Below are 72,089 nucleotides of genomic sequence, written 5' to 3'. Positions count from 1 at the left end.
CAATTTTGAGATTGATCTTTTCAGGGAGACCTTTGCTCATGTCTATTTCTGCATAGATTCTCGCATAGGTATATAAACCCTTTTCCCCTCGAGAAGTGTCTGTCTCTAGGAAGCGGCCTAGGGAGTTGCCGATCCCTTGGAATACAACGAAGTGCCACAGATTCGCCGGGAGGTTAGGAAGTCTGACCCAGATGGGGAGCTTGGTGATGATTATTGTAGATGGATCGAACTCTGGGAACCAGGGGGTGAGGAATAAACCTGTTGAGCCCCAAAACCATGGTCCTGCTTTTAAGGCCTTTTGGTAGTCCTCCTCAAAAGCAAACACTATGATGAAAAAGCCCTTTGAGCATAACAGAACCTTACAATTATTGGTCCAGTTAGAGTGAATCCACTAGTAGAGATCTGTTGTGCGTGGCCATAGCCCATTGAACCTGCAAATAATGTCATGCTCTGCATACTGTTGGGTTTGCTCATCCAGCGTTGGGTGGATTATTTCAATGGAGGGGGTTTCCTCTAGTTTGTCCACCAGAAAGGGTTTGGGAGCCTGTGCTGGTGGCACTGTTTTCTCCTGCTTATGTGCATGGACAACATCTTTGAATGAAAATGCCTTGGCTGAAGAAGACTGTCTTGCAGCTCCTCCTCTCAAACGAAGGGCAAGAATAATGGAGGAATTTCTCTTAATGCTGTAAAAAGAAAGGGGGTAGAGATCCTCGAGTTGTTTACCTTCGTGTAGGAGTCGTTGAGCTGTAGAGGGTATCCCCAGCTTGAGTTCCAGAGTATGTTTGAGGTTCTGCACTAAATCCGATGAGCTCACCCACTGTAGCCGGGTTTTGCCTGAGATGAGCTTGATTTGGATCTAAAATGAGGCAGAGAGGTCAGAGATTCGCATTCCCCTGCAGATTTGAGAAGCCGCGTGTTCTTCCAGAGTAGAATGTGTCCTTCTAAGAACCCCCGCATGAGGAGAACCAGAAATAAAATCTGCGTGTTCACCCTTGTCTGATGCTTTTTCAAACTGAAGGGGGCGACAGGTGCGTGAAGCTACATCCGAGGACCGAGAGCTGGCAACCCCAAAGTCCCAAGCAGAGGATTTAAGAGTGCTGGGGGCACGCAGAGGAGACTGGAGGGTGAGTTGTTCACTGATGACTGAGGAAACCCTCATTCCAGGACTATAGCGTACATTACCATCATTTGCCAGGTCGAGCAGGAGCCCGAGAACGGCCGAGGGTCGGGGGCCGAGAGCGGTCGAATGCCTGGAGGCAGCGGCAAGCCTGCTGTGGATCCTCGAGGGAACATGCGATCTGTGATTAAAGCATGCATTACTCTTATTCTCAGGCCAAGCCGAAACCCAAAAGTTGCCGAAGGCAGGGAGCCGAGAGCAGCCAGAGGCATGGAGGTGGCGGTTGGATTGCTAGGGTTCGCTGCTCTTGCCATTATTCCAAATTGCTATTAAACAGAATTTATTATTACTATTTTTTTTAAGCAATATTTTTTTTATTAAAAAAAAAGTCATTAATTTTTATTTTTTTTTAAAGAATTGCATACTTTAATTTAAAATTTTAAAATTTTAAAAAATCGTTTAAAAAAAAAAATTAAATTTTAAAATTATTTTTTATTTGTAATTTAAAATTTTAAAATTTTAAAAAATGATTTTAATTTTTTTTAAATGTTTTTTATTTTATTTTTTTTAGTTAAAAAAAATAAAACAAATTGCATGGCTGTCGCCCTTGGTGGCGCGGCCATGGGCGGGGGGACCTGCATGCAGGCCCTCCGCCCACGGCAGCGCCACCATGGGCGGAGGGCCTACACGCTGGCCGCTCCGTCCACAGCCACGCCACCACGAGCGAGGACCATGCAATTTTTTCTATTTTTTTAATTAAAAAAAACAATTAAAACATTTAAAATTAAAAAAAAATATATATTAAATCATTTTTTAAAATTTTTAAATTTTAAATTACAAATAAAAAACATTTTAAAATCATTTTTTTTTTTAAATGATTTTTTAAAGTTTTATATTAAAATATGATATTCTTTAAAAAAAAATTAAATAAAAAAGATATTGTTTTAAAAAAAATAGTAATAATAATTTTTGTTTAAAAGAAAAATAAATTTTAAAATTTTTGTGGTTTTTTTAGTATTTTCATATTTTTTTGGTTCTTTTTAATAATAATTTTCAATTTTTTTTGGGTTTTTTTTTATAATTTGAGTTTATTTTTGTTTTTTTTTTTAATATTGATTTTATTAGTTTTTTTATTTTTTTTTTCAGCTAATTGTCTTCTTATTTTTTTAAACTAGTTTGTTTTTAATTTTTTTTTCCCTAGTTTTTGCTAATGTTTTTTTTTTAATTTCTCTATTTTTACTTATATATATATATATATATATAATTTTGTTTTTTTTTCCAAATTCTTTTATGGTTTATGAGATAATTCTTTTTAACATTTTTTATTTTTGTCTTTTCTATATATATTTTTATATATATTTTTTAGAGACAATTATGTCATGTGGATTGGAAATTTAATTAATGGCGTATAAATATGTAGAATATCGAAAATTCAAAATATCATATTTCTTCTTTAAATATGCAAAACAATAAAACCCTCACTACAAGAAAATAAAAATAAAAATAAAAATAAAAACAAGAAAATATGAAGAAGAAGACCACTTCCAAAATTATTAAAATTACAAAATAATTATTTACATTTCATACATTATAAAATTAAAAGTAAAAAAAAAAAAAAAAATCCTTTTAACGAAAGGGCATGGTGTAGAATTACCACTTTTTTAAATCAACATCAAAATCACTACCATTCTAAAAAGCAATGTACATAATAAAATTATAGTGCCAAAAACCGTGCTTTAAAAAAAATATGTGTGTTCTGCATCACCCCTTTTCAAAATCGGGTCACTTTTTTGCTTTCTCTACAAAACGGGTAACAGCATCAGTTCCCGTTTCAAAGTTTACATTGTTTAGTGAGGTTTCCTCTCAATGAATTCTATTCTATCCATCAACATTTCCATCCCTTTAGCCAAAGCATCCATTTTCTGATCAAAGGGTGAAGTTTTATCTTTCAGAGGTGTTCTTCTCTCATTTCTAACCCTAGCCTTTTTGGATAGCAGATTAGCTTCTACACTAACTGCTACACTTTGGATATCTTCAAATGTAGGTGGATTCCTTTCTCTAGGTTGAAAGCCATATCTATGTCAAATCCGTTTGGAAACTTAATCAGGTCTAAGCCAGGGGGAGGCCTAAGGTCAAGTGTGATTGCATTATACACATTGTTAAACCTAGTATAGTAGTCCTAAACAGTTTCATTTGGTCCACTTTTAAGGTTTTCATATTTAGATAGAATTTGAAGGGGTTTATTTTTCTTCTCCCACCTATTTAAAAATTGTTGGTAAAGAACTTATAAACTATCTATACTCTGAGGAGGCACATATCTTAACAATCTACTCACTTCTCCAGCTAGAGTTTGGAAAAATATTCTCATTTGGACATCTCTTATTTCAATCTCATGCAGTTCAAAATAATCTATCATTTTCTTAGTGTGTTGTTATGTTGTGTAAGTTCAGTGCCATCGAATAAGGTAATTTTACTTCGATAATATACTGGTAGGGCACCTTGAGGAGCAGTTATCACAAGGGGAGCATATTTGAGTGCCATAGCTCTAAGTTGGACAGGATTGAGAATAGGAGTTGGGGTAGCTAGAGGATTTGGGACAACAAGGGGAGTTGGGGTAACAGGGGTAATAGGTGTTTGAAGGATAGTGATGGGTTGATGGGGAAGGGAAGGCATGAAGGGAGATGAGGACTGATCTTAAGTGGTGTGAGGAAACAATGGTGAGCTAAAAGGTGTTGAAGTTGTTTCAGAAAGTTTATGGAGTCTATCAGTGGTAAGGGATGACTAAGGGGAGTTTAGAAGGTACTGATCAATTGGTAAATTGGCTCGTTGGACTTCAAGTTCTCTTGTGAATTCTAGATCTAGGACTGTGTCCACAAGTTCACTCTCAGATTTAGTTCTAAACAGAGAGAGGTCAAAATAATCATCAAAAGGGATCTCTTCAATGAATAACCACTCAACAGGGCATGAATTGGATCTAAAAACAGGTCTAGGGCTTACTGAACTTTCCTATCTTTTGATTATTATCAGAATAAGGTTGGGATTTTCAAATACATGGGGAGGATTTGGATCAGGGTTAGCGCTGGTATAGTGAGTTCTCCCTAAAGCCAGATTTCGAGATTTTTATGATTATTTTACTTTTTCATGGAATTTTGTGAAATAACTTCTAATAACCCTTTAAGATGCTTAAAAATAAAAATTTGAATTTCTCAAAGGTTTATTAAGACTGAGGGTTTTGATTCCCCAGTGGAGTCACCACTAGGTTATCACTCAAATGTTTTCCTTAGAAGTTATCAATGAAGGAATAGTCTGAGGTAACCACAAACCTAATATTTTAGACTTAGGTTCTAGCTAACCTAAGTCCATAGAGGGCTCTCTCTTTATGATTTAAATTTGTTTGAATAAGATATCAGGCTAGTTCTTAGTGTTCATGATTGTTTTGTTATGATTGGGTGGCAGAATTAAGAAGACAGATGGGCGGAGAAAGTTTTTAGGCCATTGGGCTATGGAGTCAATCAAGAAAGGCTTAATTGAATTTGATCTATCACTAGGTAAGAATCCATAGGGCAGGCTAGCACAGAAAAAAGAAAATCTGTAGGTTTAAATGTATGAAGTAGTCCTAACCAGGCAAAAGGGCAATGAAGAATCCTTAACCAGGATTAAGATGAAGAAAGGAAGGATGATAAGTAGTAAAGGGCAATGAAGAATCCTTTACTATGGACCAAAGGGGGGTAAACTACGGAAGTAAGGGATCAATTAAGAATTCCTAGACCAAGGCAGTTTAGTAGAAAACGTAAAGAAAGCAAACAGTTAAAACAAAGAGCACTTAAGCTAATTATGATGATATCATTCCTTGTTTGCTTTACATATTTAATAAGAAACACATATGAATATTAATAACATGAAGAGACTAAAATATTTAAACATGAAGAGATAATACTTATTTGTTCAAACTGTGCACAAGAATCCAGTGAAATGTCCTTGGCTTTATTTCATTTCTAGCACAACCAGTCCAGTCTCGAGTGCAATAGCTCCTTGGCTCAAAAATAAAATGTCTACAGAAATGTATTTTAATCCACCCTAATTACTTCAATTTGTGAAGCATTTATACAAAAATTGATATAAAATATCTCATAACCATATGAAAATTATTCTAGGAAACGGAAAATATCTTCAACACAAAGATAGAGATAGATGGAGAACTATTTTCTTGTTGTCCCTTTTATTGTGAATGTGTTGGCTGTTGTAACTTGGATTTGGCTCTTTTAGTTGCTTTGTAGTTATGTTATGGACTCACTTTTTATCTTCTACCTACTGATACTCTTTATATGTTTTGCTTTGATCTTATCTTACCTGTTTTACCTGGCAGCCATGTTTTACCATGTATATTTACTGCAGTAACTTAGAGTAAACCAGTCAAGTTTGTCCACCATTTACTGTCAGGTAATTTCATCCTTATCATTTTCTCGTAAATCTCATCAGCTTCTGTGTACTTGGAAAAATTTGGCTTGCTTGTAAACAAGTTCTTGACTTCATGTTCTAGGTAAAATAGATTCTCAAAGCCATCATAAAGTACCTTTCTAGTGGGCAAAGATTTCACCCCTGAAGTACTAGCTTGGCTCCTAGGCAGCTTGTTTAACTTTTCAATATAATCTTCCTGGGTCATCAATTTGTCATGTATCACCATAGGACTGGGAGGTCCTTTTTCTCTTAAGATGCCATATTTTAGCATAAAGCTTCCAATGTCTGCTTGGATGCTCTAACACCTTTACTCTAGATTGAGCATTAGGTTCCTTTTGGTGAGAACCTTTTTTATTTCTATGATTGTTATTGTTCTATCTTCTATTTCCAGTTCATCAAGCTGATATATGTTTTTGTTGTTAAAAAATGTGAACAATTGATTGGCTTCTTCATGTTTATTTCCCAATTCCTCCACTGTCTTGTGGATTGCTTATGTGGCTACTTTAACTAATTCAGTTTGTTCAAAAATAACCTGAATAGAAGGCCAAACATCATTGATGGAATCAATGATTTTAGCCCAAAGAATTCCTTTCATATCTCCCAATGGCTCCTGTAATGTTAATTCCTTTTCAAGGACTTTTATTCTTTCTACCATCCTCTGGTTGTCCTGAGCTTCTTCCTTCTGCTGTATTTGAGCAAGTTTACAATTGGTCTCTAAACTTGTCACTTTTTCTCTGAGTTTCTTAAGCTCAGTGGCCTAGATACCCATTTCTTCCATGGCCATAATTTATTCTGCAGTCTTTTCTGTTGGTGTCTTTGTGCTGGTTGATGTACCTATGCCTACTAAAGTACCTGTTACTGTCAACGTTGTAGCTAGTGGAAGTGTGGGTGCCAAGACAACTACCAAGGTGGATGGCACTATTGTGGAAACTATAGGTATTATAGTCTGAGGAGTGGTGTCCAAATCACTTTGCTTGGACTATATCAAATTATCCAATTCTTTTTCAGTTTCCTTTAACTCTTTATTCAGCTTAAGGATTAAGTCCATAAGCTCTTCCTCCTTTCTAGTTTCCATTACTTCAGCTCTCTGAGGATGATGAAGAGGAGGAATCTTGAGTTGATTCTTCAGTGCAGCTATTTCATCGTTTTTCTTATTGATAAGCTTCTCTACAACTCTCACATCCTTGGGATCATGTCCCAACTCTATGACCAAGTCCTCTAAGGACTTTATCCTGGTTTCATTGGCCTGTGAAGAGGCCTTCTCCAACTAGAATTGTGCTGAATTATTCAATGAATTTTGGAGTTGGTGGGCTGCTATTGCTTTGTGGTCAAGTGGAGTAGACCATTTCGCCAGTTTCCTTATGTAACTTCATTTGGTTAATAGGATGGATATCCTTTTCCAGTACATCAAAAATCTGTTTTAAGATAATCTCCCATTGATTTGGGTTGCTGTATGGATGGCTTCAAAAAACCCATTTTCATTTTCACTTCTTCAATATCAAAGGTTAACATTAGCCTTGTTTGGTTTGTTGGAGCCATTTTTAGGTAATGTGCATAGCTTTGCACCTTTAGCCTTTCATTCCCTACTTTTATTTCCTTGTATTTCTCTTTGATATCTTGGCTCTAGATAGGAGGAGCCATAAAGGAGGATACTTCCACACTGTGTTGCCTTTCTAGCATTTGAGGCTGTGAGGTGGAAGGTTCTTGTGTCCCTCTTGAAGGAGTAGTGTGCCTGCTTTTTTTCCTTTATGCACTTGTAGTTCCTGTTGTCTCCCAAGTGTATTACTGCTTTGAAAATGGATTCAACCTCTACCTTCTAGCATAGCTATGGGCAACAAGTCTATTGGAAGGAGTGGCCTCCTCTCTGTCTCTTTTGAGGTTCCTCTCCTCATTTATAGGAGTCTACAAAATAGGAGGATTTCTCATGATTTTTTCAGGTTGAGCAAGTTCCTCTGAAATCTTAGGTTGGTCTGATTCTTCTAGCTATTCTAAGAGCTCTATTTGCTTTGATGGCCCTGCTTGCTCTAATGGCCCTGCTTCTACTGTTTTCTCACTATGTCCATGTGATTGTCTCTGAGATTGAGACTCTCCTGGCACCTGTACAAATGAATCCTCATCAATGATTTTGTCTAAAGCTATCAATACATTATAAACAACAACCTATGTGGCATCTTGATCTATCAAAGTGCCTTCCACCCATTCAGATTGATTAGCATATTGTTCAATTTCACGGATTATGTAGTGGATGTAAGGAGATAATTTGTTCTTTTGTATCCTATTACAAATGAATTTTAAGGGGTCATAATTCCATATAAAACTCTGTTTCAGTTTCAACATTTGGAGGATTTCATTTACCTCCTTTCCTGCTTCCCTACTGTTACAAATAAATGGGCCCAACTGATCTTTTATTCTAAGTTGGTCTTTCTTCTTGGCTTTTGCAAAATGCACCTCATCTGAATTTATCATTTTCCTGTAGTACTCTAGAGCATAAATCTCATGGGGAGCTATCTAGGCAGTTTGTAGGGGGGTAACTCACATCCATAGATTCTAAGTTTAGTGTGGTTTTGGTACAAGTACTAATCCCCCACTTTATATTGCTTAGAAAACTATAGGACCCTCTTGATGTCTGCATTGATTATTGGGGGAGGGCTTCCTAGTAGCATAGTTGTCATAGGGTACCCAAAGAGATCTATGAAGTGGGTATAAGAATATTGAGAGTCAAACTGATGGATTAATGAAGTCCAGAAGATCACTTATCTGGGGTTACCTTTTGTATCACTATTTTGGAGGGCAATTGGAAATCTATCAGCTTGATAATATAAGAATAAATGATAAAGAATTGAGGAATATTTAAACACTCTTTCATTTTCCAATCTCATGAATTGATCATGTATTTTGTCAACAGTAAACTTAGCATAGTCAAACATGATGACTGGTGGTTGCCCAAGAGAGTAGATGGACATAAAGGATATTATGATTTCATCAGCAAATTCACTTTTGGTGTAGCCCAACACACCAGATATCATGTCTATGATGTCTCGACCAAGGTTGGAGAATATAGTCCATAGATAAGGGGGAGAGTCATTTGGGGTTTATTGCTCTTCTCTCATGAAAGTCTGGTACAACCAAGCAAGTCTAATCGAAGAAAGGGTAGGGTATTTGTTTAGCATATCTCCAATGGAAAGAGGAGTTAGACTTTGGCTTGGTTGTAATTGTAGAATTTGGTTTAAAAGATTCAGAAATGATGGTAAATAGAACAGACTGGTTAGCGGTTCTTACTGCCCTTTGGATGGGATCATAGTTCATGTGGAAGTAATGTACAATCTCTAGGAAGATATGAACTCTGGGGAACTGGTACTTGGGTAAATCTGATTCCCAAAGTCCAATGTGGTCTTCATGGTTCAAGTATTGGTCTCTGTACTTGCAGAATAGTTTCAAAGGGGATTTTGAGACAGAGGTATCTTTAATCTGGAAATCTTTGTTTGCAAGTGGGAGATGGTATGAATCCCTGTGGGGAGTCATGATGGGCATGATATTCAATGCAATTGGGGCATCCATCCTTGGTTCTTGTGGATTCAAAGATGGGGGGCACGGGGTTTTAGAGAAATTGGGATGAATTGGTCTGTTTCAGGGTGTTTGAGAGTCACCACGTAACTTATCTAACTAAATTACTTAGTATTTAAATCAATTTAGTTCAGGTTTGGAAAGAAAATAGGCTTTCTCGGTGAAATTGGGGTAAATACCTGGTTTTAGCTGTTTGAACGGAGTAATGGCAACTATGCACTATTTGTAGGAACCACAGAAGTCTACAAGGTGGTCTAGAGTCCAGCAACTTTGGTAAGTTGGCGGTTGATAGATGGTTGACAGTTTGAACGTACTATGTGCTTTGCATGGAATTCAGAATGTTCTTTTTCACGATAAAACAAAAATCTATAAGTTTTTTGGTTTTATTCGTAAGGTCAATGACTTTGGTGGGTACATTGGGAAAAATACAGTTTGCCCCAACGAGGGATGTGACATTTTGGCATGTATTGGAGGCAGTAAGCAGAATCCATCACACTACTTTTTGGGATAATTGGTTTTGGCGGAAGGTTGCCCGATGCCATTCATCGAGCACCATGTAGAGGTGGGGTTGTTGGCATTATGACACAAATTTGGTGCTATGTCACAAGTGTTGTCCTTGATGGCAACTCACTCAGATGACAGATCCCAGTTCAGGCTCTCAGAATGAAGAGAAAGAGGTATACGTAGGTTCCCCATTGATCAAGCCACATATACACGCAGGTTTGCAGACCAAAAGGTGTGTATGCGTATACACGTAGGTTCGCAGACCAAAAGGCACGTATGTGTATACATGAACCGTCATGAAAGGAAAGGAACATACATGCTGGAAAACTAAGTTTTGGTCCGTGGTATTTGGTCCATGTTATTTGGTCCGAAGTATTGACCGCAGATATTTCGTCCATGGTATTAGTTCTAAGTGGTTTTGGGACAATGGTATTGAGTAAGGCCTAAGACTATAAAAGGAGGATAATATCATTAGGCAAAAATACTCAAGTATTGAATATCTAATGAAGAATAAGATATTTGGGTTATTGTGCATAGTTGGATCTGAATCAACGATGAACCTCAATGCATGGTGAAGGATAAGTTCTATTGATGGGTCAAGATCTTAAGGCTTGAAGAGAAGTATCTTTGTGTGGTTTTGATCTTTTATATGACTAATTGGTGCATGTCATAATCTGTAAATCTGATGATCTGGGTATAACTGATGTCTCAATAGTTGTAAACGTTAAATAATCTTTTACAGATCTTTACACAGGTTCATTATAGCAAAGGTGCGTATTCATCCTGGTTCGGCATTTCAAAACAAAAATGCGTAGTTTTTCCTTGGGATGAATGCGTATTCATGCAGGTTTGACACATTGAAGTAGCGTACACCTCATAAAATATGTTTTAGCTACTTCTGTTTATTGTTGCACTGTTATGGGTTTTGGCTTGGGTTCTGGTTACTGTTACAGTATTTTGGTCACAACATTCTAAGAAGTGATTGTTTGATTCAGTTTTGGTTGGTGCAAAGGAAAGTGGTTGATGTAGATATATTTGATTTTTGATTGATGTTATTTATGGATCCAGTCTGGAAATTTATGGAACGTGGTCCCTGGAAGAAAAGAGAAGGTTGTAGCCTTCTCTAGGTAGAGGCGCATGTACTGGTATAAGACTGCACTAGTAAAAAAATTTGTAAAAAGAAGTTTCTTTTTAATGAAAGATAGAGACGATTGCAACATGTGGTTTTCACCCACATTGGGTTTCCACCTTATATCTTGTGTTCATGTGTGTGATTGTCTATTCTGTTTACGACGCTTTGTTACTGTTGATATGGTTTTGATGCACAGATTAAAGATCAACTAACTAAATTATAAGTTTGCAAGGTATACACTAGTTTCTCTAAATGCAATTGCGTATACACAAAAGTTTCATTAACAAAAGTAGCTTATATAAATCTGATTTTGGAAATGAAATATTGTTAACTTACTAATACTAATTCACCCCCCCTCTCAGTATTATTTCCAACAATTGGTATCAGAGCAGGTCCTTCAGAAGAAGCTTGATCGCTTGAAGGAAGATATATCATCATGAGTACCTACGAAAGAGAGGGATCCATTAGACCACCAATCTTTGATGGGAGAAACTTCTTCTATTGGAAGGTAAGAACCACAACCTATCTTCAATCTCTTGGAACAGATGTTTGGGAAATCTTGGAAGGAGGATACACATTTCCATCAGCAATTACTACAGATACGGCAGGTAAAAAGCAGTATGAAAAAAATGCCAAGGTTGTCAATACATTATTGGTGAGTCTGTCACAATTAGAATTTGTCAAGGTGATGTAGCTCAAAACTGCCAAAGAAATATGGGACAAGATCATTTTAAGCTAAGAAGGAGACGATCAAGTAAAACATGCAAAACTACAATCTCTCAGAATTCAATATGAAACTCTCAAAATGCACAATGATGAAAGTATAGCTAATTACTTCTTATGTATAGATGAGATTGTTAATCGCATGAAAAACTTGGGTGAAGAGATAAAAGAAGTTACTGTAGTCGAAAAGGTTTTAAGATCCTTGTCTTCTAAGATTGAATCAAAGGTTTCTACCATAGAAGAAAAGCAGAATCTTAAGAGTATTACTATGACACAATTGTATGGAATCATAACTACTTTAGAAATGAGAAAAGGGGGTCCATTAGATATGAGAGAAGCCACATTCAAAGCTTCAGGTAGAGAAGAAATCAATGAATTAGGACATATTTCAGAAGAAGAGGAAGAAGCAAACTTTGTCAAGAACCTTCAATTGGGTTATGAAAGATTCAGAGGTAAGCTACCTTTCAAATGCTTTGCTTGTGGAAGAGTCAGTCATTATGCAACCAAATTCCCTCATAAAGATAAGCTTGATAAATGTAAGGAATCAGAAAAATGGAATAGAAAATAGAATGTAAGTAATAAGAGCTATTATATGCATGAAGATAGCGATTGTTTATCAAATAGTGATGAAGATGAACATGGTAATGATTATAGACTTCTGATGGCTTTTGAAGATGATGATTTCTTGGATGCTTTAGATGAAAATGGTCTTTATGAAGAAATTTCTAAACTTAAAGTTTGTATAGAAGAAAGGAATACGACTATAGATACTCTAACATTCCAACTTGTTGAAAGGGAGAAACACAATGAAAAATTAGAATGTGAAATTGTGGGTCTAAGAAAAGATATTGAGAAAACAAAAGCTCTCAATCTCAAATTTGCTAAAGGATCAGAAACTTTAGAAGAAATTATCAAAGTGCAGTGTTCTCCTCTGGTAAAGACATGTCTTGGATATACTGAAGAAGCATCTCAAGCACAGAATACATCTACTTCCAAAAGCTATCTTGATGCAACAAGGAGAAGTGAACAGTTTGACAATCGCCAACAAAGGCATAAGGTAGATCACCAGGTAAATCAGGTTCAATCTACTTCAAGGATGAATAGAAGCCACAACCAACCTCAGTAAATCATACTCAATTTTCTTCAAGAATGAATTTCAATGGAAACTACAATCACCGGGTCAGTATGTTCGATAATCACAGGAATTTCTTTAATGGACAATGTTTTTCATGTCATAAGTTTGGACACAAAGATGCTCAATGTGTTGCTTACAAGACCATCATGACTAGAGAAGTACAAAATCAAAGGAATGTGACCAGGATCATGAAAAGGGCCTAAAATAACTTTTCTGCTCTTGAAAATGAAATAGAATGCTCTATCTATAACAACTTTGGTCATGAAGATTCTGAATGTAGGAGTAAATTTCGGTAAACAGCTCAGAAGGAAAAAACTTCATTAGGTCCCAAAACATGGAGAAATAAGGAACCGCAACCAGAAAAATGTGGTATAGCGATGTATGCATAAGGACAAGAAAAATCAATGGTACATCGACAATGGATGCTCGAAACACATGACAGGTGATAAAGAAAAACTTTAATCATATAATTTCTTAGAAAAGGAAAAGAAGGTCTCATCTAGAAATGAAACTCCTGCAGTCATAAAAGGTAACGGCTCTGTTTTTTTAAAAGAAATAGTTAAAGCTAGGAATGTTATGTATGTTGATGGTCTAAAGCATAATCAATTAAGTGTTAGTAAAATGTGTGATTAAGGAAATGAGGTAGTATTTCGATCAAATGGTTGTGTTGTTCGTGAGCTTGATATGAGAGAAACCATGATCAAAGGCATAAGAACTCCAAAAAACTTATAAATACTCAAGGGAGGACAACAACAGTGCTCTCTAAGCAAAAATGATGAACATTGGCTATGACATAGAAGATTGGGGCATTTAAGCTTCCCTCAAATAAGGAAAGCATGCAAATACCAGGTTTTGCACAATCTTCTTGACATTAAAATTCCAGAAAATACAATATGCAAATCATGTAAATTTGGTAAGAAAACTAGAGCACACTTCCCAAAAAAAGAAGGATCACCTAGTAAGCCTCTTGAACTTTTTCATACTAATTTATGTGGTCCTTCAAGGAAAAAGTCACCTTGTGGAGAAGAATACTTTATATTGTTTATTGATGATTTTCCCAGAATGTGTTGGATAGGACTTTTAAAGCACAAAGATGAAGCATTTGAAAAGTTCAAAGCCTTCAATGCTTTGGTTGAAAATGAATCATATCGAAAAATAAAATGCCTCAGGTCTGATTGAGGAGGGGAATTTACGTCGGATGAATTCTTTGACTTTTGTGAAGAACATGGAATAAAAAGGTAATTCTCTACTGCAAGAGCTCCTCAGCAAAATGGAGTGGTAGAAAGGATGAACAGAACCGTTCAACAAATGGCTCGTGCCATACTAGAAGAGTCTGTAACTACTGCAACCTTATGGGATGAAGCTGCATTTGCTGCTGTCACTATTCTCAACAAAACAAAAGTTCAGGTAAACAACACTCAAACTCCATATGAACTTTGGTATGGTAAGACTCCTACTATAAAATACTTCAAAGTTTTTGGAAGCAAATGTTACATCAAAAGGATTGATGAAAAAATTGGCAAGTTTGAACATAGAGCAGATGAAGGCATTCTCCTTGTTTACTCTTCCTGAAGTAAAGGGAATAAGTGTTAATAAAAGACTTGTGAAAATTGTTGAAAGCATTGATGTTGTGGATGATGAAGCAGGCAAAAATCCAAAACATGTAAAAACCAAAGATTATGAAGAAGATGAGTACTGTCCTTCCACATCAAATCAGACCGATTCTGAAGAAGAAACCAATGAGGCAACAAAAGAACAAATTACGGTAGAAGAAAAGACTCCATCCAGGTATGTTCAGAAAAATCATCCAGAGACTTAAATTTTGGGGCAGAAAGAGGCAAGTGTGCAAACGAGAAGAACTATTATAGAAGCTTCAAGCTATCTAGCATTGCTTTCCTCCATTGAACCGCATAATGTAAATGAAGCATGCAATGATGAATGTTGGGTCAAAGCCATGAATGAAGAACTTGAGAAAATTGAAAAGAAGAATACTTGGGAATTGGTTCCTAGACCTAATGACAAGAATTTCGTAGCAACCAAATGGATATTCAAAAACAAGCTGAATGAAAATGGAGAAGTTATTAGGAACAAGGCCAGACTTGTTTGTAAAGGGTATGCTCAATAAGAAGGTAGAGATTTTGAAGAAACTTTTTCACCCATCGCTAGACTTGAGTCCATAAGAATGTTCCTTGCTCTTTCTAGCTTTCATAAGTTCAAAGTATACCAAATGGATGTAAAATTTGCATTTCTTAATGGAGACTTAGAAGAAGAAGTATATATTGAGCAACCAGATGGATTCATCCTCAGAAATGATCCAAAACTTGTATGCAAACTCAGAAAATATCTCTATGGTCTAAAACAAGCTCCAAGGGCATGGCATTATTGTCTTGACAAGTACCTCCATCAACAAGGTTTTTCAAAAGGATCAGCTGATAGCAATTTATATATAAAAATTGACAAAGATAAATTGCTAATACTTGTTGTGTATGTTGATGATATCATTTTTGGTAGCAATGAAGAAGCCATGAGTCAAAACATTTTTTTGGTAATGCAGAAAGAATTTGAAATGTTCCTTCTTGGTGACATCACATATTTTCTTGGTTTTCAAGTTCAAAAAAATAAAGATAGTATTTTTCTATCACAAACCAAGTACCTCAAGCAGATCTTGAAGAAATATGGCATGGAAGATTCTAAACCAGTATGTACCCCTATGGTAATAGGATGTAGCCTCAGCTCAAATGAGGAATCAACAACAGTACATCAACCAACCTATAGATCCATGATTGGTAGTCTTCTTTATCTAACAGGTACCCGACCAAACATCATGCATGCAGTGGGAATAGTTGTAAGATTCCAAACAAATACAAAGGAATCATACCTTCAGTCAGTAAAAAGGATTTTCAAATATCTTTAAAGAACACAAAACTTTGGTTTATGGTATCCTAGAGATACAGATCTTACACTTCATGCATATACATATGCAGATTGGGCAGGAAGTGTGGATGACAGAAAAAGAACTAGTGGTGGTGCATTCTATATGGGTTCTAGATTAGTGCCTTGGTTCAGCAAGAAACAAAGTTCAATTGCATTATCAACAACTGAAGTAGAATATGTGGCTGCTGCATCTTGCTACACACAACTTCTGATGATGTAAACATTGCAAGACATTTAGATCACATGTACACCACCCATCTCCATTCTATGTGATAATACAGGTCCAATCATTATTTCAAAAAATCCTATCATGCATTCCAAGACCAAGCACATACCTATCAAATATCCTTTTCTCTGTGAACAAGTGCTTGAACAAAAGGTCAAATTAGAGTATGTTCTCTCCAAAGAATAGGTTGCCAATATATTCACCAAACCGCTACCCAGAGACACATTTGAATATCTCAGACAGAAGATGGGAGTAGTTGAAAAGTGGTTGTACAGGAGTTTCATGAAGCGCATCCCCATACATCTACCGGTTTCTATGGATACAGTCACGTATATGTTGGTTTGAAGAAAATTAGTGGGCCAGACTCAGGATGAAAAGAGTCCGATATGGGTCTGACAGTGATCATTTGGCATAGGTTTAGGGGTAGCATATACTTCTAATAATGCATTGTTGGCATTATCTTAGAATATCCTAGTACAATTTCACAGTTTTTTTTTCTTCAGGCGAAATAGGTGCAAAGGGAGATCATGGTTGTTGGTCTGGATGGTGATTGAAAAATGTTGCTGATAATAGTTGCTAATGAATATCATAATCTTGTTTTATATATTTTGTCTCTATGTCATGTATATCTTTTATTATAAAGGTCATGTAATGACCTAGTTTGTTTCCCCACTATGCCTGGGATGGATGATGTAATGTTCTTGTTTTGTCATGTATAAACATTTGGTATATCCCCACTTGGTTGGGTGGATGAGTCAATCTTGGTATATCCCCACTTGGTTGGGAGATGGATGCATATATGAGTATTTGGTGATAGGAAGGTCATTTATGATGTATAGAGCCATGTTCTTCTTGTAGAAAATATTTTGGCAGACCTTGCCTACAGTTAGGGGGAGCATGGACAACACACTTCAACACATCAAATAATTGAGCATGTACTAAGGGGGAGCATGGACAACACGCTTCAACACATTAGAGAATTCAGTAGGTACTCAGGGGGAGCATAACCCTTTGCCCTTGGTGACAAAGGGGGAGAGTGACTTGGGGTTGCCATCAAGTCCAAAGGGGGAGATTGTTGGCATTATGACACAATTTTGGCACCATGTCACAAGTTTTGTACTTGATGGAGACTCACTCAGATGATAGATCACAGTTTAGGCTCTCAGAATCAAGAGAAATAGGTATACGCAGGTTCCCCATTGATCAAGCCGCATATACACGTGGGTTCACAGACCAAAAGGTGCATATGCGTATACATGCACTTTCATGAAAGGAAAGGTACGTACACGATGGAAAACCAAGTTTTGGTCTGTGGAATTTGGTCCGAAGTATTGACCCCAGGTATTTGGTCCAAGGTATTGGTTCTAAGTGGTTTTGGACCATGGTATTGAGTAAGGCATAAGACTATAAAAGGAGGAGAAGATCATTAGGAAAAAGTACTCAAGTATTGAATATTTAATGAAGAATAAAATCTTTGGGTTATGGTGCATAGCTGGATCTGAATCAAGGATGAACCTAAGCACTTGATGAAGGATAAGTTCTATTGATGGGTCAAGATATTAAGGCTTGAAGAGAAGTATCTTTATGTGGTTTTGATCTTTTATTTGAATAATCAGTGCATGTCGTAATCTGTAAATCTGATGATCTGGGTATAACTGATGTATGGATAGTTGTAAAGGTTAAATCATATTTTACAGATATGTATGCAGGTTCATTATAGCAAAGGCACGTACACACGCTGGTTTGGCATTTCAAAATAGCGTATACACAGTTTTGCCTTGGGGAGAATGTGTATGCACTCAGGTTCAACACATTGAAGTAGCGTACACCTCATAAAATATGTTTTAGCTACTTCTGTTTATTGTTGTAGTGTTCTGGGTTCTCGCTTTGGTTCTAGTTACTGTTACAGTATTTTGGTCACATCATTTTGAGAAGTGATTGTTTGATTCAGTTTTGGTTGGTGCAAAGGAAAGTGGTTGATGTAGATATCTTTGATGTTTGATTGATGTTATTGGTGGATCCATTCTAAAAATTTATGAAACGTGGTCCCTTAAAAAGAAGAGAAGGTTGTAGCCTTCTACAAGTAGAAGCCTACGTACTAGTATAAGACTTCACTAGTACACAAATTTGTAAAAAGAAGTTTCTTTTTAAAGAAAGATAGAGATGATTGTAGCAGGTGGTATTCACCCACATTGGGTTTCCACCTTATATCTTGTGTTCATGTGTTTGATTGTCTATTATTTTTACTGCACTTGGTTACTGTTTATATGGTTCTGATACACAGATTAAAGATTAACTAACTGAATTATAAGTTTGCAAGGTATATGGTAGTTGCTCTAAACACAGTTACGTATACACATAAGTTTCATTAACAAAAGTAGCATATATAAATCTAGTTTTGGAAATGAAATATTGTTAACTTGCTAATACTGATTCACCCCCCCGTCAGTATTATTTCCAATAGGAGTGAACAGTGAACTGCTCACATCGGGCGGGTAAAGGTCGACTTTCGGAGGCCACTCAATGTCAGTGTCAATCGTTGGATCTAAAGGGGTCATATCACACGATGATCAGGGGATGATTTAATCAGAGGTTTAATGGAGGGGCCCGACGGGGTTTTAATGAGTGGAAAGGTTAATTAACTGCGAATTAGGGAGGCTTAATGACATTGGGGGTGATTTGATTGGCGAGGACAGATTTAATTAATCATTGATTGACTAATTACTCTTTTTATTCCATGGAGGGTTATGGTTGTTAATTGGCCGCTGATCAACTAATTAATCCATTTAATTAATTTAATAATAAGGTTTATGTTTCAAACATTGGAGGCAGGATATTAACATATGGGTTTTAATAAAACATATGAGAAGGGGTTTATTTTGGGGAGTTAATAAATAGCATTAGCAGTTAATATGAAATGAAGGCAGAAATATAAATTCGCTAAGTATAATGTAAATTAACTTTATTTTCTTTTCATATTAAAACATTATAACTTAGGCTAAATGCATTTTTATGGGTTTTTGTGGAAAAATGGGTTTGGTATGGGGTTAATTACTTTCCCTAGGTAAATGGTGATTTCAATTTAGGAAAAGGGGTTCTTTAGATAAAATGAATGAATTATGGAGGGGATGAATGTTGGTAAGCGGATTCAGTACTTAGACCCTATAAGTTATTGGGCCGAGGGTCTGGTCTCTCCAGAAGTCAGAGAAATGCTCTGAGCCCCTTTAACTTAAGGTTTTAGGTACTTCTATCATTGCTTATGGGAAATTAGTGAAATTAAAGGTAAAATGACTGGGGAAATTAATCACTTGACTTTTTAAATGTTCCATTACCATCCACACTCTTAGAAACTTGATGATGAAAGTAAATGATATGGTTTTATCCAATCAATCACCATAATTCTGCAACCATACAACTACTTACCCATCTACTCATCCTACCAATTTTTCTACTCTTTATTAGGGTGCACTTAAGCTGGAAAACCCTTATCAAAACATTTCTCTTTTCTTTTACAATAGAAATCTATCTAAGTATATCATTATTACATCCAAAGGCTCAGATTAAGCTGTTAAGCTCTTTTTATTTCCTCTACCTATCTATGTATCTGCTAATATTAAACAGTTTAGTCAGATTTTATTCTCTATCTCTAAGCATGAAATTCAAAACATGGAATAACCAACATTAAACAGTTTGGTTACCATGGATTGTGACATAAACAACAAGTTTCACACAATCATTAATATGCAAAAAAGTAAATAGTAGTGGCATTTGGACTTGCACACTTTCATGGTCTTTTTGTTTTTCATTGGGGTTCATTTTTCATCTTTTTTTTACCTTTTTCATTCTTTCGGTCCTTTGATTTTTATTTTAGGACATACCCTCTTTACATTTTTCAAATTTTTTTTTAATTTTTTGAATATGGAAAACGTTTTTAGAAAGCAAAGGTATGTACATATTATAGTTTTGACCTCATCCATTCAAAAATTATGACATCTATTGGTATAGGAACATAATAGAAACTTCCCTTTGCATGAAAAACAATAATCCTTGCACCGAAAGATGACACATGCTGCATAAATATGAGAACGTGAACAAATATTAAGATCAAGGAGGGGGATTGAGATCATCAACTTACTAATAAGTGACCAAGGAACGATAAATCATAGGATCCGAGGTAGGCTCTGAATTTTTCACATGAGTCAAAATTTGGGAGGGTGGTTGCATACGCTAAAACACATCTCAACCAAAATGCACGCTTGCCCCCTTGGAATTCCCCTACTCATCCTTCATGGTCCACACCTTCTCCTTGGCCTTATTCACCTCACTATCCACCCCAATATGCCAATCAACCATTTCAACCTGGTTCTACACATCTTTAGTGGAATACCCCATCACTAGGTTGGAGGCCTCATCAACCTGGTTCTACACATCTTTAGTGGAATACCCCATCACAAGGTTGGAATTCCCCTACTCATCCTTCATGGTCCACACCTTCTCCTTGGCCTTATTCACCTCACTATCCACCCCAATATGCCAATCAACCATTTCAACCTGGCTCTACACATCTCTAGTGGAATACACCATCACAAGGTTGGAGGCCTCAATAAAACCAACCCCCTACATTATTGCCTCCATCTCCATCACAAACACAAGTCATTATATTTCTCCACCCAGGAAACCCCAAACACATGCTCAACCAAATCTGAACCCAAACAAAAAGTAGGAACAACATCTCTATAGCGGAGACACACCTTACCCTGCCTATGTTGTGGAGATTCAAGAAATCAACCTCAGGTCTAGAAGAGTGCTCCTAGATAACCAACCTCCATCTCCACCTGAGGAGATTGAAGAGGGAAAGGAAGAGAGTGTACCTAAATCCAATCCACCTCCTATTCCTGAAATATTGATCCATTCTAACCAACACACCCCAAAAGAGACTGACCTTCTATGAGAATTTAAAAAATTGTGTCTTAAAATCCAACTCCTCCAAGCTATCAAGTATGTTCCCTTCTACAACAACCTTATAAAGGAGAAATTCTTCAAACATCTTGGGAGGAGAAATAAATACACCCCTACCATCAATGTCATTGGTCAATTGTCTAATCTAATGCTAGGGAGAGTGATTTTCCCAAAGTATATAGACCCTGTAAGTCCTGTGGTAGATGTCCACATTGATGGAAGCATTGTCCCCCATACCATGATCGATCTTGGGGCTGCCATCAATGTGACTACTAACGAAGCTATGCTCAAGCTACACCTCCAAGGATCTTTAAAAAAGACCACAATAGTCTTGGACCTTGCAGATAGTTCCACAGTGGCTCTCGACGGTGTTGTTGATGATGTAATGGTCTCTATTGATTACTGGGAGTATCTTGCTAACTTCTTAATTCTCTAGCCCAAAACCAAATTCAATTGTTACCTTATCAACCTTAGAATACCATGGATAACCACTATTGATGCTTACATACATTGCAAGGATGGAAACATGACCATTAAGAATGGGCATTTGTCCAAGAAGTTGGTATTGTACCCTCCTACTCAACCATCCCTCGAGCATGACTTACCCTTATTGTTGGAAGAGGACGAGGAAGATGAAGTGTATCATACCACATCCCATCTAATTTTTACCCTAGATGATATTATAGGAGGGGGGTAACCTGATTAAGATGACCTCAGTAACCAAATAATCCAAAACTAGTCCCCTAACACCATGCCTCGTGAGTGAATCTTAGGGTAATCCTTGGACTAAGTTATGCTTCGTGGGCCCAAGTCCTACGCATGTGAAAATGGTATAATTTGGTCCATCTAGAACTTTGAATATCAACCCCTATCTCTTAGCTAATAAAGAAGAGAAGTTGTGTGACATGCTAAGAGAGCACTTAGAACACTTAGATTCCTTTGCATGGAGCTATAGAGAAATGAAGGGAGTTCATCGTTTTGTGTGTACTCACCACATATACATAAGAGAAGGATGCAAAACAATGCTCCTACCTCAGAGGAGGATGAACCCAACCATCAAAGACATAGTAAAGGAATAATTTTAGAATTTGTTGGATGGAGGGCTCATTTACCCCATCTCAAATAGTGAGTGGGTGTCCCCTCTAGTTTTGGTTCCAAAGAAAAATGGAAAATGGAATATCTATGTGGATTACAGAGAGTTGAACAAAGCCACTAAAAAATACCATTTCCCTCAACATTTCATTGATCAAGTCTTGGATCGTCTTGTATGGAAGATGTTCTTCTATTTCCTAGATGGTTTTAGTGGTTATAATATGATCCAGATCAGTCTAGAGGGCTGAGATAAAACTACATTCAATTGTCCTTGGGGTAATTTGTTTTATAGGGTCCTTCCTTTTGGATTATGTAATGCCCTTGCCACTTTTCAAGGGGTAGTTTCGAGCATATTTGTTGATCTAGTCCATGACTTTGTAGGGATTTACATGGACAATTTCACTCCCTATGGGTGTGACATCCTAAAGGCTCTCTCTAACCTTGGGAAATTCCTAAAGAAGTGCATTAAAATGAACCTCTCTCTTAGTCCTAAGAAGTGTGAATTCTTGATGAATGCAAAGATTTTCTTGAGCTATTCAATATCTCAAGAGGGAATACAAGTGGACCAAAACAAAATTTCCATCATAAAAAGGGTCCCCACTCCTTAAAAGAAGAGGGATGTTAGGAGCTTCTTGGGCCTAGTTGGATATTATAGGATGTTTGTCAAGGACTTCAGTAAAGTATCCTCACCATTGTTTGGATTGCTGGCCAAGGACTCTGAATTTTGATGGTCAGATAGTTTCCAAGAGGGCCTAGAGATCTTGAAAGACAAATTGACTACTACAGCCATACTTAGAGGCCCAAATTGGGCTTTTCCTTTCCACATCCATGTTGATGAATTCGAAAAATTTGTAGGAGAAGGCCAAGGCTAGATAGATGACAAGTTTCCTTATGCCATTTACTTCATTCACAAAAATATGTCTAAGGCTAAATGAAATTACACGATAACTGAGAAGGAAATCCTTGTTGTTGTCCACATTCTGAATAAGTTCAGACACTACATCATTGTATATCAAACATTTCTGCATACTGACCATGCAGTTATCAAGTACTTGATGAACAATCCTGATGTGAATGATAGAATTATTATATGGTTGCTTCTACTATAGTAGTTTGATCTAACTATCATTGATAAGACATGTAAAAAAAATGTAGTTGCAAATTTTTTCTCTAAACATTGTTTGCCTGCAAGTGAGGAAGGGAAGGTTGATTATCAACTATCAGATGAACACTTATTTTTTATTTTAGTTCTCTCTCCATGGTTTTCTGACATAGCTAACTACCTAATTGTTCTAGAGTTCCCTCCAAATATGTCATCCAGGTAGAAGAGAATAATTTTATGGAAGAGTGCCCCTTTCACTTGGATTGGGCGCAATCTCTTAAGTTGGGATGAGATCAATTCTTGAGGAGATCTGTCAGGGAAGAGGATATCTTTGACATCCTCTTAGCCTATCATGATTGACCTTGTGGAGGCCACTTTCCTACCAAGAGGACAACTTTATAGGTTCTACAAGCTGGCTACTGCTGGCTCACTCTCCACCAATATGCAAGAAGATACACAATTAGATGTGATCAATCCTAGAGGATGTAAAAACCTACTCTCAAGGATTATATTCCCTTCCAAACTTAGGTGGATTTAGAGCCATTTGACAAGTCTGGCATGGATTCCATTGGCCCAATTGATACACCCTCAGGGCAGAAAAAAGTACATAATCGTATGCGCTGATTATTTCACAAAGTGGGTTGAGACAAGGGTTGTCAAGGTAGAAGAAGAGGAGAAAGTTGTTGAGTTCCTGAAGGAGAATGTGTTCTACAATTTTGGGTACCCCAGAGAGCTATTCAAAAATCAGGGAGCTCAATTCACATCACATCTGATCGAGAAGTTGTTAAGGCAGGATCATATCAAGCACATAAAATATATTACCTATCTTCCTCAGGTCAATGGAAAAGTAGAGGTCACCAATAGTGAACTAGGAGGAATCCTCAGCAAGGTTGTGAGTAACAACAAAAAGGATTGGGAATACATATTAGTGGAGGCCACTTGGGCCTGCAATACCACTTAGAAAACCACTACTAGTTTCACCCCTTATGAATTACTCTATGGAAGGAAGGCTCTAATGTCCATTGAGTTTGAATACAATACCTTGAGAATGGCAGTAGAATTGGGTTTAGATGTTACAAAGGCACAAAAGGAGAGGTTGATCCAGTTAAATGGCTTGGATGGATTTAGAATGCAAGCTCTCCTACACACTAAAGTTATTCAATTGCGACAGAAGGTATGGCATGATAAGAATATTAAGGACAAGGTCTTTCAAGAAGGCTATTGGGCTCTTCTATATGGCTCGAGGTTCAAGGACTTCAAAGGAAAAATTATGATAAGGTGATTGGGCCCATACTTGATAGAGAAATTCCATGAAATTGGATTTTTTTAGATCAGAACCATTAATGAGGAAAGGATTCCCTTGCTTATAAATGGCTACATATTGAAGGTTTACATGAAGCCTTTGTCCAAGGAAGAGTTCATTAGCACCATCAGCAAGGTGGTGAATGTGATTAGAAGTGTCCTAACTTCCAAGTCAATACATTCCTAAAAGCGATTTTTTATTGTGAGAAATAAAGAAAAGAAAAATAAAAGCACAATAAGAGGCCTAGATGAAAACCTCCCTTCAGGAACCCAAGGCAGATAGGCAAGTTGAAAACCTCCCTTGATGCAGCATGTGTGTCCCTAAAAAAAACACAAAGAAGAATGCCATGACAGGGATCTACAACCTATCCATTGATAGCTTCTATCATTTTGCAGGTTTTGAGGACAATGGAAAGTTCCATAACTCCAAGGAAAGCATGGTTAAGTTCCATTCCATTTTTCCCTCCATCTACTCCATAACATCCATGGAAACCATGTCCTTACCACTCTCACCCATCATCTAGCCCCAAAAATCCATTTCTATGCCCTCTTTGGTTTGCTACAGGATGTATTGTAACTGTTGTAGGAAGATTTGTAGGACTACATTTCTACAAGAAGGAGGGTTTGATAATAAAATAAACAAGAATGGACTATCCCAGGCTTGCTAGAGTCGTCATGCTTGATCCAACCACTCACCCATCTTCCTTGCATCCCTGATTCAAGAAACCACCATTTCTTAACGCCACCTCTAAGCCTTGTCTCATTCAAAAAATAAAGGACAAAGGATATTTCCTTTATTTCCATAACCATTCACTACCCTAATATAACTCTAACTTCATTCTTTAACCTGTACACTCCTTCTCACAACTCCTCTAAAGAAAATCCCTTGGAAAAGAAGAAAAAAGGGGTTGCTACAGGATCTCCCGTAGTAGCCTGTGCAACTATTATGATAAACCTGAAACATAATTCTTATTCCCAACCAAATTGAGGGGATGGTACCACCATCTTGGAGAACCTTGCCATTCCAAGTAGGACTCCACAACAATAGCAACATCACCGAAGATATCAGCAAAGCACCTGCACCCATGAACAACATCAACAATAAAATACACAAGAGCACATAAAGTATACACAGGGAAAAGGGTACAAGATAACTTCCTGAGCAGCAACACAATAGGTCCAACACTCCAACATGCATCGATCGAACAAAAGGTAGGCATAGGTATGGTAACGTCTAAGCTTCTCCCTAGGTGTAAAATAATGAAAAATGTATGAATGTCGAAAGAAGTTTTTTTTATAAGTTGGATGTGGCCAGTTAACTTGGTTAGCCTCAACTACTGAACAAAAAGTGATCCATTAGTCATGCAACATAGGAGTATCACATCAGTCAAATTAGTTAAGAGGGAAGTCAGAATTAGTAAAGAGGTAGTGGGTGTTAATTACAAGGCTTGAGAGAATGATCACCCATGGTGGGCCAATGGTCCAAATGAGGAAACCTCGTACCACTTCCAGTGATCACAACACTCTGAGACCTAGCCACAAATAGCATAAATCTAGAACTTCATTGCATTTTTTCTCATGTCTAAATCCATTGAGGTAGGGACAAGCTTGGAAAGCTATCGAGAGAATTATACCCTAATTTGTCAGTTCTACCGTAAACAACTACACGAAGTGTAGGAGGCCACAAGAAGCTATAAGAAGAACATAAATTGCTACAGGGAGCCTCTAAGGGTGCAAAAACACTGCCTAGGGTTGATTCGGTATTCAATTGTCACTACACCAAGCATGAAAGTGAAAAGTAAGTGGCCTTCTTGTTCTTATGTCCATGATTTGGATGTTCGAGAACCTTGTACTCTCTTAATAACTATAATCATCTTGTGATTAAAAGACGTTTTTTTGCTATAAAATACAAGAGATACACATAATTTTCATCAACTAGAGATTCCGCCCCTTTGTCCCCTTGGAGTTTATATTGGGGCTATCATAGAAAAACCCTCCTACACCTAATTGAAAATAGAGAAGAGATGGGAGGGGGTTTCAATAGAAGAGAACCTATAAATACTAGGATAATTCACCTTCACCCCCTTTGTAGTAGATATTTTTAGGAGGAATCAATGGTTAGGTTTATTTGAGCTGCTAAAAGGATATGATGATGATATCACTTATGAGTTTTCCATGGCCCAAAGACTTAGTGTGCTCTGTTTCCTCCTACAATCCATCATGGACATGAGCCAGTAGCTGAAAGAAGGAAAACCAAAGCACTTAGGACACCATGGCCTCATCAAATTAATAATGGAAGATGCTTTGAATAATTTAAGAGATCTTGTCCTCTAGTCCACCCACATTCAGAGATATAGACAGAGAATGCTTCCTTGACACTTCAGGTCCTCTCACTTGGAGGAGACGAGGCAAGAGAAGAGGAAGGAGAAGAGGAAGAAGAAGAAGAAAAAGGAGAAGAGGATGAAGAGGAAGAAGAGATAGAGGTGAAGAAAATAGAGGAAGAAACACATAAAAAGTAAGAGGTGGAAGAAGAACAATAGGAAGAAGAAGAGGAGAAACATCAAGAAGAACCAAGTCTAGAGAAAACAACTGCACCTGGACAAGAGGAGGTACACCCAGAGAAAATAATTTTTTCTCCTGAGAACCATGAAAATGAGGCAACTACTATTCTAGCTACCTTGATCATACTAATCAAAACTAAGAAGAAAAGTTAGAGGAAAACTTCCCTCTACTTCAAAACAAGGAAAATCACTAGAATTAAATAGGGGAAGCCTTAAACTCCCATAAAGACCCCTATTATAATTGAGTAATCAAGAAGTAAAATAGAGGACCTAGAGTGCATTGATATTAAAGCTGAGAAAGTCACATCTCCTAGAACCATCTCAAAGACTCCCATCACCTATGTAAGAATTCTTATAACCAGGTCAACCTCCTCTAAGAAACCCAAAGCACCTATCACACTCCAAAAAAAAGGGAAAGGCCCACAACAAAAAACACAGACTTTTTTAGAGGAAACATAGATAGTACTACAGGAAGAGAAGAAAATGCTACAAGAAGAGAAGAAGGAGAAAAAATAGGGCAAATAGGCAACACAACAATTACATGAGGGGGAAGCTTCTCGAAGAACCTTTGAGATATATTTTCTAGAACTGTAGAACCTAGTACAAAACCCAATTTGAGCTCCTATTACAAGTTCATCAAAGAAAGTAGAGTGATACCATAGAAATTTGTAGTCCCTCTCTTCTTTGAACTTGAAGTAGAAAGAGGAAGGAAACATAGATGGATGAAAATTGCAAAATCCAAGAAAGTGGAAGATTATGGAGGAAAATCTCTTAGAAATGGGATAGGAGTTGAGTGAGTTAAGGGATATAGAGTACATAATGAGAACACAGATGCAGGAATAAAACACATTGCTGAGGAAGAAACTACAAGAAAAGGAGACCTAATTGGCCACAATGGCAAGCCTCTCCATGGAGGCACTTCAATGCAGACTGCCACCCAAATCCTATGCACTTTTCCTCAAAGACCAATGGTTGCAGTTCTAGATTAATATATTATCACTACATGGGAATATGTCATTCCAGGACTATAAGTAGTCCATTGAGTTGTGTGATAAGTGTATCCTTGAAGACAGAGCCAAATTAGCTGAATTCTACCTACACAACCTCACCTTAACTGACATGAATGTTTGGATCCCAATGTCAACTTGGGAAAATTGTAGATAATGGCTCTTGAATCTTGGACGAGTCATGAGGAGGCTAGGTCTGAGGAGGTGAAGAGAGTATTGATAAAAGAAGAAAGAGAACCCCTCTACATTAGGGCAGAGTGGATAAATTCCATGGTTGTGATCAGTAATCACAACATCATTTCCAATGATGCTAAGCTGGCACCTTGATACATTGCCACCCAAGAGTAGGACATCTCCCATTTTATGTACACTCTAATGCTCTTGGGGGTAGAGAGCCAACAAGCATGTTAGAGAAGATGGAACACCCTACCACATAGTATTCATATCTAGGAGTATCACTCTCCTAAGAGATTGAGAAATGCATTGGGTATAATACCTCGGTTCAAGAAGGCAATGTAAAGACTAAAGATCAACTAGATTGGACTTAAACTCAATCCACCTTTTTTGTTGGGTTATGAGAGGGAAGGAAGGAATAAAAGGAGAGTAAGCAATGAGAAGAAATAGAGAATAATACAAGCTTCTATCCTCAATAAGAGACACCATCTACAGAATCTTGGGATGTCAGAGAGGCCATTCGGGTGATGAAGGACATGGACATAGATTACTAGGTTTATCAGAGGATGAGAAACAATTTCAATAGGGGGGTGATGATGATGCTTATCAATAGGTATATTATATGGGTCATAATGCCATCCTCTAGCTTATTAAATTATTGTTTTCCCACATTTATCTACAAATTGTTCTATGTTATGCTTAGTGTGAGGAGTATAGATGTGTTACTATGTCATGTGGCCTAATGTGAGTTAATGCAAGAATTTGAGAACTTTTGAGATTATTTGAGCGCATGAACTTAGAGTAGACAAGCAAGATAGATTCTAGGAGATGGTCCACCTCTTTATTTCCTCAAATCAATCAAATATCCCCCACTCTATCTCATCAATTCAGTTTCATTGACAATTATTAGAAGTTGAGCCAATGCATGTCAAGGAAGAGTTAGATTCACCTATTCTTGAGTATGGAGGAAAATATCCATATTTTCTAGGGAGTTTTTGGTAGCTCCATTTTTGTATAAATAAACCAGCTAAGAGACTCATTAAGATTTGAATTTTATTTTAGCCAAGAGGCCATTAAGATGAAGCACATTTGACTATTATTATGATGATGTATTTGCCACTTTTGAATGATAATGAGAAGTTATATTTTGATCAATCATTGAGTTGACTCAAAGCACTGAAGCTCTTAAGTTAGTGCCCAACCCTATCTGTAGAAGTTCCTCTCTTGTATCTATAATTTTAGGCAAGAATGTCGATTAGTTGTTGTAGTTTATTCATGTCTCTTTTAGCTTACAAGATTGATTAAGTTGTTGGTTTATTCATGCTTCCATTATCTTAGAGGATAAATTAATTGTTGCAATGCAATAAAGCAAGGAAAATTTTAAGAACCCCCCTAAATTTATATGTATAATAAATGGGTGAATCCCCATGATACATAGGAAAAATGGAAGGAATTTATCAATAATGTAATATGTATATTTTTTTTTTTTGGTGAATCTCTCACCAGATTATATTATCTTGTAAAATCATGGTGAATCTTTCACTGAATTATAAAATCTTGTAATATCTTGGTGAATCTTTCCCTGAATAATAAAAATTGTAAAGCCTTGGTGATTCTTTTACTAAGCTATAAAAAATTGTGAAGTCTTGGAATTTTTTTTAATAAAGTATAAAACCATATATGATAATAGGAAAATATATTCATTAAACTATAATATACTAGCTTACATGTTCAGAGAAAAGAAACATAACTTGTTCTTCCTATAAAACAATGTTGCAAGCTTCAATGGGCGTGTTTGTCAAGGTTCTTACTGTACACTCTTGCATATCCCTCTATCAGTTTTGATAATATTCCACCAAACATTTCTTCTACATGTTGGTATTAACCACCACTTGAGGTCGAAGAGATTAATATTTTCTCTATCACTTCTGTCAAGCTACGAGAGATTAATGTTTGCATAAATCATGGCATTAAAACACCTATTGAGTCTAAATACTTTTTTACTAAAAAGACATGGGGACATTGTATTTTTGATAACTTTAGATTACATAAATCCAACAATTTTTTTTTTTTTTTTATCTATTAGACTAACCTAAGTACCCACGGGGATTTGAACCGGTGACCTATCGCAAGGAGTGCCTTAACAGTGCACCCATTCACCGTCAATCCAAAACCCCGTGAGCTACATAAATCCAACATTGCATGTGCATATGTAAATACAATCTTCTGCAACAATATGAATTCTTTTCTAAAAAATGGCAGGATCTCAAAATACAAAGAAATCCATAGCATCACAAAGTTCCAATTCTCGACTATATAGTGCAATCGTGCAGTGCTATATGTATGAAATGCATCTAGTATACAACATGTGTCTCAAAATCACCGTAATCTAAAGAACCAAAATCCATGGGCGGCATAAAATAAGTTGTTATTACTAGTGTTATCACTCTAATAATTCCTTTGAAGTAATAAGAAGGAAAAAACAAAGGTAACCACTATCCGCTTTTGGAGACGAGGACCTAGCCTTCCTGATGCTCACAGAGGGCTCTCCTTTAAAGTTTAACTTTGTTTTTGTTAAGATGTTTTAGGCTAGCTATGATTGTTAAAGGGGTGTTTGATTTTGTTTGAAATTGGGTGGTGGGATCTTTTAAACAGATGGATAAATTCATTTCTTTTAGACCATTGGGCTATAGAGTCAACTGATAAGGAAGCAAGACTAGATAAACTCCCTGAAGGGGATGTTCCGAGGGCAAGGTAGTAGAGTGTATTTCGGATGTTTGAAATAGACGGGTGAAAGGTTTTCAATCGAGGTGAGAGAGCAGTTAAGGGTTCTGAGGGTAATCAAAATCAAAGGGAACTTAAGAATCCTTTAATTTGGATTATTCATGAAATCAATCTAAACCAAAGAGAAATTAGGAATTATTTAATTTAAATATCAGAAGAAAACATTCAAATGCTTAACTATTAAAATACAGTGTGATTTAAACAAGTTCTGAAATATTATTCCAGTTATAGCATTTAGATTGAAACAAATATAAGATTATGAATAACTTTGAGAAAATGACAAAATCACATGAAAATACTTGTCTGAAATTTGCTCAACACATGAATCCTTGGAACAGTATGGATCTTTATTAGTCAGTCCAGCTTGCTAGCTCATCAATTGATACAATAACCTTATAGGTCTTCTTGATCAAAAAGTCTATAGAAATGTCTAATAGAATCCACCCTAAATACTTCGAATTGTGAATTATTTGTACAAAGTTTATTATAAAATATCTCAAACTAATTTGAGATTTAATCTAGGAAATAAAAATATCTTCTTGCAAGAAGATAGAGACAGATATTGAATTGCTTCATGCTATCCCTTTTATTTTGGTACTATTGGCTTTTATGGTTTGATTTTTAGCCCATTATGTTGCTTTGTTTTTTGAGCTTTCACGCTAGATGCTTCATTTACTTTAGGCTTTCATCTGAGAAACTTTGACACTAATACACTTTGAATCTGTTGAACTGTTTTCATCCTTTTACCATGTTGTTTTACTTTTACTAAAAATTTAACCTTTTCACTGAATATTTCTATAGTAACTCAATTAATTTTTCCCATGCTTCAGCATCAGGTAATTGGATTTTTGGCATTCTCCTATATATTTCATCTGCCTCCCCGGATGCGGGTGACTCGTTGGTTGATGGCATGGTGCCACTTGACAAGCGATCCACGCCACGTGAAGAGGACGGGGGCATTAAATATACAGGCCGGCGGAGGGATGGTTCAAGCGAGTCGCCCCAGTGCATCCTTAATGGAGCAGCTGAGGACGATGACAGGCCTGCGTAAGGCATTCAATGTGGTTATCGTTTCAAGAAATGGGCAGGAGAATATATTTGAGCGTTGGTCGGCAAAGGAAATGCATGGTGGTTCAGGGAATTTTTATTGTGCTTGTTTCATTAGAGTGGCGAAAGGCAGGGGAGACAGCAGGTCCCCCACTGATTACCTTGGCCTGTGTCTGCACTCTCCGGAGTTCGGTCTGGCTGTGTCGTGGAAGGGGCAAAAGACAGAGGGTGATTGCATTCTGTTGCGGGAAGACGGAGGCAAGATGGTTTGGGAAAGAATGCCGTGCAGGAGGGGAAGTGGGCATGGCCAATTCCCCCGCCCACCCGCAGCAAACTTACACCATCACTGCTGTTGTGTATATTGCCATCGCCGGGGAGGTGCTAACCCAATTCCTGCTAGGCATATTCTGGAAGTTGGTAATTCTGTGGAGTTGGCGCCCAGTCTTCCAGCTTTTGGCTCGGTCGTATTTTCACTGGGCAGTTCTGAGGGTTCTGAAGGGGTCAACGCACACATCTCTGTGCTTTTCACAAAATCTCCTGAGGTGGATGATGACGGGTCTTCGCTGGTTCTGGTGGGGGAAGACGCAGAAAAGGAGAAGGGGAAACTCCCTCTGGGGGAGTCGTCAACGATGGGAGCCCCCTCTGAGAAGGGCAAAGGAAAAGCATTGTTGGGGGAGTCATCCACTGCAGTGGGCACTTCTGGAGGTGCATATCGGCCGCCTCACCCCCAATCTCCATTTTTTATTATGTCATCCCCTTCGCATAGCACGCCAGCCACGGGAGATAGCGAGGCCGAAGGAGATGAAGGCAGCAAAAGTATGGAGGAAGAGACCGAGGATTAATTCACCCCATCGCTCTCCTGTTCGTGTTTGCTTTGCTCAGGTCGAGTCTTTTCATGCTGGGTTCGCGGGTCAGGTTAATTTCCAATCTTATGTTTCTGTTATGTTAGTCTTGTGTCTTGGTGCCAAGTCCTGTGGGCGGTTTCCACCAACGCAGCAGGCGCGTGGTTTTGTAACGTGTCTTGGTCAATCTCTGTCACAGTGTGTCTCGGGCTATAATATGGTGTTAGTTGCCCCTGAGCAGGCTATCATAGTGTTTTTAGACAAGTTCTCAGGGTCAAGCATTTTGTTCTTTTTGGTCAACATTGCCCTGCGCGGCAAGTCCATGAAACTGTCAATGTCACCCATGGTTATGCCTTTGGCCATGGGCAGCCAGCATATCAAGATGTAAATTATTTTGCTGTACATATTAATATACAAGTAGCTAGTTTTACCGATAAAAAATATATATATATATATATATATATTTCATCTGCCTCGGTGTATTTGGCATAAGTAGGCTTATTGATAAAAAAGTGTTTTGCCTCATGCTAGAGGTAAAACAAGTTTTCAAATGTCTGGTAGAGTACTTTTCCTATTGGCAATGCCTTGATTAATGATGTACTTACCTACTCTTTTTCTACCTCTCCGTTTTCTTGTTTTAATCCTCTTGCGTCATGAGCTTGTCATTAATCACTAAGGGACTGGGTAATCCCTTTTCTCTCAAAATTTGGAACTTAGCCATAAATCTGTCAATGACTACCTGCATATTCTGACACTTGTCCTCTAAGTTTTGAATTAATTTTCTCTTGGAGAGGACCTTTCTAACCTCCAAATTTGTCTTTTCTCTATCCTTTATTTCCAATTCCTAAAGTTCATACTTATTCTTGATGTTAAGGAATTGGATAATTCTGGTAGCCTCTTCTGGCATTTCTCCTAATTCTTCTTTTAGTCTTTGGATGGCCTCTATAGCCATATTTATTAAATCTATCTATTGAAAACTCACTTGAATAGATGGCCAAATATCATTGACAGAGTCGATGATATTGACCCATAGTTGTTCCTTATCCTGTCCAAGGGGTCCTTTCAGTGTTAGGTCCTTTTCCATGGCTTTCAACCTCTCACTCATCCTAACATCTTTTTGTACTTCTTCTTTGTGAACAATTTTGGAAAGCTTGTAATTAGTTTCCAAGCTTGTCACCTTTTCTTTGAGCTTATTCATCTATGTTGTTTGTATGGACATTTCTTCCATAGCTCTAACCAACTTTGCTACTTCTTCACTTGATGAACCTACTGCTGATGTAGACTCTATGAAACTGGTTCTGTTGTGGCCATAGGAGCTGTGGGAGCCAATGAGGTTGCTAATGTGGAAGGAACAACCGTGGTAACTACTGGGATGACATTCGTCGAGGTAGTGGCAATATCCATTTTGCTTTAATTGGATTAGGCTGTCCAATTCCTTCTCTATCTCCCTTAACTGATCATTTAGTTTGAGGACTAAGTCCATCAACTCTTCATGCCTGGTTTGGTTTTCTAAGACTTACTGTGTCTAGGGATGCTGCAGTTGAGGTGTCTTCAATTGCTTCTTGAGTGCTGCAATTTCATAATTCTTTTTCTTGATAAGTTGTTCAATAGATTTGATGTCTTTAGGATCATGTCCCAATTCAATCACCAAGTCTTCCAAAGACTTGATTATGGTGTCTTTGGCCTATGAGGAGGCCTTTTCCAATTGATACTAGGCTGAAATGTTGTTCAATGAATTCTGTAACTGATGGGAAGCTATGGATTTTCCTGTAAGGGTGGAGTAAATCATTTCTACAGCCTATTTTTGAAACTCAATTTGGTTAATGGGATGAATATCCCTTGCCAATACCTCAAAATCAATCTTTTTGAAATCTGTTGATGTCCTTGGTTGTTATTCAATTGGCTTTATGAAGGACGTTTGCATCTTTCCTTCCCTGATGTCCAAAGATGACATCGACCTAGTTTGATTGGTAGGTGTAAGATTGAGATACTTTGCATAATACTGTGCCTTTAGTTTCTCTTTTCTCATTTTGATTTCTTTGAACCTATCCTTAATGTCCTTATCTTTATCAACAGGCCTACTAAATGAGGATACTTCTACACTGAGCTGCCTTTCTAACATTTGAGTCTGTGAAGCAGATGGCTCCTGTGTCTCTCCAGATGGAGTTTTTCCCCTAAGGAGTCTACAAAATAGTAGGGGTACCCATGGTTCCTTCGTGCTCTAGTACCTGTAGGAATGAGCTTTCATCAAGCTGTCTCTCTAAATCAATCATGGTATTTTCAACATCTATCTTTGTAATATCCCTGTCTATGAGAGTGTTTTCCAACCACTCAGATTGATTGGCATATCTTTCAATTTATGGTATGGGGTGATGAATGTAAGATCCCAATTTGACCCTTTTTCTTAGCTTGGTCATAAACCCTTGGGGTTCATACCTCCACATGAAAATACTTTGGAACTTCATTTGTTGTAGAATTTGATCTACTTTCCTACTTCTCTAGAATTGCATATGAAAGGGCCTAACTGATTTTTTTATCTTGAACTGAGTTAGTTTCTTGGCTGAGACAAAGTTGAATTCATCAAAGTTCATTATCTGCCTATAATACTCTAGAGAAAATAACCTCATAGGGAGGTATTTGGGTAGTTTGTATGGGGTAGGCTGGCAACCATAGATTCTTATTTCAATGTGTTTTTGGTAAAGGTACCAATCTCCCACCTTACTTTGCTTAGATATTGGAGCACTCTTTTGACATCTTGACTTATTCTAGGTGGAGGGATTCCTGTTAGCATGGTCATGACTAGATGGAAAAAGGATTCAATGAAGTCTGTGTAGGTGTATGGTGATGAATACTTGTGGGATAATGGTGTCCAAAATATGACAAACCTAGATTGGCCTTTAGTATCCAACTTCTGGATTGTGAAGCGAATTTTATCTGACTGATAATACAAAAACATGTGGTATAGTATAGATGAGTACTTGAATGCTCTTTCATTGTGCATCTTGGTAAACTGTTCATGCATCCTTTCAGCTATGAATTGGGCATAATTGTACAAAGTAGCAGGAGGCTTTCCTGAGGTGAAAATGGACATGAACGATAGTATGATCTCATCAACAAATTCACTAATGGTACAACCCAAAATACATGATATCATGGTTATAATTTTCTTGCCCCTTTAAGAGAAAATGGAAGAAACATATGGAAGGGCATCATTAGTGTTGTGGGGAAAAATGCCTATGAAAGAAGATCCTATCCACCTAAGGTGTGATAGTGCCTTAGCAACAAACTAGTACAGCTATGCTGGTTCTTCCTTTATGAAATGTGAAACAAGAGAGATCAATAGACTTACCGGTGTCTTCCGTTTGTCCCTCGATCCGGTCTCTCTTCCCTTTGGGTGTTCACAGCTACTTGCCTTCTTGCTTATCCAACTTCAACTTCCTGCAAGATCACAAGAGAACAGCTACTTGCGACAAGAGAACAACTACTTGAGACAAGAGAAGAACACTACACAAAGACAGATGTTCACATTCATAACTAGTTTAGGATTAGAAATAAACCAAATACACTAATACATTCATACATCAAAATACATCAGCATATAGGAGAAACCAAGATAGCTTTATTGATGAATAACAAGGTTCAGGAAGAGATACAACCCAGAGGGCTCCAATCTAGCATCTCCTTTCCAGCAAATGGAATTCCTATCTTCAGCCCCTTCAAAGCATTAAGCACCCAATGATTCCAGTCTCAAACCAACAACAATTCTTTGCAATAACAAAATTCCAGCCCCTAGATCTCATGGAGGAGAGATCCATATATAGATGTTTGGAGAGAGGATGAGTCAGCTTGAGATCTGACTAGTGTCCTCTCCCTCTGTTAGTTCTTGAGTCCACTTGGAGGTTCTTGCTTCCACTTGGAGATTTGGAAGCTCTTACTCATCACTAGTCGAATTCCCTGAGGCAAGTGTCATTTTGGAAGCTTCCTGGGTTTTGACACCTTGAGAAATGAGCCTGCCACTTGTCCATTCTCGTTCAGCGTAGGTAGCTAGTGTTCCAGTTGACATTCAACGCAGGTAGCTAGTGTTGGCTTTGACATTCAGCGCAAACAACTAGTGTAGCTACTGAAATGATCCTGAATTGACTTGTTTTTGAGCAGTTTCAGGTGGAGAACTTCTGAGAATTGTTGTGGTTTGTTAGCCTTGTTCCTCTAGGGGTAGGAACAACATGTTTAGGGACTTTGGATCCCTTAGATTATGGACATTTCATGCTCAATGCTGTAAGGCACAAAAATGTCTATAAAAGTTGCCCCCTAAAGTATGAGGCTGTTTATCGGGCGAAATGCTTTATCAGGGGGATCCGAAGTTCATCCAATGCTGGGAGGAGACCTGTAATAAGATACAATACAATACATTATTTTTCATACTGCTTTCATGATCTAGCTGAGGCGGGCATTCCCATGCTTAGCTTTATAAATTCATTTTTCTGTACATAGAACAAACAATCGTCTGATGGTAGACTGATAATTTTGATGAAATTATCATCCTTTGAGTAGGATGATTATCTGCTGCAATGATGTACATGTCAATGTCTTTATCTTTCCTGAATATATATTGCAGCCTGGATGGACGAAACTAGATCCGGGGTCTTCAAACTCGTTCGATCTTCACTCTAAGTGCAAGTCGATCCATGTGAGAAATGTTCTGAAGTCGAACATGGAAAGACATTGCTTGATTACCGGTCAATGATGTAAACCGTTAACAAGCGCGAGAGGAATCACCGATAATGATAATGACCCTCAAGGTACTGCAGTACAATTCACGTGGTGTGAATAAAGGACTTGGCAACGAACACCACACAAAATCTTTCGGTCGAAGGTCATTGATGTATACCTGTCGCCGGAAGTGAGAAACTTTCCATTGTGGCATGCAAGCTTCAAAGTACTGAAGGGGTTGTTCCTAGATCAACTTCTTGGATAATGAGCTGATGTCGACAAGAAGCGATCCGTCAAAGGAGGGCCTTGATGAATCCCACATCAGTGACACGGAACGGAGCTAATGACTTTAATGGAGGTGAAAACGATCTGTGACATATGATTCAGGGTGGCGGTCATGAAAGGATGAAGGATAATGTATGGCAGTGGACGGGACACGGTTGACTTTTCTGAACGACTTCTCTTGAACATATGGCGAAACTGATACGATGGATCGGTAGCATTACCCCAAATATGGATGGTATGGCGAGACCATGGTGATGATCGGTGAATGAAACAACCCAACCCGATTGTGGTACGGAGGAAAAGTGTCATGTTCAAGAGCGACTTGCTACCATCAAAGTTTTCTTTAGTTTCTCCCAATTTTTCCCCAGTCATTGCTGACTAGTACCTCTTTATTTTTGTCAAGCTTGAGGAGGATAACATATGCTTGTTCTATAACCTGCCCTTCGGGCAAGCCCATCGCTATGTTTTAACGAGCCTAGCGATAGTGAAACTCGTTCTCGTCTAAAGACAAGTTTGTCGCTATTTAATGATTTTAACGAGTCTAACGACAAGGATAACTCGGTCCTTTTCATTTTTAGAGAGTCTGAAAAGGTACAAAAGTCCTTTTTCGTCATCTAATCCCTTAAGTCTGAAAAAGTATAAAACAATACAGAAGGGATGAGTTTTCGATAGTTTTAACGAGCCGAACAAAACAAGCACTCGATCTTTTTGTGCAATAATCCCTCAGGTACAAAAAGATTAAAATCTAGAGGAGGGATAGCTCTTCCGGTTGCTTTAACGAGCTGGAAGGCCAAAACTCGGCAATCTTTTCATATTTTACGAGTCAGTTGAAAAGATCTTAGAGAAGACTCATCTTTTGAGGAACGAGTGATAAACAGGGATAGCAGTTGATTCCAAGTACAGGTTGGAATTTTCCAATCACGGCAGTGTCACAAGGATGGCTACGTGAAATCACTCTTCGCAGTTGTTCCTCAAAATGGTAAACAATCATATGGAGGTGAACGATCGGCCAAATGAAAAGTGGAGGTGACGGTGCAAACACGACCAAGGCTTTAACGACTGATGATATTTCATTCACAGTGGTTATTTACCGGGGTGGTTCATTTTTTATTTTAAAATGAGCTTAAACGCTGGTGGAAACACTTGCTCATTACTTATGTTTATTTTTTAACGAGCATGAAGTCCGCATTAAAACTGCTCAGATCTTGCGTTTAGTTTTTAACGAGCATGAACTTTGTGCTAAAACTGCTCGAATTACCAGTCATATGATAAGAGTGTCTCATTGAGATTCTATTTTTTATGGAGCTTCATCTCACGAAGCTTTGCTCCACATCCTTTCATTATGCAAGTTTGGAAACAACTAATCCTACGAGTTTAAAGGGTTAGAGGTCCTAAAAATTTTAAAAATAAATAGCCGCCCCTTGCTAGCACTCCAAAAGGTTTGCATGCCCCCAGGTATAAAACAGAGTTTCAAGGTTACCTCTACTTCACTTCCGCCAAAACTTTTGTTTTAATGAGAGAGGCTTACCTCTTTCAGGTTACCCAAGGATTGTTCCGTTATTCTTTCAAACAAAACACTTCCTCAGCAATGCCTACCGAAATAGACAAAGGTGAGCGACGTAGCCCGCCAACTCACATAACTTTGACAAAAGAATCTTATTCTAGAATAACCCTCTTCCTAGACGGACGGGGTACAGACTAGTCATATTCTCCCGTGGAATCCTACTCTATACCCAAAGTTTCCCTGCCGAAGCAGACCAGGACGCATGCCCCCTGGGTTCCAGTCATATCCTCCCAAATTACTCGCGCTCATCAGGAGGACGGACCGTGGGTTGAGACACTTCTTGCGTGAATAGACCATTTAGGGATGGTACATGACTATTTGCAATGCGTGATCCGGGAAATGAAAGTTGGTCCACGAGCTTGACCACTCTTCCTTCATGCGGAAAACACATTACTCTAAAGAGTGAGGAGACGATGGCTCCCATGCAATATATATAGTCTCGTCCAAGGAGTAGGTTATAATCCAAGGGTCCTTGAACGACCATCACGTTCATTTGAACGGTCTTCCCTTTCAATGTTATGGGCACATTGGGGAGGATCCCTAAAGGTCGACTGGTTCCTTTATCAAAGCCTGATAGATTTCTCATTTTAGGCAAAAGCGCTGGTGAACCAAGCGCTTTCCAAGCAATAGAGGAAAGGATACTCACAGATGACCCCTCATCAATGATAGTGCCAGCCATTACCATTCTGTATATTTGAACGATAATTCTGAATGGTATACTTGCTGGCAACCGGGGCCTGCCTAGTTGGTTCCAGTCAAAGGACACAACCAGGTTGCTTGGTGGTGGGACCGAATAAACGGCCGGATATCGCTCCGATGAACTTCCTTCCTGCGATAAAGGAATGGGGGCATTTCCCCCTTGTTCATCAGAGTCAGTGTTGATGAAGAGAATTTGGACGGTGTCGTCTTTATTCTCCTCTGTGATGGTATCATTCGAAGATAGAGCCTCTGAAGGCAAAACCGGGTCAACTGTCGTATCAACCTGTTGACTTTCGTCAGGCATGGATCCAGACGGTTCATCTTCAATGATAGGTGCTTCGGCTGACCACCTGGGTGGGCCAGCCGGGTTCTCAACTAGTGAAGGACTTGGCAGGAGTTTTTGATATCTAGGAGGAAGTTGTGCTCGTAGAATCGGGCGATCTTCTAGAACTCTTTTAGCCTCGTCTAAGAAGGGACAACGGTGGATGGCGTGATCGCCTTCACACAGTTTGGAGGGAAATCTAGCTTTCCCTCTCTGTCCTGTGGCTTCACTTTCACTAGTCGACGGTGAGCAGTCAACATGGCTATCAGAGGTTGATGCTACCTAATTGTGCAGACGGGGAGACCAGTCCCTTAATATTCGAGGGATATAGGGACAATCTCTGTGGAAATGGTCTCCCTTGCATATGACGCATGGCGATTTAGGCCTGGTCAGTGTTGTGTGTGGATTTTTGTCAGACGACACTTGTTTGCCCCTAGTCGCCTTTGGCTCCTTCTTGTTTTTCTCTTTCTTCTTCTTTTCCTTCTTCTCCTTAGGAACATGGTTTTTGGTTTTACCAGTTCCGTTAAGCGAAGAGGAAGGAGGAGAGGAAGAGTTAGATGAAGTAGAAGGCTAGTTGGCAATCCTTGTCTGGTCTAACTGTTGACTCGACTGTTCAGGAATGGTGGTGTTCTTAACGACATTGGTTGAAAAGAGCCAGACTGGCAGGCCAATTGTCAGTCCTGGAAGCGACAATGTGGCCATGTGGGGCGCACCAACATCTCCCCAAGAGGAGAAGGGACTAGGATTTCCACCAAGGGGAATTCCTTGGTTGGTGTGCTCCATCTTTCAACCTAAAGATCAACGCAGGAATTAGGGGTGATTGTTCCGTTTAAAATAAATTTTTTAACGACGCTTTAGACACAACTTTCTTTTTCAGTTTTAAAGAGTCGAGAAAAAGCTAAAGGTGACTCTAGTCTCCTTCGATGTTTTAACGAGCCCGAAGTGACAAATGCTCGGATGGACTTTTTCTGTTATAGAGTCTGAAAAAGGCCAAAAGGAACTGCTCTGGAGTTCTAGGCAGAGGGTGTGCCAAACTTTTCGCAAAACCGTAGAATACTTTTTAGGGTATGGGCGGTCGATCTTCCTGAATGCTGTGTTCAGTGCATTGCGATCAGTAGGGCAGCCGACACGGCTTCCTAAGGATAAAGGTTTTATGCCTATAGGGGTCTCCCAATATATATGCGACGGTACGTGGGAGCACAATCCTTACTGGCGCTATCCTCCCTCAGGAGGAATCACCCACCATCCACGAGATCGACAGTCACCAGGCTTAACGACGCAGGAACACGTCTCTAGCCTAGACCTCTATGTTGTGCGTTATGTTGCAAAGCGTTGTTAAGTTCACTCAATTTATTTTAGGTTGATCTTTTTAAAGTTTTCCTTTCAAGGTTCACCACGAGATGTATGATACAAATTCCTAAATGCAGTCTAAAGATGATAAGCAAGCTTTATATCTTTTCAACTTTGAAAATCCTAGCTACTAAGGGAAAAGAAAGACACGATCTTTTCTCAAAGAGCAATCAGCACACTCTAATGCACTTTTCCTAAATCCAACATGCAAACTATCAAATGCAAATGCACAATGCAGGTGTTTGTTTTCCACTTTCTTAGTATTGATGCCTACAAAGAAAGCTTTTTGTACAACTTTGAATTTGCTTTTAAATGATCAATACAAACAAGTTTACTTTTTCGAAATCAGAGAGGGTAGAAGAGATTACAACACTTGACGATTTTCGAAATAAAGACTTGTTTCGACACTTAAAAGAGACAAATTCAAACCAATAAGCAAAAGTAAATGTATAATCAATATGCAAACAACCAATGAACTCTCTTCTAAGATCACAATCAACAGATCTGAATCAAAAGCTACAGGATGACTATTTCACTCATGCAAAGGAAAATTGTAAATGATGCCACAAACACATAAAAACACTCACAGTTTTTTTGTACAAAAGGAGGCGGAATGTAAGCAGAGAAAAGGGGTTATTAGACTGGTACCTATGCTAGTTACAGGCTGCAAAAATCAGAGATCAAAACAAGGAAAAAAAGAGCAGAGAACCCCAGCTGCATAAGAGCAAACTGGTTCAGCGCAACCTCAACACAGGGGTTTTGACATTCAGCGCAGGTAGCCTTCACGGGACCTGCGTTGAAATGCAGAATCCCTTCACTGGGTCTACACTGAAGGAGAAACTCTCGTTTCCCTCAGGTTCTGGGTCACAGTTTGCTACTTAATCAACTGTTTTAGGCCAAATAAAAGCAACAAGCAAGGTGTAATCAAAGGGATGCTTTGAAGGGCTGCTAAGATCTATCACAAGGATCATCAAATCATTTGTGAATCCATTGTTCAGATCATAGACAAGTCCAGCAATTGGATCAAAGCAACAACTTTCTACTTTGCATCTGGGAAAGATGCAGTTCGACTGTTGCTGTCAAGTCTATGATGCAAACAATGATAGAAACACAAATAAAATGACTAAATAGATCTCCCCAGTGGAGTCGCCAATTTGTTGTGGGGAAAAATGCCTATGAAGGACGATCCTATCCACCTAAGGTGTGACAGTGCCTTAGCAACAAACGAGTACAACTATGCTGGTTTCTTCCTTTATGAAATGTGAAAGAAGAGAGATCAATAGACTTACCAGTGTCTTCCGTTTGTCCCTCGATCCGGTCTCTCTTCTCTTTGGGTGTTCACAGCTACTTGCCTTCTTGCTTATCCAACTTCAACTTCCTGCAAGATCACAAGAGAATAGCTACTTGCGACAAGAGAATAGCTACTTGAGACAAGAGAAGAACACTACACAAAGACAGATGTTCACATTCATAACCAGTTTAGGATTAGAAATAAACCAAATACACTAATACATTCATACATCAAAATACATAAACATATAGGAGAAACCAAGATAGCTTTTTTGATGAATAACAAGGTTCAGGAAGAGATACAACCCAGAGGGCTCCAATCCAGCATCTCCTTCCCAGCGAATGGAATTCCTATCTTCAGCCCCTTCAAAGCATTAAGCACCCAATGATTCCAGTCTCAAACCAACAACAATTCTTTGCAATAACAAAATTCCAGCCCCTAGATCTCATGGAGGAGAGATCCATATATAGATGTTTGGAGAGAGGATGAGTCAGCTTGAGATCTGACTAGTGTCCTCTCCCTCTATCAGTTCTTGAGTCCACTTGGAGGTTCTTGCTTCCACTTGGAGATTTGGAACCTCTTACTCATCACCAGTCGAATTCCCTGAGGCAAGTGTCATTTTGGAATCTTCCTGGGTTTTGACACCTTGAGAAATGAGCCTGCCACTTGTCCATTCTCGTTCAGCGCAGGTAGCTAGCGTTCCAGTTGACATTCAACGCAGGTAGCCAGTGTTGGCTTTGACATTCAGTGCAAACAGCTAGTGTAGCCACTGAAATGATCCTGAATTGACTTGTTTTTGAGCAGTTTCAGGTGGAGAACTTCTTAGAATTGTTGTGGTTTGTTAGCCTTGTTCCTCTAGGGGTAGGAACAACATGTTTAGGGACTTTGGATCCCTTAGATTATGGACATTTCATGCTCAATGCTGTAAGGCACAAAAATGTCTAAACAATTAGGAATGTGTTTCTCTTTTACAATGAAAGTTTGGAATATTTGGGCCAATCTAGATGGACTCAATTTGGTGTACTCGTCTAACAAATCCCTAATTGAGAGTGGGGTCAGGTTTGGACCTGTTTGGACTTATAACATCTCATTGATTGACTCAGTAGTGATAGTAAACAAGAATTTCCAGTCAAGGGACATTATAGCCCTCTGATTGGGAATATAATAGGCATGGCACATATGGATAATCTCAGGAAAAATATTTAGTGGAAACTGGTATTTGGCCAAATTGGAGTTCCAAAGGCCAATGTCATCAGAGTGGTTTAGATATCTGTTGTTACTCAAACAACAAATTTTGAGATAGGCACTTATATCTCTGATTTGGAAATCCTTGTCCGCTAGGGGGAGGTGGTCAAGGTCTAAATGGAGAGTTGTGATAGGTCTGACATCCATGACGATAGGGGCAACAATAATTCAGTTCTTGTGGATTTGAACTTGGCAGTACAGGTTTATTCAGAGGTTTTGAAGGAAGTTCAGAAGATTTCAGAAGGGTTTGGGCACACAATTTAATTTTTAAAGTAATTTCAATTAATTTTACTTAATTAAAACACTTCAAAGACTGAACGTTTTCAAATTGAAAGGTTTGTGTGGTAAATTCTCTTCAAATACCTAGAATAAAGGTGAATTAGCTTCAAATTCAGTGTTCACGGCAACTGCAGAAGTTTGAATGGCTTGGGTATGGACTAAGAGGTTGATTAGGGTCTCTGCAACTTCTTCAGGAGTGGAATTTGGGGTCAATTGATGATTTTAGTGTTTGTAGGTGTCAAAATGGTTTGCAACGATTCACAAAGAAAATGATTGGAAAAGGCGAAATAGGGCTTCTTGACCTTTTTATTGAACACATTCACTTTTTTGCAGGTAAATTACAAATGAACAGTGGACAGTTTCTCGGGTTGGGGCAGGAGGTGGTTTCCCAAGCCATTGCACCGCTTTTATGGAGGAGGCGGTATTTTTGAGGGGTCACCTAATCTTTTCCAGCACTTGACACGTAGCAGTTAGGTGGCCATGCAAAACCACTTTATCGGGTGGGTAAAGGTCAATCATCGACTGAACCCAATATGGCTATGGATCATTGGATGTGGATGGATATGATGAAACAATAGTCAGGTTGCAGATGTGCACAGATGGAATGAGCATAGGTTTCGGGTGGGCCAGGGATTTAATACTTGGCAGTTTAGGATTAATTAGGATTTAATCATGGGATTAAACAATTGGGCAAGGCTTAATGATGGGATTACTTTAGCTTTACCATGAAGTGATGAATTAAGTGGGTTTTGTTGGGAATATGGGGTAAAAGTATAGTTTATAGCTAAAGTAAGGGTTGGGGTATTATATAGGGGATTTAATTATATATAGGAAAAGGTATATTGGGAACTATAGTATTATGTTAAGAATTAATATGAAATGAAATGAGGGGAGTGAACATACCCCTAAGCATAAATTTAATATTTGTGCATTTTATTCACATACACTTTATACTTAGGATAAAATATTTTTGTGGGTTTTTTGAATGAAATGGAATTTTAACTTAGGGTTATTTACTTTTCATAGGAAGATTGAGTTCAACCTTAGGAAAACGGGTTTTATTAGGGTAACGAGGGGAAATGAATTTTATTAAGGGAATTCTGACACTTGATGTCCATAAGTCATTAAGCGAAGGGTCTGGTCCCATCAAAAGTCAGAGAAATGCTCTGAGCCTTTATGACTTGAAGGATTTTTAGTATTAGAACTTACTTGTGGATGGGGAAATTAGTAAGTAAAGGGGTGAGATGAATGAGGGGCGTTAATTAAATGAACTTGTAAACCATTGTTTTTTATTTCTTAACTGCTCATGCACATTTGAAATATATGACTAAACATGATAAATGTGATTTTATCCAATCAATTTTATACTCCAACAACCACTCTTCTACTTACCCATTACTTACCCTAACATTTTTTCTTCATTTATTTGGGTGCATTTAGGCTAGCAGACCCTTATCATTCATTTTTATTTTGAAAAGTAAACTATGTAAGTATATCCTTATATCATCCAAGGGCTCAGATTAAACTTGATGAGCTCCTTTTACTTTCTCTACCTATCTAATGATCTACCAAGATTAAGTTGTTTGGTCAGATTTTATTCTCTAACTATAAACATAAAATTTAAAGCATGAAATAGTCAAGATTAAGTAGTTTGAATACCATGGGTTGTGGCATGTATGACAAGATACACACAACCATTATTTAGGACAGTAAAGTAGTAAAATAGTAGTGGCATTTAGACTTGCACACTTTCATGATCTGTTTTTGTTTTTGGGGTTCATATATTTTAATTTTTTGATATTTTATTATTATTATTTTCCTTTGATATTTATTTTAGGACATACCCTCTTTAAATTTTTTAATTTTTAATATGGAAAACATTTGCAGAACGCAAAGGTATGTATAATATTACAAGGCTTAAACTTAACCAATTCAAAAGTATGAATCCTATCACTATAGGGCTCTAACAAATTCTAACACCAAAACAACTATAAGAGGAATTCTTTGGAGATTATTCACAAAGACAGGAGCTTGGCTTTCTCCAATTTCTATTATCTATTGGTTGATGTCTACCACCCTATCAAGTTTCTTTTTGAATTATGGATTCTCAACATCAAGACAACATGAAACGTCCTTGTTGTAGTTTGATTTTTTTGCATTAGTCATAAAAATACATTTCTAAAATCCCTCCCACACAAAAAATCACTACAACTTAATTTTAGACATACAAAATGGCTTCTAATTATTGTGATCTATATCAAACTTCTAAGCCACCTCAATGATAACATGCAGATCAAATTCTTTGAATTCAACCCAGTGGATTTATAAAATGTTGTCCTCTAGCAATCATTAAATTACATTGTCACATATACCTGCAAAAGGAAAGAAACTCTAATCAAAATAAATCATTCACACAGAATAAGAAACAGAAAAGCGTCCAGTAAATATTGAATGAAAATAATAGACATCATATTTCCTAGACCTTTAGGATATATTAGATCTAATTCAGGATTAGCTCACCGAGAGAAAGAAAACCTTGACCAAAGTTGGGCCTTCCATTCATTTATAAATTGTGGTTGTGCTTTCAATAAAGATGAGAAAAAGTCATCATTCATATTCTCATCCTAGCACCAATTCTCAATGTACTTGAATACATGAAACACTTGATACTTGGGGTTTTCTCTTAGGTACATACAGATGGTAATATATCTCCAGTCTCCAGTAATTAATCTTCTCAGATAATTAAGTGGCATAGAATATGAACTTAGGCTTAAAGAAAGTATATTTGTGTTCATTAGCTAGGAAACCAAGCTCCAGTGCGAGATTAAAATTTGATAAACTCTTATTTAGAAACTTGTAACCCAATGTGTCAAATATTCAGTTGATAGAATAAATAGATAGATTACAACATAAAATTCAATTACAATGGAAAAAATATATTCAGATATGTACTTCATCCCATGTAAGTTTCAAATGGAAATATATCCAATCTAGTAAACTACAGTGCCAACAGACATAGGTAGATGTGAAATGAGGGGCATTTTTGTAGCAAAAAACTACGACTTTGATTTGATAAACCATGTATAGAAAGTAAGATAGCATACCCTTCATGGCGAGATTCATCTCTCGGCATGATGGAAAATATATTAGCCACAACTGGGTTGGTTTTATGCAAATGAACATTCGTGTTAGGTCAATTTCTTGCATATCCAATGCCCATTCACCAAGTTATCTCATAACAAGACACAAATAGATATTCATCAAATCCATTTTTTTAAATCAATTGTTTCTTGTAATTCCATATTTTTATTGCACAAAGGCATCAAAATCTCAAGCCAAGTATGTGACAAAAGCCATCAAACCATGCTGAGTTGAGAGAAAAAGTGACTGTATTACCCCTACATTATATATTATTTTTCAAGATATTTGAATTTAATAAAGTTTACTAGATCAACATCCACTCAACATATCATTGGAAAACGGTATACTCTACCCTTGGATGTAAGGTGTACAAGAGAGAAGTCATTGTCAAACTATTGAAAGCAACTGCTTGTGCTTATGGCTGCAACTTCACACAACCAATTTGGTAAGTTTGTAGGTTGTCGGTAGGTGTTGGTAATCATTTAAAGGAAGCATTACAATGTTCCCATAAACAACAAATAGTGGAGGGGAATTCACAGGTTTAGCTTGATGTTACTGTGATGGGGTCCATTTCAAGGTGTAAATGGTGGAGAACTATTGATTTCCTTAGCAAGACTCAAAATATGTGTTAAGAAACTTAGGCTTCTCCTTCATTCAAAATTTCAGGAGAGAAAGCCCTGGAAGACTATATTGCTAATTGAGAAATGTTTATTTGCAGCTTTGTTTGCTAAATCATAAAGCCTTTTTCTTTTGACTAAAGAAAGAATATAGATTGAGTTGGATCTTCGTAAAGGTTGTACGGGGGTTAATTTTCTAGAGTTTAAAGGTAATCACTAAAACATAACTCGTCTAGTGTCCTGGTTACTTGCAAGTTACTTAGATCGGTAAAAAAAATGAGGGGATGACATGGTTAATCTCGTCAAAACTTTAAACTCTTTATTACTGGGTGCGTTTGTGTAGGGTTTGGCCTATCCATGGAATACGCATTGAGAATTTCAAGGTTCAACCAACTTTAACCTCATGCACTCAATCAACAACCTATATATTGAAAATTCATTTAAAAAAATTACAATATTTCTTCAAGGGTTTCTGATGTCACCAACATACTTTTTTTAAGGCCAATTTCTCTAATATCAATTCAATTCATCATTGATGATTACTTCTTTTAAATGTCATTGAAGATAACATTCAAACATTACATTTCTAATATATCCCACAAACCTTTGTTTTCAATGTCCTCAATTTTACAACCTTATAGTAAGAAGATTGTGAGTTTTGCACCACAAGTTCTACAATAGTTGAAGGCGTTACAGGTTCATGCTACAAAGTTGGAATATTTGGAACATGCAAGAATTGTCTTCAACATATAGATCCTTACATGTATACCCTTATATAACTATGTGGTGTTTACTAAACCACATAATTTCATGTGTATGTGTTTTATTATGGAATTTATTTGTACAGTAAAGAAGTGTTGACTATAACAAAAACTTAAAACAGGTTTTGGAATATTTTTCATTTGAATTTGAACTTAGGACAATGCTCACATATAAAATAAATATATTTAATAATAGAATTTACCCATGTATGTTCATGATATATAAAACTAAAATATAAGAAGCTTAAAGAAATTTCCCAAATCAAGTAAGACAAATATAATCATGACCATGTTCAAGGAGGCTTGAATACAAGCCTTGTTAGAAACATGTTGCATTTCTAGTATATAAACAAAAATGATCAATTACCATAGGAGATTTTTCTTAGAGAGAGTGAAAGGGATATTGTATACACTATTTCAAACATCTATATAAGACTAATGATTTAGCATCTATCCTAAAATAGGCTCAAGGTACTATTCCACATGACTCTGTTTAGGGTATCAAAAAATAAATTTCTAAAATCTACTTAAATATAAGGTGCCAAACATTTTATACAAAGAAATTTAGTGTAGTTAGCCCAAGATTGAGTTCTTTGTTACCTTGTCACAATATCAATATTTAACAACGTCTTCTAATGTCCTAAACTACCAGGCACCTGTAATAATATAAGAACATGTGGCAATGAAGGGATTTCACTGAGAGGTGCTCTAGTATGGAAGAGATGTTGTAATGTCCTATTATGTTATCTAAATTTTTTGACTTGGTCAAATTACATAATAATTAAGAATTAAAAATAAAATAAAATTATATCTATATATATATATATATATATATATATATATATATATATATATATATATATATATATATATATATATATATATATATATATATATATATATAGATATATATATAGATATATATACACACAGAGAGAGAGAGAGAGAGAGAGAGAGAGAGAGAGAGAGAGAGATTAAACCAATGTATATTCATCTTAACTCCAAATCTATCAAGCATAGATAGGGATCAAATATTTCGAGGTTCAAACCTTTCCTCAAGTTTTTCACTCAAAAAAGAGGTTTTCACCTTGAGGGATTTGATCCCTCTTGGCACTTGATAGATCTAGAGTTAAGATGGATCTATGTTGGTTATATAATTTACTAGCTATTTTGATGGGTCTAGATAAACTGTAAAAATCACTAACATTGTGTGCTGATATTATGTATGCTTTTGTGTGTGTGAAAAGAGAGAGAGAGGGTGGGGTGGGGGTGGGGGTGGTGTTGGGGGGGCTTCCAATGGTTCTCTTAACATAATCATTTTCTATGTTGTTTACATCTGTATTTATATAGAATTTATGTCTTTATACTTATATACAAGAGTTAAAAATTGTTCCTCACGTTTTTCATGAAAATAAAATTCCGAGGAAACTCCTATACAATCTCAAAAACACGCTTGAACTCTGATTCTCATGAACTTGCATCAACACCTATTGAATTCAATGGAAAGTATATAGGACATACTACTGTTGATGCTTCACAAACTTCAAGTTTAAGAAGAAGTTAGACAAGAAAACAAGGGATGTTAGTTTTTCAAGAAATTGATTGGAAAAACATTGGTTAACAAGATGCAGTAAGCTTCCTATATTCTCTTAGTCATAATGCAAAGCCTCCAAAACTAGGTAACAATGGACATTCACTTCCACATACAAGAAAACCATAAACAAAAGTCAATGAGTAGACACATGTTTGGAATTCAGATTGCTCCATGGAGATTAATAAAGAAAACATATACTAAGAAAATGAAAGGTTGAAAGAAAAGATGAAAGCTTCTGAAACAACCTTTGAGGATTTTTTATCACTAGGCAGACAGGCAAAAGAACTAGCCATGGAAATGACACTAAAGAGATATCTCACAAAGGAGACTAAACAGGGACAATAATTTGCAAGGGAAATTTCCTCTCTCAAAGTGAAACATGAAACTAGAATTTGAACAACTCAAGGGTTTAGGACAAGGAAGTGAAATGCTTAAAGATGCACATAAAACATCAAATGAGATGGATAGTGTCGAGCGTATCATAGAGGATCTCGAGCAAGAGATAGACTCTGCGAAATATGTTAATATAAATCTCAATTTGCAGCTACAAAATACACAAGAATCAGATTTCAAGCTTCTTATAGAAGTTCAAAATTTAGGAGTGTTATTAGAGAAGAAAAATAAAGAGATTTAGGAGATCTCTAGCAAATCCTCTGATGTTTCAAAATCTAGTAATCATAATAAAGGAAGTGAATTTGAGGATATTGAGAGAATCTTACAATTCCTATGAGGCGACATGGAGACTTTATAGACATCTTTTCAAGACGATGAAAAAGAAATTAGAAGCTTGATTTTTATCTTAAAAAAATGAAATAGATATAAGAAACAAAATGATAGTTGAGCTTCAATATGGTATGCATAATTCATCCAAGACAGTCCATCCTGTCAAAATAAGTGAAGATAATCTAGAAGCACAAAAACAAAATTTCAAAAACCTAACTCCTGACTTGAAAGAGGATGAAAGGTTGGATTACAACCACCCATTCAAGAAAAATGCTATATTTGATATACAAGCTTTGCAGGATAACATTTTTCATCTTGATGAAGTACAGGTTGAATTGGAAAACATGAACAAGAAATTAGAGGAGGAAATTAGGGTATATAAGCTTGAAATTGTAGACATAGAATCTCAACATGCAATGGTTAAGGAATCCCAAGCACTTATAGAAACTAACCAACACCTGGAAGAAAAACTTGAAACTTTGGAGGTAGAAAACCTTGAGTTGTAAAATTGCCTCCATGCAAGCCAGGAAGCTGGCAAGCTAGTGCAGGAACATATTAGGGACCTAATGGAAGAAATTCCATTATACTCAGGAAAGACTGAATGTATAAATGCAATAAAAAGGAGATTAGATAAGAAAAATTATGAAGTAGATGTTCATTACAGAAACATTGGTAGCACACTACTACATCTACAGGAGCAAAATGATCAACTTCTTAAGAGAATTTCTGAGCGTGAGACACAACTAAATCATGATGAAGAAAAAGGTGTATCTAAGGAAACTACAAAAGAAAGAAGAGAGGAATTTAGGAGAATGGAGAGGAAGCTTGTATGAACCATTGAATTGTAGGAAAATATTATTGAACTCTCTAGAGGGGTTGAAGACTACAAAAAAGCATGGGACTATTTCGTAAAAGAGATGGATCAATTAAAGCATGAATTTGAAGCACTGAAATAGGAGCATGAGAAGTGTTCATCTAAACAAGCAGAGGAACAACTACAAGAATAATTACAAAATCTTAGAGATGAGCATGAAACTTCTTTTTCAACCATAATTATCCTACAGAGTAAGGTTGAAAAATTATAGTAGGAGATAGATACAAAGACAACAAATTTTGCAGTAGATTTGGATGCATTGTTGCAATCTAAAATGGAATGGGAATAGAGGGACAAAAGGGAAGAATAATCACTAAGAAAGACTTGATGTAATAATGCTACTACAACATAATGACTTTAGGAAGAATTTATAAGGATTTCTCAATAGATGTCTTCAACATTCGATGCTAATGAGGAACTAGCAACACAAGCACTTAAAGAAGCTTTTGAATTCCACCTAAATCTGCAAGAATCACTAAGAAAGGCTGAAGAAGAGATTGCATATATGAAAAAGAAATATCAGGACAATCTGCAAGAACTTGTGAACCAATTGGATCTCTCAAAGAAAGCGAGTGAAGAATTTCTAACAAAGCTACAAAACACATTGGATGAGATTGAGAAATAAGAGAAGAATGAACTTAATTATAGGAGTCAAATTGAAGAGTTTTCTCTAAAGCTAGCCATGTTACAAACAAAAGTTCAAACCCTTATGAATGAAAAGAGTGAACTTAATCAAAACGCTCATGAGTATGAGCATCTGAAAGCTAGCCTAGAAGATACTAAAATTGATTTAGATGCAACTAAAATAGCTTTAGATGGTTCCAGAGTAGACAAGACAGAGTTAGGGGTTGCTTTACAAGAACCTTACCAGGAAAAAGTAAAACTCGATAACGATCTTAGATTGTTACAAGAAAATTTCAAAAATTTAGAGGTAGAATTGAATGAACAAAAATGTTGCAGGTATGATCAAGAAAAAATAATTGCATCTCTTGTGTCCAAATTAAAGGAGCAAACCATTACTAGATGGAACTCCCAGTAAAACAATCCACATAGACTAGTGCACCTAACGCAATGTGACTCAAACTGGGTGTCTTCTGACATGGAACTAGTTAATGACCAAAAACATTGGAAACAATCAGTTGAGCTAACCACTTGGGTCCCGTTAGAATTAAATATAACAACTAACTACAAAACAATATGGAATTTTCCATTTTGATTGCTTTATCAATGTTTTCCAGATTTCACTCTGATTTATTTTTATGAGAATATGTTTCAAACTACTAGAAGATACCATTGGTATGAAGAATGTACTCTTATTAATGTATTGAATTAATGTCTCTCTGTGGTGAAGTAAAATTATAAGTACAGACACGAACGAATTCCTCTAGCCCGATAATGGGTCTAGCCACAACAGATACATTCTATGGAAGATTTACTTAGGTTAAAATCAATCAATATGGCCTACCTCTTGGTTCGCTTATCCTGCTTGATGTTTTCCTCACTTAGTTTCTCCGTTTCTCTTTCGCTTCCTTCTTCAAGCACCTGAAACAAGTAAAAAAAAATAGACAACAAACATGATAATAGACAAATTGAAATTCAACATAACTAACAAGTCAAGAAACATTAATCCATGAATATGTAATATTACAAAAAATGTAGGAAATCAATTGATAGTTGCACATATTAATATCAAAGATAGATTACAACCATTCATCTTGACATTGCACTACTCCTCTGACAATACCAGGTTCCCACGCACTTCTTCTAGCATTCCATGATGGCCTTAGTCAACAATAGTTTTAAGGCTCTTCCCTTTAGGCTTCACTCAAAAACAAATCGCACTTATCCCTCACACAACTAGTAAAAGCTTGTTTGTCTACTCCAAACCAAAATAGCATAAGAACGCTAACAAAAACACTCTAACTAGCTTGTGCTTGGGAAGAAGGGAGGTTTATATAGGAAATATGGATGGGAGATGGATCCTCTTCTCATGGGAGAAGGTCTTACCCCTTGAGGTAGTTCCATCACTATAGGGAAAACAACCCAAAATGTCATCCTCGACCCCATCTGGCCAAACCATTTACTAAACTTTTGTTAGAAAGCTTCTAGAGCTAGAAGCTTGGGCTCTAATTTTAAAAATTTTCATAACAAGACTAGCGCAACTGGAACACAACTCAGTCACTTGGTCGGCATGAGGATTAGTGCTAATCTCTACACATCGGTGCAGGGAAGACAAAGTTTATTAGTGTCATTATTGTAAACTGGGCAAAACAGAAGTTTCAGGGGAAATGGTGCAAAAGAGAATTTATCTGCTCATGAAGAGGGACACAATGGGAGCTCCTTCATGAAGGAAAAGCATGCGGGGTTCACTGTAGAGGTCCTCCATGATCAAGGAATGGGAGTATTGAGACAGTGACAAAATTTTGTGTAACACTCTCCATTGAGAAAAAATCTTCCTGATTCATCTTATCAGTCCAATAGACACTAATTCCAAATATGGCATATAAAGAGGCATTGGATGCATATGACACTGATTACATATTATCAATTTGAGTAAATAATTATACCTAAAGGGAATATGAAATACAACCAACTACCCACCAATGACTATAAAGAGGCTAACAAATGGTGTAGAAGAGTCAATGGGCATCTAGCAGATATGAAGGGGTGGTTGGGAGGGTGCTTGTTAGGGCTTTAAGGTGGCCCATAGAAAGCCAAGGAGAAATCTAATAAGGGAGGCTAAAATACTAGTAAAGTGAAGTCTGATGGGGATGAAATTTTATATAATAGTAATAGGGATCACTAAGACACTGTGAGTAAGAGCTTATATACCTTATGTTAGTATTCATATAATGCTAGTATCCATATAGCCAGTAAGTATTCCTTCAAACAAAGTTGGTATTTATATAGTTTATAATCCTCTTCCATCTGATGTAAGTATCTATACATTATATATAGTTTAGAGTCTATACAATCACTGATCTAGCCTTGAGATTAGTTATTTGGGGATCGATAATATTAATTGATCATGGATATTAGTTATTTCATAATTGATAATGAGATCAGTAAAAAACATCAATACAATTATAAATTTTTGAGATTTATTGTAGGAATTTACAGGGTAAGTTCCTCAAATAGAACACCAAAGGACACCGCTCACAAACAGATCACAGATCAATACACTGGTATTTTGACGTGGTTAAAACCCTCAAAGAGGGAAACAGTCCACGTCAAAATACTGGTGTATTGATATGTGATCTGTTTGTGAGCGGTGTCCTTTGGTGCTCTGTCTGAGGAACTTACCCTGTAAATTCCTACATGGTGTCACAACTATTTGAGGGCCGCGTCCATTGGTGATCCAAATCTAAAGCCGGTAGAACTGCATCCGACTGCCATTTCCTAGATCTATTATTTCTGACTGCTTTCGGGCCGAGAGAACTGCTCTGTTGTGTTGGGAGCATCTGTTCCAGTGAGGAACCCCTTTCGTTTCATGCGAAAAGGTTTCTAGTAGCCCTAGCTACGTCATTTTGAAGATCTGGAGGTATACAGTGTTTATTTGCAGTTTACAGTTATTTTCTCTCTGTTTATTTCGGTTTCGGTTTATTTATCTTTTTTTATTACCGGATCTATACCTTTCATTTCTATGTATTCTCTTTGCCCTGCGACTCTGTGCGATCTAGACAAATCAGAAACAGAAAGGAAGGATTTTTCTCATGCGTATGCTATTTTCCGCTGCGCCTTAGTGTGATCTCAGAAAATCAGAAACATTGAAGAAAATATTTAGTTTCCGGCTAAAGATAACTTTGAGCCGCAAGGTTTATTTTTGAAAATATTTAGTTTTCCAGCTAAAGCTAACTTCAAGCCGCAAGGTTCTTTTTTTCTTGTATGTCTGTGTTGGGTTTTGTGTTTTTTGTTTTGTAGGGAAAAAGAGGCTTCTCAAAGCAAGCACGCAACCCAAAGCATCAACCCCCCCCCCCCCCCTCTCTCTCTCTCTCAAACTTTTTGTATAGCTCACTTGGTGCAAAGCTAATTTATGAGAGTAGAGGTCTTGGGTTCAAGTCTCCATTTTTTGGGGGCGGACTTTTTCATTTCCGCACATTCCCACACTTCGTCGGCGACTTCATCATTTTTTCGAAAAGCCATAACTTCTTCATCCGGAAGCCGTTTTCAGAACTGTTTTTTTGAAACGGCCTAATTTTTCGAGATCTTTCCATTGGTACACTTAGTTTAAACATCTGCAGCTTCAGTTTCTGTTAAAAATGGAAAGTCCATGCCAAGTAATTCTTGATAGAACTAACTACTTCCAATGGTGGTCCTATATTGTGGATTTACTTAGAAGTAAAGGTCTTTACAGAATAGCGACAGGCCAAGAGACCAAACCGAAAGATGAAGATAAGGCAGCTAAATGGGAAAATAGGCAAGACCAAGCACTTGGGTTGATAGGGATGTCTATTTCTCCAGATCTTAGATTCCATATTGCAGAACTTGATACTCCTGATGAAGCACTGCAACAAATTACTAAAGTCTTTGGAATTAAAAATGAACTTAAAGCCCATCAACTTGAAAATGAATTGCTTACATTGGACCCCAATAATTTTTCTTGCATTGAATATTTTTTGTCTAAGTTCAAGACCCTTATACTTCTCTTGGAAGGTGTTAAGGTTAAGAAAGAAGATAGTAGCCTTATCTACTCCATTCTTACTAAGTTGGGACCGGCCTATTCTATGTTTGTTTCCACCTTCCATTCTATAAGAGAAGCCTTCATTTCTCAATGACAAACCTACAAGTCCCCTTCCTTTGATTCCTTTTGTGATTCTTTAATAAGAGAACAAGAAAAACTCTTACACCTTGGTCTTCTTCATCTTGGAAACTCTTCTAAGAAAGCATTAGCTGCCCAACAGCAACCAAATCCAAAGAATCCTAAGAAGTTGTATCCTAAAAAGAATGGTCCTAAACCAAACAAGGGTCCTAAGAAATTTCAGCCTCAAAATGAAAAATCATTTCACAAAAATGATAAGACAAATAAAAACAAAAGGAAGAAGACTGATAGACATTGCAACTTTTGTAATTGAGATGGCCACTTAGAATCCAAATTCTTTAAGAAGATGGAAGCCTTGGAAGAAACAATGAAGAATCATAACATCTATTTGGAGCAATCTTCAACTTCAACTTCATCTTCAGGAATGGCACTTTCTGCATGTGGTTGTCAAGCATCTCAGTCTGGCTATGCACTAAATGTATCTTCTTCTTCTCATTCTCATGAGTGGCTCATTGATTTTGGAGCTTCTTATCACATGGCCAAAAACAAAGCCATGTTTTCTTCTTTAAATGATTGTAACACCAAAAATATATATGTTGGTGATGATAGATCTCTTAGTGTTGTAGGGACTGGAACTGTTCATCTAGACAATGGTCAGTTTAATGATGTATTGTGTTCCAACCTTATCCTGCAACCTTCTATCTGTATATCAGATAACCCATTCAGGTGAAGGTAAAATCGTTGAATTTTCACCTCACAATGTTGTAATTAAGGACCTAAGAGATCCTAGATAGATTTTAGCTACTGGCATTGCTGATGATTCTACAATGTTGTATAAGTTTCACAACTTTGGGTCATCAAATCTTCCCTCAGTATTTGTTGCTCATAATGATGAAGTGAGCAAACTTTGGCATGAGCGATTTGGTCACTTAAACTATCGCTCTCTTCAGAATCTATGTAAAGAAAATATGGTGATAGGTCTTCCCATGGTATCTTGCAGAGATGGTGTTTGTTCTGGATGTGTACTCGGAAAACATCATCGGGACATTTTTGAAAAACGTGCCTCTTGGCACGCCTCAGCCCCTTTACAGCTCGTCCATAGTGATTTATGTGGTCCACTTCCAGTTGCTTCATTCTCTGGCTACAATTATCTCTTAACTTTCATTGATGATTTCTCGAGACGCACTTGGGTATGCTTCTTAAAACTCAAGAGTGAAGTATTTAACATGTTCTTGGCCTTTAAGGCCTTTGTTGAAAAATAATCTGGACATCAAATTCTTAAGCTAAGATTTGATAATGGCATAGAATATGTTAAAAACACAGTCATCAACTTTTGCATTGAGAATGGAATTCAAATGCAACATACTGTTCCATATACTCCACAACAAAATGGTGTCGCTGAAAGGAAGAATCGCACCTTAAAGGAAATGGCTAATTGTATGCTTCAATCTAAAGGACTTAGTCTTAATTTTTGGGTAGAAGTAAATAACTTTGCAAATTAAATAATAAATCGCACTCCTACTAAGGTTTTAAAGAATATCACTCCAGAAGAATCATGGAGCTCAATCAAACCAGATGTAAGTCACTTTCGTGTTTTTGGAAGTGAAGCATGGGCCCATATTCCAGATGAGAAACATAAAGCTTTAGAACCAAAGAGTGAAAAATGTATTTTTGTTGGATATTCTGAAGATGTCAAAGGATATAGACTTATTCCACTTAAGTCCAAAAATGTTATCATTAGAAGATATGTAAAGTTTGATGAAAATATATCGGCTTGCGAGCCTAGTTCGGCGGAGGTGCCACCTCTGCCTATCTCTTCTACTTTTGAAATTATTTCTTCTTCAGATGATGAAAGTGAGGATGAAAATCCTCCCCCGCCTTCTCAGGATCCTCCTTCAGCTCCTCAGCTTCCAAAATGGGCCTGTGCTACTCGGGATGCAGTAGGTGATCTTGCCGGTGATCCTACAAATCAGCGACGTACACGTTCTCAGTTCGAGAGAGCCTCTTCTTTACTGGCTCAAGCTTCAGTGAATTATGATCCTGACACCTTTGCAGAAGCTTCAGGCCATCAAGATTGGGAGGCAGCTATGAATGAAGAATATCATTCATTATTGGCAAATGATACATGGGATCTTGTTCCTCTACCAAAGGGACGAAAACTTGTTAAATGCAAATGGGTTTACAGAACCAAGTATGGACCAGATGGGAAAGTTGATAAACATAAAGCTCGTCTTGTTGCTAATGGTTTTTCACAAGTTGAAGGCATTGAATATACTGAAACCTTCTCCCCTATTGCCAAAATGAACTCTATCCGCCTTGTTCTTTCCCTTCTTGCTTCTTTCAAATGGGAAGTCCATCAGATGGATGTTAAATCCGCCTTCTTGCATGGGGACTTGCATGAAGAAATCTATATGGAACAACCTATTGGCTTTATACAAACAGACTCCAGCCTTGTATGTCGGCTTAAGAAATCCCTTTATGGTCTCAAGCAAGCTCCTCGAGCTTAGTATGCCAAAATGGATAACTTTCTTTTAGAAAATGGCTTTTTTAGGTGTCATTCTGACAATACTGTCCACACCAAGAAAGTGGGAAAGTCTCTTATCATTCTTGTTCTTTATGTTTATGACCTTATCCTGACTGGTGGTGATCCCAACCTTATAAACCATGTGAAGTCTAGCCTTAAAAGGAAGTTTGAAATGACAAACTTAGGACACTTACATTATTTTCTCAGTCTTCAAGTCTTGCAATCCAAGGAAGGTATTTCCCTTTCTCAGTACAAGTATGCCTATGATATTCTACGCCATTTTCACATGGAAGACGGTAAGCCATCCCCTTCTCCCTTTCAGTCTGGAGTCAAACTTTCAGTCACTTGTACTTCTCCTGAAGTTGATGCTACCTTATGCCGTCAACTTGTAGGAAAAATTTTGTATGTAACCCATACTCGTCCTGACCTTTCCTTTGTTGTTGGCCTTGTTGCTTGGTTTATGCAAAACCCACGTGAAAGTCATTGGAAAGCAGCTAAAAGAATACTTTGTTATGTTCGAGGTACAATTCAGTTTGGGATTCATTACAGTGTCGAAGCATCTCCTCTATTGGTTGGTTTCACTGATTCCGATTGGGCTGGTGACCCTGATGATCGGAAGTCTACTGTAGGTTATGTGTTCACTCTTGGTTCAGGACCTATTACATGGGCTTGCAAGAAACAAGGTGTCATTTCTCTTTCTTCAGCAGAAGTAGAGTATCGTGGTGCCGTAGAAGCTAGTAAGGAAGCCTTGTGGCTTCGTCAAATCCTATCAGAGTTTGGCTTTCAGCAGCAGCATCCGACTACACTTTGGTGTGATAATCAAAGTGCCATTCAGCTATGCAAAGATCCAGTCCAACATCAGTGCAACAAACACATTTAACTACACATGCACTTCATCAGAAAGCTCTTTCACGACCATGTTCTTGAAGTGAAATATTGTTCAACAGGTGATCAAGTTGCATACATCTTTACAAAGGCTCTCACAGAGGCGAAGTTCACTAAACTTCGATTTATGGTTGGAGTTCAAGAAGTTTTCAATAAGGGGGGATAGGCTCTAGTTCCTCCTTCCTTCTCCTATTGTGTCATATTTGTAAATCCTTCAATCCTATCCCAAGTTGTTCTTAAGGGGGGATGTTAGGATATTCCGACACATAGGAAATAGTTAAGTACAACTTGGTCTAGTATAGAGTTAGGTAAAGTGTGTTTCTTTACCTTGTACATTTTGTAACTTACAATCCGACGGTCACGATATGTAGTGATCCAACGGTTCATTCTCTCCTCGGTATTACCGACACTTGATCTGTGGCTTAACACCCGATTGGTCCATGATTTCTATTTAAAGCGCATGGAGGGTCATTTGTAGGGTAATCCGTCTATGAGAGAAGCATATGTAAATTTTCATTATTTTATTAATAAATTGCCTGAAGTGGCCGCGTTGGCTCAGGCCATCGATTGTTTCCCTCTTTGAGGGTTTTAAACACGTCAAAATACTGGTGTATTGATCTGTGATCTATTTGTGAGCGGTGTCCTTTGGTGTTCTGTCTGAGGAACTTACCCTGTAAATTCCTACACTTGATCCTAACATTTATAATCAAAATGAATAAGGAATGTTCAAAATAAAAATTTATCAAAGGTTCAAAATTAAGTAAGTAGCAAGCTTAAATCCTATAACTTCTATCCATAGGCCCCCTGAAATGTTTTTGAGTTCTAGCTCTCCTAAGATGACCCTTGATCACCATAGTATTAATTCTTATCCTATATGCTAGGCATGCATGCTAATATTGCATGTATTCTTAGACAAAATCATTCATGTTACTCTCTAATTCTATGAAATCCATCTCAACCATGCCCTCATTAGTGTAATAATTCAAAAAATCCTTGTTTCTCCTAAAAATGGAAATAAATTACTTTCTCACTCTCCTGAGCATATCTTTAATGGATGAAAAGTTTCTAATGAATGTGTATGTCATGGGAATGGAAGGGTGAATAGAGCATCCAATAACAAGGAATAGCATGAGTATGAAATGAGTTTGTACTCTTTCTTATTCTAGTTATATACTATAATTTATAGTTTATTACCAATACACATATGTTATAGTGTATGTGATTACTTCTTGGAATCATACCTTTTCACCATGATATGTAATACACATAGCTTCATTCATGCATAGATTATGATGATAACGTATATGATTATATTCCCATTATTTACACACAATTAGTACAACTTAGCATAATAAGTACGAGTAAGAGTATTAGTTCCATTACAACACTCTCATTAAGCTACCCTGTTGGGTAGCGGAGACCCCACGTAACGGTTTTGGGGATTAAAGCCTATAAGTTAAGGTAATAATATTTTAAATCTTCGACATGTGCAAAGCACAAAATGTAATCGGTCGAGTCAAAGGGTTGTCCCCCCAAAAATATTATAGAATAATAGGAAGTAAGCTGGCCTGCCCATGGTTCGCGGACCATGGGAATGTATAAATAAAGCAAGGCTCTAAGGGTAGTACTTGTTTTTTGATCTTGAATGTATGGGTTTATGAAGGAAATAATGGATCTGAGTCTGTAAGTCTGAGTTGGGTTGGATAGTAGTGGAATAGGCTCTACAACTGTGAGTGCAGAGGCCTAGTAGATTCTACAGCTATGTGCGTGGACCCCTGCAGCTGAGTGCATAGGACGGGAAGTGGTTTGTACTGAACAAAGATATCAATAAAGATAAGTTGGTTTTGAAATATTGTGGATCTCATTAATTTCTAGTTTATATATCTGTTTTTATTTGTGTGCTTATGCTTATGTTATGAGTTTAAGCAAATCTATAACATCTCAAGGTGCCCACACTGGTTATCTCTATTAAATGTTTGCTTAAATATTGTAAGAAGTAGATCTGATATATAACAAACTCATTACTAATAAGTATTAAGGAAGTGCCTTGTTCTGGATCTACGTGGAAGCAAAGTGGCGTGAGGCCACTGATCGGTTCACGAACCTTCCAAGTCCTCATCGAGACACCCCTTGGGTGCGGAAACCTGGTTCCAACACCCTCCTCTACTGCCTGAGGTGAGACTTTAGCCCGCGTTCCACGGCCTGTTTCCGAAAGGGCCAGTAGTACGGATTTGTTTGGTTAATACTCTCATTAAGCTACCCATAACCTTTCACTATGATCTCCATTGATTAGAGTGACTAGTATTCCCATTACATGCTTCTGCATGATTACAACCTATGCTGAGCTTAATATGATATCAAACAAGCAAGAGATATGTATGAATTAGCTTAGATTGCTTTGATCCCACTTATATTTGTTATGACATATAATCAATATGACACAACTTTCACCATATATGTTCTATACCATTATTACCCCCTATATATTTCGTACATACTATGAGTAATGATTACACTTGATATAAGCTCTACTTTATATGTGTGTTATATATATGAGCTTAACCATATCTACTATATTCACCTAATACATATGATGGAATATTACCAATTAAGTAAGTATAGTATTTCCATTATATAAGCTAGTGTATAGTATTCATTATAATCACTACCTAATAAAAGCTGAAAGAGAGCATCCAATAATAGAGAATAGCATGAGATATATACAATGAGTCTGTGTAGATTTTTGTAAGGAAAAATATCTCACACTTTTAACCCCTTTTCACTTCCATGATTTTCCATGTTATGGCCATGCTACATAGGATTTGTTGCATGCAGACTCCCACTCAAACCAAAATAGATATGCTTACGACTATCCAATTATTTATATAGCTTGAGAGACAAAGTATCATAAATAGATGGCATGCTAAATATTATTATTTTCTCCAATACTTGAACACTGATATAGAATTCCTTATGGCTCAAATATTTGTTTACAATACAAGGTGATAGATGTATTTCCCTGCTCCTTCATGAAATGCTTCATCTTTGACCATAGGGTCTAAGTGATGGATCTTTCCACATTGTTAGTTCTCAATTCACTACCTGTTACTTTTACCTTCAAAATGATTTTTTTCACAATAATCATTATGAGAATATCTACATTATTTATTAGGTAGGTGGCCATTAGAAATCCAATCACATACTTCTTTTCAACATTGGATGATAAGAGAGATTAAGGTTAATTACAAGGTTGGCCTAGGGCTTCCTCCTTGGTGCCCTCTAGACCCTTTCTCAATTTGATATTTTGGTTTTTTGGGGGTTTTATTCTTCCTCTCTTTTGGAAGTCTTCATATATTCAATTATTTTTCATTTATTCTTAACAATCACCAAATAAATTTGTATTTTCAGTGACAACTTCAGAAATCCAATGCAATATACAAATAGACATTTTCGCATTAAAAAATTGTGTTTACAGTGAAAATTTTAGGAGGACATAACCTGGTGATGAAGAAAAGAAACACTACTTGATGCATATACAAAATATTAGCTCATTGGAATAGCCCTCCATCTCTATTGTGTGATATACGCTACCACGAAATGCATGTACAGGGTCACCTTTCATATAAGCTTTGTGGTTCCAAGAAGAATTGTTCCTAGAGGTAGTACACTACCCATAATGTGTCTCCAGCAATGATGGGTCCACAATATTATTATTCCAATGATCAAAACCAAAGTATTATGAGGTTCAATGACAAAAAATCCTTATTTGTTTGCAAAAAACTCCCTTATTGAGTATTTTATTTATCAACAAAAAATTACAGCTACTTTTCCAACCATATATCTCTTTGCAAAGATGACATCCCCATATTCCAATGCAATATATCAGAATATATACATTCATTTATCTAACAACATCCACCACACCATAGGCCCATGATGGACTAACATAAACAAATTGTTCTCCACTAGCACCCAATATTTTCAAATATCTAATGCAGATGATAAAGTTCAATCAAAACATCAAGAAATACAAAATAAGGGCCAAATCAAGAGAGTAGAAAAGCAGGCAATTACACAATGCAAAGAAAAATATGAAAATTGCAATATATAAGAAAGTGAGAGAAAATTGGATTTTTGATCCAAGTTTTACAAACTAGGAAATGTAGCCCATTCACATATAATACAGAGAAATTGATTAAATTTAAATACATAAAGTAGTACAATTGATCTGTGGTTGATAGCCTATATAAAAAAATGTAGATTAAAACAAAAATACATGGGAATCGTCTTTACAAGTGATGTCTCTCTGTCCTTGTTTCAATTGCACCTAGCGTCAAAATCATACTACCTCTTGTTCATGATTTACCACAAAAATTATGATATCATGAGACTGCTGACACCAGAAGTGGGAACAACTTCCAAAATACACAACTCCTTTATGACAATTTGTTAGGAACTCATGGCATTCAAGAAATAGGTAGGAGACATCTACTACAATGATATTTATATGGATAATAACATATAGTCATTGTTATCACTAAAAATTCTGTTACCAAAATTTTTTAGCCTAGTTTAAGGACAGGGTGTTTTCGCAGCGCATGAATCCTCTTTTAGCAGTTTCGCAGCGCAACATGCTTCAAGTGATTTCGTAGCGCGTAATTCATATTTTGCACTGGCTGCGCTACGAAATTGGGGATTTGTTCGATATCATAAGAAGGACAGATGGAGGTAAAGTGTTCACTGCCATTTTCTCTGCTATAGTCGGTGACATGAGTTTAGGGCAATCATTCTCCAATATTGGTGCATTTGGCAAGAGGAAAGTTGCTGCATACAAGTTGATGGAGATTATTAAACAACAGCCTACAATCATTCATGGTGTTTCAGAAGGAAATAAGCTAACAGTAATCCAGGGCAACATGGACTTCCAAGATGTTACATTCAGTTACCCTTGTCGGCCAGATGTAATGTTTTTCCGAAATTTCTCTCCAAATCCCAGCTGGAAAGACTATTGCAATAGTGGGGGGTAGCGGTTCTGGGAAGAGCACTGTTGTGGCCCTCATAGAACATTTTTATGATCCAAAAACTTTGCAGCTAAAGTGGTTTCGCCAGCAAATTGGGCTCGTAAAACAAGAACCTGCATAGTTGGCTACAACACTCAGGTTGGAGATTTATAAAAGAAACATAGTTTTTATATTGGCTAATGTAAAATACTTTTGACAGTAATAGAAAGATTACTTTTTCTTCCCAAGATTCATCTTGTGTTCAAAGGCTCATAATATATGTGGTTTTGTCTTTATCCTTTCTGTTTTACAGCTCAATAGACATGCAATCACTCTGAATTCACCTAGTGCTCAGACTTCCTGTGTATGTTTATGAGTTGAGGTTCTTTTTGAGAAATGTTCTGAGTGTTTAAACATTATATGCCTTGGCTTCCATGATTGAGTAGTTAATAGTTTACTGCATAGGTGTTTGACTCCATGAGCCCAATGGAAGAAGTGTTATTTTGTTGTTCCAACCAGCTTATTTTCATATACTGTTTGAAGAGTTAGCCATCTTTTCTTGTTATTAATCCATATCAAAAATCTGTGAGAGAGCCCTCTCTGACTAAGGAGGCTAAGCCTTAGTCTAAAGCCTGGTTTGAAATAGTTGCATGAGATCTTGCTAAGTAGCAGCCCTTAGTACACGATTTTGTGATAACAGTCATATAGGTTGAGAGATTTGAACACCCTAGAAAATTCATATGGCATAAAAATTCAGCACTTTAACCTCATAAAACATGACATGGAAAAGCAGAGTCAAAATCTATAACAAATACTACTCTCTCATATCAATAACAACCTCGACCCGAGAGGAAACTTTCAGAGTGAAATTTGAAGAATATCATTAGATAAACTTGTTTTAGAGAAATTTCAAAGCCGAAGATGATTGGGAAATTGAAGTGTGGAGTCTTTATTATCTAAGGAAACTGAGGTTGGGTTTTGTGGAAAAGTCCTCCACATAGGTGGACTAGAGAAAACTAAGATAGTAGATCAAATTTGAACTCTTAGTGTAGTTTGGAAATCTTCTTAAGAAATATGAATGAGGCCTTCGAGTGTCCACCATCTGATTTCGTCACTCCACCCAATATGAAGACTCAATAAATCAATAAGTTGTTTCCTACATAGGAGAATCAAACCAAACCCTTGAATTCAAACCTACCTTCGATTTCCAAACCAAACCCACGAATTCAACCCTACCTTCGATTTCCAATAATGGGTAGGGGTGCCATTCCTAAAAATCCAGGGTGATTGGAAGCAAACCCCACCTACATTCATGGAAATTAGGGGTGATTGAAGCAAAGCCCACCAAGGAGGATTCAAGGCTTTGAATGTTTAGTTGGTTTATTTTTCAAGGATAAAATATAAAAATTATTTATTTTTTAAATAATGTTTGGGCAAACTATAGAAAATGGGTTAAATATAAAAAAATCGCCCTTCCAAAATATGAAACCCCTTAAATTTCCCCCATGGGCTAAAATTCTCCCCTAAAATTTCCTTGAAATATAGTAAAATACATCAAAAAGCTTGTGACAGTGACCCTTATCTCATCTCCCTCATGAGATTATAATTAGGGACCCCACTCTCGCAGCCCAAAAACAGAGTTTGATTTATTGGATATTGCATAAATCAAGTTGTAGCATTAGTTAGATAGTTGTTTATGATTTTTTGGAAAGAGTTACACTTGTTATTTTTCTTCTCTCGATTGTTGTAGCTTAGAAGATATTTCAGTTCATAAGTCAAGTTCTTAGCAACAGTTAGACTAGTTTTTCCAAATTCAATTCAACTTTTCCATATTGACATAAAGCAATTTTCCAATTAAACTTAATAAGTGTAGGTGTTATGCTAGGATTGTTGATTTGCAAGCAAGGATATTCTCCACTAGCTCCCCTTCTATTGGTGCATGTGAACCTATGTTCTAAACCTCTATTTTCAGGTCTCCATGACCAAGCCATCTTAGCCAAACTCGACCTTATTGAATTAGTGGGCTTGGCCAAGGGTGAATATCACCATCCCCACACTATCCCCAACTATCATACACCCTTCCAACACTTCATATCACCATTTTTACTCTCCAAACCCTCTCAGTCGACTTCCTATAACACTTCAGGATATCATGTAGTAGTATAGGACATTCTATAGCAACATCATGTAGCTCACCTCTAGTAGCCTGTTTTGACCCTTCTTTGATCTACAATGATAACCTAGCCTAGTGCAGGAGTATTTTCACCCCTCAGCTCGGACTCCATGACCGGAATTGCCACCTAAACTAGTCCTTTCCCTCATTTTCCCTTCCTGTAAGACTCAATAGCATTAGTATTTTTTTTCTTCCAAACTTAGAAATTAGAATTTATTTACTTCGCAAGTTTGAATTAGGTAGAAAATTCATGCACTTTTGAATTATGAAATGATAAAGTAATCTGATGTTTTCAAGAAACCCTAATAGCTATATGATTGAGTGCAAGATAGCATAGTTTCCTTTCTGCAACCTAGCATAATATTGTATCCTTTCATAGTATTTACAAGTTGACAACTTTCATCTTCTAAGTGTAAAATCATTTACTTTCTCTTCACTAGGACTATACTTCACATTCTTCTTTCAGTAGTTAGACTCCTTTCAGTTCAGTAGAGGAATGGTTTGGAACCCTAATGATTAAGTGACTCGGTTGAGGGTGGCATGAGTAGAATAATGCATCTGTTGTGTATATAACATTTTCACCTCTAAGTTTGTACATAACCCTAGGTTGATAAAGTAAAGTTGGTAGCCTTGGGAGTTGCATCACCCTTGTTGCAATATTGGGGCTCATCACCAGGGCCTGGGAGAGACTTGAAATTATGTAGTCTTAATGACCAAGATGGGAGACTGGCTTCTAGAACTACATAGTGTGCAGTTGGAGCCAAGCCAAGACATGCTCTGTGAAATTCCATAAGTCAAGGAAGAGGCCTTGAGCTCATATATTGCATAGTGAATGCAATGAAGTGTGAGATTTAGGCAAGGGGATCCTAGATCTTCCCATGGGGAGTGAGAAAATCAAGTAGAGCTGAAGGATGGTGTGATGCTGAGTAAAATTTGATTAAGAGTAAATGTATGAATGTGAAACAAGTGAAAATTTTGATTAAATTGAAGGAAAACAAAGCATGTGAAGGAGGTCACTACAATGACGACCATTGGTGAAAAAAATGGAAAACTCATGCAACACTTGGGAAAGTAAATCTATAACTTAAAAAAAACCCTTATACAAGCTGAAGCAAGTTAAAGCACTAGCATTAATTCATAGAAACAAGTGAAATAACACTCTCACAAGATGAACAACAAAAAGTGATAGAAAAAGCGACATAAGGCGATAAAAGAAAAACTCACCCTCAAAAGCAATGACAATGCTTTGAAGGCTGCTTATTCTTCTCGAGAATGCTAGAGCTTGATGATTGAATGTACAAGTGAGCTCTAGAGGCATGCATTACATATAGTTGAGCATAATGGAATTTGTGACGTGCATGCTTGAGATCAAGGACAACAACGACACTTGTTAGAAACTTCTAAAGATAGAAATGTGTCACCTTTGGGAAACTAATAATAGATCGCTACCTTCTAAAGATCCTTTGTTTCCTTTAGTTTTATTTCTTTTTCAAGGGGAAATTGACATGCATTTCCCAGCAATATTACATAGTTCTCAGAAGGACTCGGTAAGTCTCTGGATCATGCACTAAGTAGTTTCTGGGTAGAATGGGTTCTACGCAATTTATTGGCTGGGTGTCTCTAGGATGCCTCTCATGCTCTGTTTATTTTCCCAGTTGAAGGTTGTCTGTTAACTAGCTCTATGAAATTTTGGAGTTGAAGGCTCACTGTCATCTTGGATTGCACAATTCCAAATAGCAAGGTTGGTTGCCCTTAATCAAAAAATCTTAAATAAGACAATATTTAATCTTATAGGTAATATTATAGCTCTCACAACGTCTTTCTAAATTCCTCTAGATTCACTTAATCATGTTAAAGTGACTCATTGCAATGTTTGTTGAAATTGGGCAACTTAGATTAATTTCCAATGGGAAACCCTCCTTCCCCAAAAGAAAGCCATATTTCTCCAAATAATATCTCAATTTGGTCAAAAGGAAATATTATTTAATATGGTAAATTCCACATTGGGCAAGAAATTGTTAAAGAGAGATAAAATATTATTTTTGAGATAAATTTGAATTTCAAATTTTCCCTTCATGTTTTAGAGATGACTTCTAACATTATTAAATGATATAAATATTGTATGGTTCAAATGGTTTATGTGACTTTGAGGTTTCAAGGATTCTTCCAGAGGCCTCGCAACTCATGGCACAAGTCCTTTTCTCATGATGTGTGGCCCTATTACCTCACACTCTGAAATGGATTCACATATTTCTATGGCATGGATTGTTATTTGTGGCTTGAATTGTTATTTAGACTAGACACTTCATTTCTCAATGGATCGTATTATGAGGCTCGTATATATTATAATTATTTATTAGCTCGCTTATTCATCTTTCTGAAAACTCTCTCTATGGTTCGTACTATGAATCACTGTGGTGGTTGGTTGTATCATGCATATGGTATTTATGTAGGTTGTATTAATCTCAATGATATGGATCACATTTCTTTGTGTGGCTTTTACATTCCCTAGGATTGGAACTACGATGTCTCGCATTGTGCTCCAAGTGACTTGTATATGTGGTTTTAATTTACAATATTTTGTATCTCTCCTATTCCTTGTGGCATACTACAAAATCTTGCAACCATAGTTTGTATCTTTGGCTTACAATAGTTCACATTTAATTTTCGGAGGCTCACTTATAGTAATGTCTATGGTTGTAATATAAGATAGAGTTACCTTTGATAAGACAATAACCTATTATATATTTTGTATATCCTCTTGTGTAAGGTGTCCTATAACAATGACGTATGTGCACAACAGAGATATTTAATTCTATGCTAGTAATCTAATGGGTATGAAAAAAAGATTGTAACTTGATGGATGACATATGATGACACTAGACCATGCCCTTAACTCTTATGATGAGACAAAATGATAGTGACCTTGGTATATTAATGACAATTAACCTTGCTCTTATGATGATGCTTTATGGAAGTATATATATTTGTGACCTAGTATGAATAGTAGTGACTTATGAATTGATATTGCATAGGGTGGCTATGGCTTGATATGGTTTTAATTGATAGTGACAATGAAAGTAGTGGTGATCTTTGGTATAGAAGTGATCTTTTCATGTGTACATCAGTGACCCTTATGGATGTCATAGTAGTAACTATGGTTTTTCTTAAAAGATAGGGATATGGAAGTAACCTTGAAAGCAGTGACATAACAGTGACATGGCAGATAACAACTCTCTTAGATTTATCTCATTATGTTCAAAAATGAAGTTGCGAACATACAAGGATTGGCCTTGAAGACCTAATATGAATGATGTATCTTATTAAGGGTGCACTTTAAATCTCAGCTAAAAATTTGATGAAATCTAATAGAAGAAGAAGAATTGAATTCTGGGTTTTCCCCTTGTGGGGCTTTTGCTTGGTCTGTCACTATTTTTGCATGATTTTCTTTTGTTGTTACTTTATATTTCATTACATTTTTTATGATGTTGTTCTTTCTACATAGTTTCTATTGTTGTGATGATGTTATGGGATGAATGCATATGTAAATAATGAAAAGTATATAAATGTAATTATCAGTAGAAAATAACAAAATAAACCTATGAAAAATTAACATGGAATCATAGATGAGCTGAAGAAAATTCATGGTTATCACCCATGTCAAGAAAATAATGGCTCAAGTAGAATGAAATATGTTGGAAACCTAAAATAATTCTAGTGTTTAAAGGAAACCATATGCAAACTTGTTCTAGTAAGAGGAGTTAGGGTTTGGTAAATATCATGAGATTAGGAACCCCTGAAGTATGCTTAGAAGAAGGGCTTTCATATGGTATAAAAACAAGCTAATCTCATTTGATCATCAAGCACCTTATTATCTCTTCTTTGGATTGGCTTGCATAGGTTTGAAGTTTGTTCACTATTGGTTTGTGTAAGTATGAAATTGGAGGGCCCAAGATCACACATGCAAGAATCACATATTAATATTGTAGAAATATTTTTATAACATGTTGGATAGAATTTATGGATTGTTGTTACTAGATTTATCCCATATTAGAAAGATGGATCCTTGTATGCACTATGAGTTAGACAGAATCTGGTCAGAGCTAGGTGTTGATGGTGCTAGACCCACCAACATGTAAGGGGATCTCCCTGCTAATAAGTCCCAACTAGAACTCATACCATTTGGAGTAGGAGTCCTAATAGTGGGTAGTAAAGCTATGACTGACTGCAATAGTGCGTAGAGGTAATCATGATATCATTGCGAGAAGCAAGTGTGTAACCTTGCGGCAAGTCAAGAGGGACGCATGGGGAGTTTCTAACGCATGAAATGGGAAATGAAGTATGTCCCTTAGACATGTAATAATATGTAGCTTGAAAGGAATACACAAGCAGAATGACAAAGATATCACATTTACCTCTATACGCTATCGCAGTCAAGGCATAAATTTAGTACCCACTATTGGGACTCCTACTCGAACTGGTCTAAGGTCTAGTTGGGACTTCTTACCAGGGATATCCCTTAACATGTTGGTGGGTCTAGCACTGTCAACATCTCTGGAGCTAGGAGGGCATGCTAAAATTCTTTCTTGCAGTTGAATGAACGAACGAATCACATCAGGAAACAAGCGAA

This window comes from Pinus tabuliformis, chromosome 2_2 (assembly GCF_031772625.1).
Source record: "Pinus tabuliformis cultivar Carrire ecotype Pingquan chromosome 2_2, CPIR1, whole genome shotgun sequence".
NCBI lineage: Eukaryota > Viridiplantae > Streptophyta > Pinopsida > Pinales > Pinaceae > Pinus > Pinus tabuliformis.
Note: the sequence above shows the minus strand (reverse complement) of the source record.